This window comes from Ostrinia furnacalis, unplaced genomic scaffold, assembly GCF_004193835.3.
Source record: "Ostrinia furnacalis isolate ACB-3 unplaced genomic scaffold, ASM419383v2 OfSCF4204, whole genome shotgun sequence".
NCBI classification, from domain to species: domain Eukaryota; kingdom Metazoa; phylum Arthropoda; class Insecta; order Lepidoptera; family Crambidae; genus Ostrinia; species Ostrinia furnacalis.
The window spans coordinates 1-58,724 of record NW_021134443.1 but is presented as its reverse complement, the minus strand read 5'-3'; the positions used below and the strand labels follow the sequence as shown (position 1 = coordinate 58,724).

The window sequence follows — 58,724 nt, the reverse complement described above, 5'->3', positions numbered from 1 at the left end:
ATACAACATGGCAGCCATTAACATTACTTCTGGGCTTCTGGGTTTACCGGAGAAGAGTAGTCCCGTAGAAAATTCTATTATTCCCTTTTGCGAACCTATGCTTTCAGAAAATGTATCATCATCACCAGTTCACTAGTCATGCACTGGGACTGAGAACCTTACCTACTTCCCCCGGTTCCCCGGTTTTAGTTATGAACAGTGTAAGTGATGTGCTCCGACCATTTAATTGCAACTTCAACTTGTCAATTTGTAAAGGTTTATAAAAAACTACTGCTCACAGTTGATTTAATAAGTGAAAATAATTAACTGTTTCTATGTCACTACTGCCGCGTGCCACCATTCCTATACTCATCTATCAGAACCCAACCCCTTTGGCCAGCGTGGGGAATGTAGGCCAAATCTTCCATTTGCCTCTGGTCAATTAAAGGGTTCTGCTCCTGCAGTGGAGACTAAAAGACCTGATGATGATGGTGACGAATGAACTCACAAGTGCATCGACGAACGGCAGTTGAACGTGGAGCTTGACATTAGAAGAGTGATGGTGATTCGGATCGACGTCTCCCCACCCGGCGACCACTAGTTTGAACTTTTCTGGTGGATTTTTAGTCAAATCAGCAACGTGGCTCGGAAGACATATCGGTTGGATGAAATCTGCAAACATCAAGTCAATCGATTAATTCTATGGGAGAATCAAAGTCCTTATAATCATATTAGCTGTGCCCGCGACTTGCACGCGTGAAAAGTCGTCGTTTGAATATTTTTTTCCCGTTTTTACAACATTTTTCATGCTCTACTCCTATTGGTCGTAGCGTGCGTGATGGTATTAATGCCTTTCTCGATAAATGGGCCAACAAAAAATATTTATTCAAATAGAACCAGCAGTTACTTAACCAAACAAACCCTTCATGCTTTATAATATTAGTATGGTATAGTGTAGCCTGACCAGGAACATAAAAACCCTGGCATAGAGGCGCGTCAATTGCATTTGAGAGTGCAAAACTGAGTACAGTCGTACCTGTATTAAATTAATAGGCTAACTTTATGTATTAGGATTCAGGATTACGGGCTAATTTGATATTTTCATAAATTAACGAAAAAAAATAAATGAAATAAACCATCAATCGAGTTAGTAGGATTTATTTTATTATTCATCAATAATCAAATTCAGAACTTGAATATTCTACTACAATGTCTGCTCATGAACGCATCAAACTCGGTACTTCTTTCCCAATTTCATAAAATTCAACACTTACAAAGAGACAAAAAACTTTAAAATAGCTAGTTGAAACAAACCACGGCTAATTTTCATAGTGGACTGTACTATACGATAAACATGTCAGTCAATTTGACAACCTTTGTCGGAAACATTATTCAATGAAAATATTGTCCGAACCCTTAGTATTTCTCTTCGACAAATACTTTAACACATTGTGAACCACTTTTCTTTCACGACTATAAAAAGTTTTTAGCAATGTAATTCACAACATCAATTCATTCAATTCATTTAAAATAAAGTTTGTTTACACTTTGACAGCAATAGACAGTTTAATTATTGACATGCAAAGTGACATGTCAATGAAGTTTTCAGTTACTGTTGCCATTAAAAGAAATTAGTACCATTAGTTTTCCGCAACATGGCGAGGGTTTTTATGTTCCTGGTCGGGCTATAAATAAGTATTGCTAATAAATAGGTAAACTAGACATTATCCTAAAGTCTGTAAACGAAACATGGAATATTGCTAAGGTTTATAAAATTTATCATATTATCTCGACTGTATAATTTTTTTGATATTGGTTGCATGCATTGACTCCAAGTCCAACTGACAAAAGTATTATCATTTTTCATCAATTATTCAAAATTATATTCAGACCCCACTGCTGATTAAGTACTATGTTAATTGGTTACTTTACATTTTTTTACGTTTTACCTGTAAATGGCACCGCTTTCTCCAGTCTAATGAGAGCGATGTCGTAATTCTTATGGATTTGGTCGAAATCGGGGTGTATTATGATTTGCAGAATCTTGGCGGTGACAGTGGCATTTTCGATGCAGAGCTCATCGTCACAGTCATAGTTAGTACTCTTGTCGTATTCCCCAAGTACAACGTCGGTTCTGGAATGACACATGCGACTTTAAACACTATCTGGGACTGTTGTGCCTAACTGCCTACTTATCTTGGGCATCGCTAATTTCGCGTTTATCTGGCAACACAGAAACTAACTGGGAATGTTATGGGAACTCTAAAATGATACTACAATAAAATAAGTAGGTAGGTAGTAGGTACATTAGCAGACTCCAAAGTGCACTTAAAAGAAAAAAGTAATGGCACATAATAATAATAAGTACTACGTACAGAAGTTTTACTTCGCGAAGGTATTTAAAAAAATGTATGCTCAATGTTATTAACAATATGATGTAATTTAGCTTGTCTCAAGAGTCAAGCACCATTTTGTTGACAAACGTCAGTGATCGGCACTGCGCCGAAGCTATAGGGCTGACTTCGGTAAAATGATGTGACGTGAGGTGCCAAACTGCGGAAAATGGCGGAGGAAATACATGATCTAGCATGAATTATCATGAATAATATTAACTACTTATTTACCTCTCAGTGTCTTGAGGCAACTTAAAAAAGTACATTCTGTGTTTTTATTATTATTTAGACAGTTAAATACTGCACATTATTTAGTACACCATTTTCTTTATTTTCTTCCATCATACACAAGAATACGCGTGCGTGAGCTAATGCTCGCTCGTATGTGAGGCCTTGTCGAATAGTATCCTGTAGGAGGCCATCGTGCGTGTTTTGTTTTCGATTTAAACTCGCGGAGATGAACAGGCCTGGTAATGGCTTTATTTATTTATATACCTACCATGAAGACTAAGTTACGTATCTATTGCCGGTTTATAGTCCATAATGTAGCAAGCTGATGTGGCAGCGGGTCAGCCATTGTCGGGTGATAGCTGGAGGAAGTAGGACCTGTCCGGCAATGACCGCAAATCTACTATATAAAAATAAGTCGGGTTTTCCTTCCTGACACTATAACTCCAGAACGCACGAACCGATTTCCACGGTTTTGCATTCGTTGGAAAGATCTCGGGCTCCGTGAGGTTTAAGGCTATATAATGTAGACCACGCGGGCGAAGCCGCGGGCGGAAAGCTAGTGAATTATGAAAAATAGGGCAACAAGACTCACAGGCACTTTACGGAGTGCTTCTCCTTCGGTGGTAGGGCGAAGCAACTTCAAGGGACTCGCTGAAAATCAGTGTCGAGGCATGCTGCAGCTGGGCACATGTTTTTTTTATTTTCATTTGTTGATAAAAAATCTTGTAGCTCCTCTGTCAAATAAAGCGTTTATTATTATTATTACTCACGCTTGGTCCTTGTCAGCATTGTCTACGCAGTGGGCAGCTGTTAACACGTATTTGCTGCTTATAAGTGCACCACTGCAGGACATGGAGGGCTTTGGATATTTGAGCAACGCCAGCCACGGGAACTGATCGATCTTGGTCGCTGTCCCTCCTACAATTAATTTGTGTCATTAGGTTTAAAGTTTTTAAAACCACTTCTGTAGGCTAGTGTTGAGACCAGGCAGAGACCAGGTCACCTCTTCGAACGAACATGTTTCGGGCTCGTTTCCAAGCAACATTTTTTGCTCGGTTCAGTTGGTGGTAGGACTTGTTCCAAGTCCGCTTGGGTACGAGTAGTCTGTCTCTATAACAACAATGTAAGGTAACAGCATTGTTGTGTTTTGGCAGATTGTGGTAACATTAAAAAATCTTTAAGATAATCTTTTTGTGAACTCACCCATAATCCTGTCTCCTGCACTTTTCTCGATTCCACAGCATCCGGAGTCTAGGCTAGCCGGAAAGGCGCTCTCGCAATTAGCGTGTTGCCGCTCAGGCTCGTTACTGTAGCAGATATCCAGTCGATTTTTATTTATGCATCTGAAATTAATGATTATTATTTGAAAACGTCAGCAGCATCAGAAAAAGTATGTACTGTCTGAATAGCAAGCCTCCCTAACCCTGACCAACGTGAAGCTGAACGATCTAATACCTATAACAGCTACCTTCAGCTTAAAGTGCATCTGAAGCACGGGATCATTTTCCTTTACGTACATTCAGGATTGTGTGTAATGATCCGATAGATCAGGGAATAATTAAATACAATGATTTTTCTTTGTCCCTCATAGGAATCGAATCCAGAACTCCCTAGCTCGAGAGATTGCATATAACTATCCGCTACACCACGCAGCCTGTTTAATGAAATGACTCGAGTTTTCTGATAAGAAAGGAATTGATCAAGTTAAGGCCAGTTTTGTGATTCGTAGTTAAATTAACCAATTGTCTTTTATAGCTAGCTTGACTTTTAGTATATTAATTGGGCTTAAAGGACTTACTTTGACATTTTAATTTTCCAAGGTGTCATATTTAATTTTTTAGTTCGTTCTTTGTCATACAATTCACACACCCCCGGTCGTCCATCCCATGTGTAACACTCTGGCGGGGTTTTACAACAAAGTTTTTTGTCAGCCTGCAATGATTCAACAGAATAAATAAAAAGCAACGACCACAAATACCTTTGGTGTAGACATAAACTTAATAAATTAAAAATGTGGTAACGTGAATGTGCTGAAATTAACTAATGTGATTTGCACACTTGTAGTTCCCAATCTGTAAGTTAAGGTAAGCGGCCTGCATCCAGCGCCTTCCTGAAATCTTTATAAGGTCATCTGTCCACCTTCAAGGTCGACGTTCCAAGTTGCGCTTGCCGGTGCGTGGCCTCCATTCCAGAACCTTGCCGGTGCAACCCCATCGGCCGAAAGTTCGTCGTGTGTGCTTAGCCCAATGCCACTTATGCTTGCTAGTCTGTCGGGCTATGTCAGACTTTAGTTCGTTCACGGATCTCCTTATTTCTGCTTGGATCTCATTTATTAATTTATTTATTAATAAAATTTATTTATTTATTTAATGAGCAACATAATAAGCTTAGAGAAAACCCAAATTAAGATACATACATTAAGATACAATATTAGGTAGTGGTAGATTAGCCCGACGTCTGACGTACAATCAGATACTCGTATTGGATCAGAAGGCTGCGAAATCATGCGATTTTTTAAAACTAAATGATGATGATGTGAAATTTATGACGAACTAAATATATGACGAAGTTAAAAAAATTGAAGGCTGAGTTGCACCATCTTACTTTAACTTTGACAAACGTAAAAAAAGTCTACAAAAACATGTAAACGTGCTTTTTAAAGCCTACTTGTAAAAACTCATTTGTTTTCTGTCACACTCCATACAAAAAGCACCGGTTATCGTTATAGTTACGGTCAAAGTTACGTGGAGCAACTCAGCCTAACTGATGCCAGTATGACTGTCAGCTGTGCTGTGTCCATGTGTATGATTATTCACATAATTTATTCATAATTATCTGCATTATTACACACACGTAATTTATGTGTGGGTAATAATGCAGATAATATCATTTAAATTAACATTACCGGTTTACCGCATCGAGCTTTCTTTAGTCTTTCTAATATGTCTTTCGGCTTCGGTCTCATTCTAGCCAAGTCCGTAATGTCTTGCGGACATTCCTTTATTGACATACATGTCTCGCCAGCAGGGCATTCCTCGTCTGCGAAAAAATACGAATGTCACTTTTTAAATTATTTGATTCCCATCGCAGGTTCCCAAACTTTATGCTTATTGTTTCAATTGAACCCCTGAGTAAAGAATAAATAAATAAATTCTATTTTTTCATTTTTTCTCTTTCATAAACTGCTTTGACATTGAAATCGATTGATTGGTTCCCTTTTGTACCCTTTGCACCACCGGCCTGCACCACTGGTGGTGCAAAGGGTATTTTTAAATCCCTCTTGCACCACCAACAAATAGTGCTGTGCTACCATCGACTGAAAAACTAGTAGTAGACTGTAAAATACTTAATAATTTAATTGTTATAAATAAATCAAAACCTACCTAAAAGTTTTAATTTGTGTGTGTGTAAGTGCCTATAAACATTTCACTTCAGACCCACGATACCCCGGGCCTACATCCTACATACAACGAATAAAGTACCAGGGCAACATAACCATAAAGGAGATATTTTATGATACATGTTTATTTCTCGGATCAACCAAGAAGAATTTGATATAGCTCCTTTATGATTATGTTGCCCTGGTACTTTAGGAATTATTCGTTGTATGTAGGTTGTTATTAATTTTTATGTTATGTTGTCAAATCTTTCCAGTAGTTTCGGAGCCTATTCAGTACAAACAAACAATCCAATCTCTCCTCTTTATAATATTAATATTATATGATTATAGATAATCGTTTTACAGTTAATGATAGGGAGGCACTATTGGTGGTGCAAAAGGGATTAAAAAATACCCTTTGCACCACCAGTGGTGCAGGCCGGTGGTGCAAAGGGTACAAAAGGGATTGGTTCGATAGATCCCAGCTTTCCAAGATACACTTAACATTCGTGACATTTGAAATTTCGAAATCACTTCACAAAATAGTTGGAGCGAATCAGATTGAAAACTGTTAGTAGAAATATTGCTTTGTCTATGGGGCGTAATACATACATAAATATCAATCAATCAATCAATCAAAAAATATTTATTCAGTTTAGACCACAAGTGGAACTTATGAACGTCAATAGAAAATAATAAAAAAAGAAAAGGTAGCCTTTATGGGGCACTTTACATGTCTCCTTATCTTTTGAGCCCTACCAAAAGATAAGGAGACATGTAAATAAATTCTTAAATAAGTTTACATTTATACCAATTTATGTTTTGTCATGTTATTTATATTTATTTACCTAATGATAAATATTCAAGTTCTTTTATGTGGTTTTCCTGTAATACCATGGTACACGAGTATGATAATAATTTTCAGAATGTTATGTATTTGTGCATACATATTTATATGCATATTTCTGGCCATAAATTGTGACAACCTTTATAATTCTGATACCTTTCTATAGTTTTTATCATAAAATTATGTTTGTTTTACAATTTTATTGTATTTATCACTTGAATGTGATTCAATGACATTACAGGTCAAGCGAAGTTTCTATTTTATATTTATTCCACTTTGTTCACCTGGGCGAATTGACTCTACTAAAGAGGTCGCCTTATTACTCTACCTCTAGCCTAGATAGAGCTTATAAAAATATGTAAATAGGGAAAATGCATCGGTTTTAAAAGTTAACAAATTATTTATAAATAAACACCTTATTTAAATCATGGATTTTTTGAAAAACTAGCAATGAAATCGTACTGGAAACAGAAAAGTTACAAGTGTTTAAACTTTGCATGGAAATAGCTGAGCGTGGCGTCAAAATGTCTCGCTTAGTAACTTGTATAGGACTCTGCGTGTCGTCCTAACATGACCAATGACGTCATGAGATCTCTAACGTCTATAATTATCTTAGGTATCTTTTGATTTTTTTTTTAAAGAAAAGCACTGATTGATTCGATAATGCTAAGACTATTGAAATGAGAGAAATACAAAAACCCGGAATATTCCTTATTAGTACTCACTTGCATGCAGGTGGCTAACGAATGCCAAGAGACCAATCAAAAGAGTCCACTTCATGTTCAGTTCACCTGGAGCGCTGCAAGCGCGACTGCTCTGCAGCCCGCTGATAATAACTATATGTCAACATTGTTTACACATACTTGCTTTATACGACGCCTTATCTACGGGAAATTCTGTCTTCCCTATCACTGCATTGTGACAAACAAATCGCAAAACGTATTAATTTTCATGTAGGTAATTTCGAAATTGTCGGCCGTTTGGTGTAGTGGTTCAGAACGGACTACTATGCCGAGAGGTCCCGGGTTCGATTCCCGGCCGGGCAGAAATTGAAATGATGAATTTTAATTTCTGTGACGGGTCTGGGTGTTTTCTATGTAGGTATAATATGTATGTATTTACAAAAAAAAAAGTATATAAGTATGTTTATCCCGTCGTCTAGTACCCATAGTACAAGCTTTGCTTAGTTTGGGACTAGAGGCGCAGTGTAAAATGTCCAAGGATATTTATTTATTATTTTTATTTAATTAATGTATGTATATTGTCTTTGTGTGATGTCCATAGCAATAAATCTTTCTTTCTTTCTTTTTAAAATATTGCCAAGACGATCCGTATGGCTTGCATTGGAATAACACTACGTCGTGTTTTCGTCGGGGGTTAAAAATATCAGCGATGTCGTTTAGAACCAATGACGATAGATTGCGCTTTTTAGACACGGCTTATTTATTTATTGAAATTTATTTGTCACATGGCATAAATTATAGCCTTTAAGTCAATCTTGGTTATAAACAATAATACTGTAAAGTTTCATCAAAATCCGTTCAGTAGTTTTTGCGTGAAAGAATAAAAACATACAGACATCCTGACATTTATAATATTAGTAGGAAGTAGGATAATCCTGTAGTTTAGACCCGGCTTGCACTAGTTTTGTCTGATTATATTATAAATGCGAAAGTTTGGATGTCTGGATGTTTGTTGCTCTTTCACGCAAAAACTACTGAATGGATTTTGATGAAACTTTACAGTGTTATTGTTTATAACCCAGAATAACATATAGGCTATAATTTATGACGATCTGTGAGAAACTAAATTTCACGCGGGTGAAGCGCGGGCAAAAGCTATTTTCAATAATTTCATAAACTCATAAAACTCATTTTATTTTTGCAAGTAGGCTTTTAAAAAGCACTTTCCAATAAATTAATATAATCCAATTAGTATGTCATACATCAGGCATACTAATCCAAATCCAACTCTGAGTTTGGTTCCACTTTGTCTGGTTCACACTGGTCACTGCATCTCAAACTTGATGTTATACTCAAAGACGTTTTGTCTTGTTGCAGGGGCGACCAAGGAGATCGGAACGGCGCTGACCAGGGTCTGTCTGCGGCACCGCGCCATCGAGACCAGGATGAAGACGTTCATCAGGTGAGTGGGCTTCTCGCATCAATTCAAATCAAAACGAGCAGACGGATCACCTGATGGTAAGTGATTACCGTCGCCCATAGACACTCGCAGACCCAGGGGCGTTACAGGTGCGTTGCCGGCCTTTAAGGTGAAGATACGCTCTCCTCTTGAAAGATTGCAGGTCGTATCCGTCCGGAAATTCAGTTCAATTCAATTTATTCATTTCAAGATAACAATGATCCACACGGTTAGTAAATGGGTGCCTTATACAACTGTTAGTAATTTATTTATTACTAGCGGCCGCCCGCGTCTTCGTACTCGTGGATCCCGTTTTACCACCTTCATCTATCTTACGCGGTTTAGATTTTTTCATACAAATGTTTTTCCCGCTAACTCCCGTTCCCGTGGGAATTTTGCAATATCCTGTTGTAACTAAGCTTTAAGTTTACTAAGGTACCTGCATGCCTTTCAAGCGTCTAACTTAAGCGGTTTTGATTTTTCATACAAAAGGATTTTCCCGCTAATTCCCGTTCCCGTGGGAATTCCTAAGTATACTATAACCTGCCCAGGAGTATGAAGAATAATTGTACCAAGTTTCGTTAAAATCCGTCTAGTAGTTTTTGTTTCTATAAGGAACATACAGACAGACAGACAGACAAAAATTTTACTGATTGCATTTTTGGCATCAGTATCGATCACTAATCACCCCCTGATAGTTATTTTGAAAATATATTGCATGTACAGAATTGACCTCTCTACAGATTTATTATAAGTACCTACCTATAAATAACATACCACTAATTATCCAACCCGTTCGGTAAGAAGTAGCCGAAGGAAACGTCGGATAATGGGAGAGTCGTACCTCTCTGCCACGGTCTTCAGGATACTGTTGGGGCTCGCCCGTATCCTACTGAGCGACGAGGCAGTCTTCTTGCGTAATACAGCAAAGAAACCGTCAGTAGTATGCGACTGAGCAAACATTTCCGAAGCACTGCAGAACATCCTGAACCCATCATCTACCAGGAATCCTACTGGCGAATTATCTTAAGGTCTCGTGGAGTATTTAAAGTACTTACATGCAAGGTCAATTTGATATCGTTAATATTATATATCGTTATCGTTGTAAGAATAAGAATAGGAATAAGAACATTAATTTATTATTTTTTTCAACGCAGTATCATTCAATTTCAAATTTATCTGCAATTTTAAACGGACGACTAATGTCCGGCTAAAATGTATGCATCTTTTGTACCACACTTAAAACAAATAAATGATGATTCTGATTCTCAAAACGTCTTATTTTCGTGTAGCGGCCACCGGCGTCAATGACGGAAATTCAACCCAAATTATATAGTTTACTAGCGGCCGCCCGCGACTTCGTTCGCGTGAACTCCGTTTTACCCCCTTAGGGAAGAAGTTTCGAGTTTTTTTAGGGGTTTCCCGGTAATTAATCGAACTTTTATCGCCGTAAAAACCATCCTTGGACTTCAACAAACATTTTAAAAAAAGAATTGGTGAAATTAGTCTAGGCGTTGTTGAGTTATGCGCTTACCAACACATTTTGCGATTCATTTTTATATTATAGAAGATAGAAGAAGAAGCTTTATACAGTGTGTCCGGGCTTGTAGTGATCAAACTTTAATGGCGTAATCTATGGACAATTTTATCGATGAAAATACTTCAAATTTGGGGCTTGACCCATGTGGGGGGTCAGGTTCGCTCCGATGTAAAAATAACGCCGTTTTAATGTTCACAAAACAGTTTATTGCGAGTATTTGCAAGTTCAGTACACTTTTGGGCAAACACGTGTTTCTTGCGCGCGGTAGGCTAACGCGGTGTCGCTCCGAGGGCGTTTGGCAGCAGACTGGAAGACGCGTGAAATTGTGTGCGAATAAAACNTTTAACAGTTGGTCTCAATTTTATAATCCAAAATCTTTGTTTCAGATGGTTGACTACCGACTCTTGGTTGCCGTGAGCAGCCTTCTCGTGGTAGTGTTTCACTATCAGACGAGCGACGTGATGTTTTCCATCTAGAATTACAGGCCTTTTAGTTTCAGGTGAAACTCCGGTGGCGGCGTCAATGCGGCCTCGTCGTGTTCGTCGAGCATCGGTGATAAGGTAAGTAGTCGACTGTTATTTTCTATGCGTTTTCCTTTCTTTATTGCAGATATTTCCGAGGCGAAACTATCCAACTGCGCTTGTTTAATCAGAAAACGCTCAGCTAGGTCCATGTCTGATAACAGGCTCGACGATGCAACCTTCCTGCATTTATTAATAAAACGCAACGCGGTAGCCATCACTCTCACCAGCTTCAACCATGATGAAAATCTACTAACGTCGAGTATAGGTAAGTTGTTACTTTCCTGTTTAATTAAGTTTATTCTCTCCAGGTCACTGTCACATAAAGCAGTGAAATCACGGCGCGGCCAAGTAGTCTCATCTCCGTATAAAAATGAAGGTCCCGTGAACCATTCATTTCTAAACACCGTGACGTCATAAGTTTCCCTAGTACCAACGTCAGCGATATTCAACTTCGTAGGCACATACCTCCACTCAGTAGCTCGCGTTAAGTCATCTATTTCGCCGAGCCGGTTTGCTACGAATGTTTTATATTGCCGCGTGTCATTGTTAATCCACTGTAGCACTGTGGTCGAGTCGCACCAAAAATACCTTTGCTCGACTTTCATGCGTCCGTGCTCCTCAGCGATTGTCTTTGCGAGTCTAGCCGCTAACAAGGCGGCCTGCAGCTCCATTTTAGGTATCGTAGTCGGCTTTAACGGAGCAACCCGGCCCCGGCTAGTTATAAGCGCGATGTGTATGTTTCCATTGTGTTCCCATCTCCAGTAGGCTACGGCACACATCGCCTTCGATGAAGCATCGCTAAAAACATGCAATTGCAAATTATTATAATTATTACCAGTCGTAGACCCGTTCGTAGCATGGCCCGTAGCACACTCGTTATCCGTAACGCGTTCACTGACTCGATGCCGCGCAGAATCTCGTAGCAGCGGCGTAGGCGATGCACTATCGGTCTCCCTCTCACTCGTAGTAAACGCAGACTCCGTCTCGCTCGCACCGGCCCTTACATAATAACGTGGAATGCGTATACTTGGTATTTCTTTTAAAAGATCAATCCAGCTGCACCATTTTTGATAAACATCGTCTGAGATTATTTCGTCCCAGCCAATGTTATGCCTCCAGGTATCCTGAAGCATTATTTTGCCCTGTATGGTGAATGGAGTAAGAAAACCAAATATATCAAAAATAGACATGACTACGGCAAGCATCAAACGTTTAGTCGGTCTTTGTTTACCTTTTACAATGCCGTCGGGAATACGTTTCAATGAAACGTCAAAACCTAATTCATCTTGGGCCGGGTACCAAATCATTCCCAGCGTTCGCTCGCCTTGGTATTGTTCGTTAGATTTAAACTTAACGGCCGCGTCACCTAAAGTCTCCTTTGGCAAGCTATCTAACACCTGTAGGCTATTACTAGTCCAGTTGCGGATCTCAAAACCACCCTTCTTGTGAATATCCGTTATATTCCGTGCCATACTTATGGCTGTGGTTTCATCCGGTAGACTATCTATATAGTCATCCATGTAGTGCTGCGTGTAGATAGCGGCTGCGGCGGCGGGCTGTGATGACTCATGCAGCTGCGCATTTTTGTTTTTAATAAACTGCGCGACGAACGGCGAACAGTTTGCTCCAAATATCAGTGACGTCATTGAATACGTCTTTATCTCACCTGAAGATTCATCCCTCCATAAGAACCTTAAAGCCGATTGGTCTTCAGGTTTTATTTTAATGCGTAGGAACATGTCTTTAATGTCCCCGGTGACTCCAACTTTATTTATTCTAAAACGTAACATTATGCCAAATAAAGAATTTAGTAGGTCAGGCCCTGTGAGTAGGAAATCATTCAATGACTCACCATAGACTTTAGCGGCCGCATCGAACACGAGTCGCAACTTTTTTTTATTAGGATTATTTACCCCAAAATGGGGTAAATACCAAGTTCTTGGCGACCGTTCGGAATTTTGCGTTTCTTGGGCAAAATTATTTTCTAACAAGTGTTTTACACGCTCCCTGTACCTACTCGCGTACTCCTGGTCAGCTGACATTTTCCTCTCAACGCTGTGCAGTCGGGAAAGTGCATTAGGGTAACTGTCAGGTAACTTACAGTTTGGGTCCTTCCACGGCAAGTTGACGTGCCACCTGCCGTCAATGAGCTGCGCACCCTCGTCCAGCATGGCCACCGCGCGCACCTCGTCTTTGTTCTGTCGTGGTTTACCTGTCACTCCCAAAGCATCTATAGAAAAGGAGCGCCGCACCTCATCACTGAGGTCCCGAAGAGCAATAACAGGTAGGTATTGCGTGTACATCGAAATGATCTGCATAGAAATGTCTTGTAGCCTAGGCAGAGTGTATCTGCCTCAGCTATACCTTATTGTTAGAAGTAAATAAATTAATACTTATACATTTTTATATTTTACTTGGAAGAAGATATGACTCTAACAACACTTATGAACACTTTATTTGAATAAATCGCCAAATATACCACCGCGGAGACCCCAATCGCGTCTCTGCGTTCCATTGAATCGTATGAGCGTATGGATTTTTTGCGTTATTTTTCACAATTTCTATTTTTAAAATTACCTATCGATAGCTTACTTTATTCTGATGAATATATGTCATTACAAGTTTTTCTCTCAAACTGATAGTTTGGCTAGAAAAAAATATTTTCTATCCACGCAGTACGCCGGCAGCGTTCGGATCGGATACAATGACGTCAACGGTCCCGCGCCGGGCGGTCAGTGAACTTTTTTAGTAATTTGGCCATAACTTCGTCAATTTTTGTCGTAGAACAAAAATTTTTGGACTGTGTATTAAGGATTTCTTAGCCCTATAAATCTGCATTCACAGCTAAAAATCGAAATGATCCTCATTATAGTCACGATAGCCCAACGGTGAAGTGGTCGGACTGGCCGACTCGAAATCCGAGGAACGCGGGTTCGAATCCCATCGCCGCTCGACTTTTGTGGTGAGCCCACTCGTAACACAAGCTTATTTAGCTTAACACGGGGGGTTAACGGGACTATTAATAATTTGTGTAATACAAATTGCTAATAATCTTTAAAAAAACGGACGACATACGCTAAGCTCAACGCCTAATTTGAAAGAGCTCTTAATGTTGGCTCCAACGTATTTGAAGTGAAGTTGACCCTTGATATTGCTTCTACAGCACATCCATGATGGAAGGCACAGGGTCGCTGGAAGCGCAGCTGGCCACACTTCGCACGCGCGCGCAAGAGGTGCGCGCGCGCCGCGCCGACCTGCGCCGTCTCGAAGAACTCGGTAAGGCCTGCGTTATGTTGTCCAAATTACTTTACTGGCACACGCGTTATATTACTTTTTACCGTGGTTTCCTTTGACCAAACTTGACCTTCAGTGGTTGGGTTTTTATTGGCGGTCAAGCTGTAGATACATTCTACACAAGAGTTGCAACGGTGGGAACGAGAGATGGAAAAAGTCCTGTTATGTTTTCCTTTAAACAAAACGTGTTCGCAAAGCCTTAGGATTTTATTCGCTATTTATAAGCTCCAATCGGCGTTAACGGGGAATAGTGGAATAAGCCGTCACCGCAACACACCGTCCGTTGACGTTACAGTGCCTTTGAATCTAACGGGCAGACGCGGTGCCCGGTGTAACGTTCATTAAAATGCACAGTTATGGAATAGAAACTACAGTTTTGACGTATACAAGTGTTTGGTGTATAATATTCCTTGTTGGACAATTACGTCGAAATGTACTGCCATTGGTTGACATGATAAATTGAACTCTATTACTATGACCGTAGGAGCGGCGCTGGAGGAGCACCTGATCCTGGACAACCGCTACACGGAGCACAGCACGGTGGGGCTGGCCCAGCAGTGGGACCAGCTCGACCAGCTGTCCATGCGCATGCAGCACAACCTCGAGCAGCAGATACAGGCCAGGAACCACTCGGGTACGTATGCACTGACGCACAGCAACCGCTACACGGAGCACAGCACGGTGGGGCTGGCCCAGCAGTGGGACCAGCTCGACCAGCTGTCCATGCGCATGCAGCACAACCTCGAGCAGCAGATACAGGCCAGGAACCACTCGGGTACGTATGCACTGACGCACAGCAACCGCTACACGGAGCACAGCACGGTGGGGCTGGCCCAGCAGTGGGACCAGCTCGACCAGCTGTCCATGCGCATGCAGCACAACCTCGAGCAGCAGATACAGGCCAGGAACCACTCGGGTACGTATGCACTGACGCACAGCAACCGCTACACGGAGCACAGCACGGTGGGGCTGGCCCAGCAGTGGGACCAGCTCGACCAGCTGTCCATGCGCATGCAGCACAACCTCGAGCAGCAGATACAGGCCAGGAACCACTCGGGTACGTATGCACTGACGCACAGCAACCGCTACACGGAGCACAGCACGGTGGGGCTGGCCCAGCAGTGGGACCAGCTCGACCAGCTGTCCATGCGCATGCAGCACAACCTCGAGCAGCAGATACAGGCCAGGAACCACTCGGGTACGTATGCACTGACGCACAGCAACCGCTACACGGAGCACAGCACGGTGGGGCTGGCCCAGCAGTGGGACCAGCTCGACCAGCTGTCCATGCGCATGCAGCACAACCTCGAGCAGCAGATACAGGCCAGGAACCACTCGGGTACGTATGCACTGACGCACAGCAACCGCTACACGGAGCACAGCACGGTGGGGCTGGCCCAGCAGTGGGACCAGCTCGACCAGCTGTCCATGCGCATGCAGCACAACCTCGAGCAGCAGATACAGGCCAGGAACCACTCGGGTACGTATACACTGACGGACCACAGCAGTGGGACAGTTTACCAATTATTTCAAGATACAACTTCTTGAGATATACTTCAATCTAGCTCTAAAAAGTCTAGAAAACCTGGAAGTTTTCAATTTGCTGTATGATGTTTTTTTTGTAAAATAGTCGAATGTGTTCGCAAAGCGACGAAGTCATAAAAGGCATGTCAATTGACTAGGCAGGGGTCTCCAAACTACTGCCATCAATCCGGCCCGCGACAGCTTAAGACCAAGCCTATGTTTGCATAGGTGGGCAGAAAAATTAAAATTGTTATGGCCCTTGCAACAAAAGCCTTGCCCTGGCTTCAAAGTTTAGAGACCCCTGGACTAACGTGTCAATGATTCCTGTAAGAATTATATGACTTTATGACATCTTGAAATTTAAAATTAAATATCTGGCCTGTGTGTGAAGTGTTCTCCAAATTCTCAATTTGCCTTTGATGAATTCTAACCCTCAAATTAGGAAAACAACTCTCTAAGATTGTTCTCCTGCAGTGTAGACTAAATAATTTAATGATGATGATGATGCACTTTACCTTTTATAGTAACATCCACTGTAATACCATTTCCGTTCCCCGCAGGTGTAAGCGAGGACGCGCTGAAGGAGTTCTCGATGATGTTCAAGCACTTCGACAAGGACCGCTCGGGGCGCCTCAACCACCACGAGTTCAAGTCGTGCCTCCGCGCGCTCGGCTACGACCTGCCCATGGTCGAGGAAGGCCAGCCCGACCCCGAGTTCGAGGCTATACTCAGTGAGTGGTGCTTTGTTTTCAGTGACCATGACCATGAAGTTCTCGTGAAGATAAAGCCTGTCAGGCTTTAAGACAGGCGCCTGGATAACTTTCCTGGATAGTTATAGCAGTGGAGGAGATCTTTTGAACATATATTTTGACAGTAGACGTGTAGTTAGTGTCGTCTACTGTTTTTTTATTTATACAAATTGAGCGGCTGTACTACTTCTGTGACCGGTATCTGTGAACGTCAGAATGGCGGGTGTATGGTCACAGAAATTGATAATATAAATATGAAATTTTAATACCTGAGGTGTACCTTGGTGTACCTTTAGTTAATAATTTTGTACTTCCCTAAATCGGGAACAATTACAATTACAAAATGAGCCGCCAACCTGATATCAGGTTGGCGGGTGTATGCTGAAATTGGACGAAACAGGAAAGTTATGGGTTTCTTATATTTACCATTATTTAGTACCTCAAATGTACCTCACAAAAATATTATTATAAACCAAATGCGACGAATAATTAACGAGAAAATTGATACGAAAAATTTGATGTCCACCATTTTTTTGATGGCCACCATTTCTTTTAACAAGTTAGAAAGTTGACACTGACACAGATAATACATACCGTAGTATTTTTTAAGTCTGTTTTTTATGGCACGCACACTTTTACATTTGCCAATGCCAATAATTTCATAAAACTAAAAGTATTGATTGATAGTAGTGCTGTAGGTCTACCAGCCCCCCTAGACAAAACGCACTTTTTGATCGAATCGAAAATCGAATCCGTCAAAACTCCATACAAAAAAGGGGCTTTTCGACCACTTTTCGACTGGTTTGCGATTATAATTTACACTTTGTCTAGACCCACTTAATCTCATGGCAAACAAAAATATTGGAAAAGTGTGGCATTCATAAGGAAATTGTCTATGGCTTTATTGTCACCTGTCAAAACAAATTACGAGATTTGTCAACCACTGCAGAAATTTTGTGAATCTTCATGATTGTTATTTTTATGAAAATATGGAAAAACTCAAACGATTTACTTATATTGTTTTCAATGTGTATTGTAAAATATGGCGTAATTTAAACTCAATCTTTGATTTTAAAGCGCGTCGTTGAGTTGACAGGTAAGTTGGACTGAAATGTTCTGATTACATTTAGTTTATTACCCGACTGCGTCAGAAAGAGGGTTATGTTTATTTTTATACTTTTCTTACTTAATAGCTGCTTTATCGGGGTTTACAGGTGAATCTCACAAATTGGTGCAGAAGAACGGTGAAAATGTTGTAACCATGTAAAGAAATTTAAAAATATTTCATCAAGCAAAATCGTTATTACTGACGGGATTGCTACCATGTATTCATCATCAAGCAAGATTGAATAATAAAATTGAAATGCTGGAAGAGCGATTTATAATAAATACCTCTTTATCTTGATCATCTGTTGAAGAATAAGAAATAATTAATAAATAAATAATAAATATCCTTGGACATTTTACACTGCGCTTCTAGTTCCAAACTAAGCAAAGCTTGTACTATGGGTACTAGACAACGGATATAAACATACTTAAATACTTTTTTTTGTAAATACATACATAATATATTATTATACATAGAAAACACCCAGTCCAATACAAACAAATATGTTCATGCACACAAATGTTTGTACTGTGCGAGAATCGAACCCGCAACCTCCGGAATTAATAGTAGTCCGTTTCGAACCACTACACCAAACGGCCAACTAAAATGCAAGTGGAGTTCTTAGAATCGTTTTCTAGTTTTTTTTATCCACAAGGAGGAAGCTCTGAATGAAGTGTTAAGTTATAAGTATGATACATAATAAAATTATATTTTCTTTTTTTTTCCTCCTATTTCTTCTTATTATTATTTTTTCTCTTTCGTCTTCTCATATTTTATTTCTTTTTATCCTTTTTTTGTCTTATTCTTCATTCATTCATTATTTCTTCGTATTTCATCTTCTTTTTATTTTTTTTATTCTTCTTATCTTCTTATCATCAAGATATACAGGGTGTTAGGTAAATGGGTATATGAGCCGACACTAGCCCATGTTAACATATAAATGGTATGGTGAAGTCAGAAATTTGATATCATCATTTTATTTTTTTTAATTTTCATACAAAATAAATTTTATAACATCCGATTTGTATGAAAATTAAAATAATTGAAATGAAGATATCAATTTTCTGACTTCACCATACCATTTATATGTTAACATGGGCTAGTGTCGGCTCATATACCCATTTACCTAACACCCTGTATATCAAGAAGAAGAAACAAAAAAAATAATAAAAAAACGAAGATAAAAGAAAATAACAATATACAGAAGATGAAAGAAGAAGAAATAAGACAAAACAAAACAAAAAATGAAGACAGAATAAGATAATAATAATAATGAGAAGAACCATGGGACAAATAATAAGAATAGAAGACGAAGGAGAAGAGACAATAAAATTAAAAGAAGACGAAGACGATGTCACGATTATTAGTTCCAATAGGCTAAATGACAAAATTTCAATTATTTGTCCGTCAGACAGATAATTAGAAAATATTAGATTCATATTTTTTATTTTCTTTCATAATTAAATAATTATTAACAGTCCTACATCGAGTTGAAATGGCGCGTTACGTCACGCGACATATCAACTCAATATAATACTGTAATTATTCGATTATGAAAAAATAAAATAAAAATGTATCCAAAATATTTTTATTATCTGTCTGACGAACTGAATAGAATTTCGATTTTATTACCCAGTCATCATTCCTATTGTTGCCACGTTGGACAACCTTGTGACATTTACAGGACGGCGCTACTATCAATTCTTTTTGATTTTAGCAAATTAATGGCATTGGAAAATGCACAAATAGTGTGCGTGCCATAAAAAACAGACTTAAAAAATACTACGGTATGTATTATCTGTGTCAGTATCAACTTTTTAATTTGTTAAAAGAAATAGTGGCCATCAAAAAAATGGTGGACATCAAATTTTTCGTATCGATTTTCTCGTTAATTATTCGTCGCATTTGGTTTATAATAATATATTTGTGAGGTACATTTGAGGTACTAAATAATGGTAAATATAAGAAAACCATGACTTACCTGTTTCGTCCAATTTCAGCATACACCCGCCAACCTGATATCAGGTTGGCGGCTCATTTTGTAATTGTAATTGTTCCCGATTTAGGGAAGTACAAAATTATTAACTAAAGGTACACCAAGGTACATCTCAGGTATTAAAATTTCATATTTATATTATCAATTTCTGTGACCATATACCCGCCATTCTGACGTTCACCGGTATCTCCCTCCGAATCCTGCAGCTATTGACCCAATAGATAGCGGTATCGTCGTCTTACATCCTGAGGGCTTAAGGTCTTCGTTTACTGTTTAGTACATGCTTGATTATGAAAATAGGTTCATAATAATTAACGGAGTTTGCGGTAACATAGATACAAAAAATAAAATACACTCGATTGAGAACCTCCTTTTTTTAAATTGGTGAAAAAGTTGATCTTATTGCTACAAACTGTAGTATATAAATTGAATATATTGACAATTAAATAACACACACACTTGTATAATCCGCAGACGTGGTTGACCCGAACCGCGACGGACAGGTGTCGCTGCAGGAGTACATGGCGTTCATGATCAGCAAGGAGACGGAGAACGTGCACTCCTCCGAGGAGATGAGAACGCCTTCCGCGCCATCACCGCGCACCAGGACCGCGCCTACGTCACCAAGGACGAACTCTACGCGGTGCGCACACACCTTTATTATTTACTAGCTGACCCGGCGAACTTTGTTCCGCCTTAATGGCAATAAATAAGTAGACTTTTTTTTTTCGAACGGGATAAAAAGTATCCTATGTCCTTCTCCTGGCTCTAAACTACCTCCCTGACAATTTTCAGCTAAATCGGTTTAGCCGTTCTTGAGTTATAAGTGGAGTAACTAACACGACTTTCTTTTATATATATAGATTAACATTGTATGTAATTTAGAGTGCTTTCACATTTAGGCGACTTTGTAGCGCGTCAAACGCGCGACAGACGCGCTGCCGAATAATTTCACACTATATGACAGCGGATGTCTGCTTTCACATTATAAAAACGCCGCTGCCGCGCTGTTGTCGCGCTTCTATTTATTTATATTAACCGGCAGACAGTAGTGACTGAGTTTGTTGCGGTGCTTCTTCTCAGCACTTACCAAATGTTGGTCTCGAAGCGCTGGTAGGGTAGAAAGATTATGAGACATGTAGAGGCTCCTTAAGAGCAAAATGACGATTTGTAAGAACTATTTATTAGTCTTAAACAAATAAAGAAATTTTGACTTTGACTTTCTGACACCCTAATGTGAAAGCGGTCTTACAGGGTCGTGGTTTTAATAGTCGGCGTAGGAGGCCCTTTTGCTAATATGAAGATATTTGAAGAAAACTGCTCCCAGCTACAGTGCGAGTTACCTGCGCACCTCGCTAGAATCCTCGCACTCACAGTAAACTCGACCGAGTTGCAACTTCTTAGGAGTAAATAATGGACAATAATTTAAGCTATTTACAAACCAAAAATCTCGTCAATTTCCGAGTACATTCAAATTCCATTGAATGACATCCTACTAATATTATAAATGCGAAAGTTTGGATGTCTGGATGGATGTTTGTTACTCTTTCACGCAAAAACTACTGAACGGATTGTGATGAAACTTTACAGTATTATTCTTTATAACCCAGAATAACATATAGGCTATAATTTATGACGATCTGTGACCAACAAAATTTCACGCGGGTGAAATAACAAAGCTAGTTTATAATAAATTGATTCGTTTGTTCCACAGAACCTCACGAAAGAGATGGCGGACTACTGCGTGGCGCGCATGAAGCCCTACGTGGAGCCCAAGACGGAGCGCCCCATCCCCAACGCGCTCGACTACATCGACTTCACGCGCACGCTGTTCCAGAACTAAGCCTCCACTACACGCGCTGCCGATTAAACCACAACCACACACATACGACTTTTACTCTGTGACTTCATCACCCCACTTTCCTGCCGCTCGACCGCCAAACTATTGCATCTTTTTTGACATATTTGACGTACATTTATTGAAGAAATTTAAAACAAAAACTCCAAAAATGTAGACAGATGTTTTAAAAGTGACCATCACAAAAATAAAAGATGCGTAGTCCAGTCTAGCGGCGCGTCGTATCGCTCCTATCGCTCTAGCACTCGCTTGCCTTAATTTCCAAACATTGACTGAGTGAACTAACGTGCATTTTACAATAAACTAGGTTTTAGTGCAAATGCAAGTACGCGTGTCGTGTCGCGGGTCTGTGGCCGCCTTCGAAGCGAAGCGGCCCCGCGCACGCCCAGCTCGCTACTCGAGTAGCCGCAGCATGGGACCGCGCGAGGGTTAGAATTCCTTTTCTCTGGCCGAGCAGAGAGATCCGAAGCACCCTATTTTAACTTCATCACGTTTGACGTTACAAATTCTATTGCATTTCGCTACATTTATTTTCGCTAGATAGTAAAGTATTATATTGTACGTTACACACGATCGATTATTATATTATAATGAATACAAATTTTATAAAATAAGTTTTCCTCGCTAAGATTCTATTTATTTTTTGTAATCCTACATTCGTAATTTCAATAAAATATTTATTCCCACTATACTTGTTTAAATTAAACTATAGTATTTATATAATCCATTTATTTAGCGTCCGATTACAATAAATTATCATAATTATTATATTTAAATATTGTAAATTTACACTATATTTTTGAATTACATTTATGCATAACATTAGCATGGACATATTTCTAACTTACGTTATACAAATCAAGAAGTTTGAGATTATATTGCAATGATCCAAATGTATTTCATTAAAACTCAAACTTAACTAAACTGTTGCACACATTTTTCCCTAAACATCAATTCTATAATTAGTTGTGTTAGTTGTATAATATACAATTTCCCATTTATTTTGGTCAGACCTATGAGACAATTTTAATTGCATACTTTACACAATTATTTTTCAGTCCAATCAATACATAATATAATTTTTGACACATTATTATAAATTTTCTTATGTACAGGAGCCTTAGTATATACAAAATCATCAATCAGACTTCCAGGCTTTGGTAAAAGTCTAGAACTAAAGAGACATACGTTTAGCGTACAACTAGTGACGTATATAAATAAAGATAATTTTAATTAATTGACTTTTTGACACGAATGAATTCTTCGGAGACGATGATGATGGTTAGTTAATAAAAATGTTTAATTATTGAGCTAATAAAATTGACATCGCATACCAATATTGTGCTAGAGAGCCGTGTTACAGACAGTAGCTTTACTTTTTACACATTCTGGCTGAATCAATGCAGCCTTTGGAACCGCAGCAAAAGGCGCCGTATGTTGCCTTTAGCTTTTATACATGACAGTCCTCACTATTTTAGGCATTATTACACAAGGCAACGCGGAAAGCAGCCCGCAAAAATAACTTATACCTACTTTCGAAACTTATGTGGCCTTCACAAGTTATCAGAAAATTTCGACGTCACAGTCCAATGCCACGAGCCTGAATAGCCTTCTAGCACAAAAGCTTTTCTAGGTACACCACACTGCTAAAACGTGATAACGAAGTACTAGGCTCACATGAAATAGAAAGATATAACTATAATGAAAATAACTTTGAAGAAAGAGACAAAACTAATTTTGTTATTTTTAGTCTGAATGACGTAAAAAGGCTAAGATTACATTGTGGAATACAGTACTAGGAGCTGAGGAGTTTTCGGTATATAGATGACCCACGCTGAACTGTCCCACCAAACTCAATGACAGGGGGGCGCTACCATCGTTCAACTATATGGCTTCCAACATGGCAAAAATCGGAACCAGCGATCCGGTATTGACGGTGGCGCCCCGCTGTCAGTGTCATCGATAGGACAGTTCAGTATTTTGGAACTATACCCACATATTTTGTCATTTTTATTTTGTCATTTTCTCTCTTGACGTTCTTCGTATATTTTGTCTCGTTTTTACGCAAGGGTTTTGTTCAAAAGTTGTCTCTTTCGCACACTATGTGCCATCTACTTTATTACAATCATATCTTTCTAATGTATGTTTGCCTGGTACTTTGTTGTCATAAAAATTGTGAAATTATCACTGGTAGAGTTTACTGGTACATTAGTGCTCATACAGTATTAAGGTTAAAGATTCAGTCTATCTTTTTAAATCAAAAATGTACTTTGCCATAAACGCGTTCCAGAATTCAATCCGCGTTGCCATGAATCAGTATTTATACGACCATTAGTTGAATTTACAGTAGCTTACTACACAGGGTTTATACACACGTACCATATATTATTATTATGACTTGCTTTAAATTTCTCGCCATACTCACATCGTCGGGCTCAATGGTCGGACCATGCGTTTGAATTAGTCGGGTCACTTTGTAGCGCGGCCTTGAATGGTCTGACAAATCATACATGTGACAAGTTCGTCATCCTGTTGACTATCATTACTGCTACTGTCGCTCGCTGTAGAAGCCGGAAATTCTGCGGCTTGAGCATATTATGTCTCAGCTTATCAAGTCTGGATTGCGAATGACAGAATAAAAAGCGGAGAGCTCTTTTGCCACGCCTCTAAAACTACACCCTCGCTTGCTGTGGCAATCTGAACTCTAGCGGCTGGAGCATAGGTCTTAACTTATCAAGTAACGCGAGAGGCAACGGCGCGCGCACAGGCTACATATAGGGCTACTAGTAAATTAGTTCATCGACCGGTTGACTATCGTTCTTTACTGCTACACTCTGGCTCGCTGCAGAAATCTGAACTCTTGTGGCTCGAGCATAGGTCTCAATTTATCAAGTAGCGCGGCAGGCAGCGGAGCGCGCACTGGCTACATATAGGGCTACTAGTGAATTAGTTCATCGACCTGTTGACCATCGTGCTTTACTGCTACACCCTGGCTCGCTGCAGCAATCTGAACTCTTGCGGCTCGAGCATAGGTCTCAATTTATCAAGCAGCGCAGGAGGCAGCGGCGCGTGCACAGGCTACATATAGGGCTACTTGCGAATTAGTTCTCCGCTATGTTGACTATCGTTCCTTACTGTTACACCCTGGCTCGCTGCAGCAATTTGAACTCTTGCGGCTCGAGCATAGGTCTCAATTTATCAAGTAGCGCGGGAGGCAGCGGCGCGCGCACTGGCTACATATAGGGCTACTTACGAATGAGTTTATAGCCGCTGTTGATTACTGCTACACCCTCGCTTGCTGTAGCAATCTGAACTCTAGCGGCTCGAGCATAGGTCTCAACTTATCAAGTAACGCGAGAGGCAACGGCGCGCACTGGATACATATAGGGCTACTAGTAAATTAGTTCATCGACCGGTTGACTATCGTTCTTTACTGCTACACCCTGGCTCGCTGGAGCAATCTGAACTCTAGCGGCTCAAGCATAGGTCTCAACTTATCAAGTAACGCGAGAGGCAACGGCGCGCGCACTGGCTACATATAGGGCTACTTACGAATGAGTTTATAGCCGCTGTTGATTACTGTTGGTTAATACTGCTACACTCTGGCTCGCTGCAGCAATCTGAACTCTTGCGGCTCTAACATAGGTCTCAGTTTATCAAGTAGCGCGGGAGGCAACGGCGCGCGCGCATACTGTAGGTTGGACTACTTGTGGATTAGTTCATTATGACTATATTCTAAAGCCTGGTCCGTGAGCACGTAGAATCCCGTCTACCACCCGTCTACGTATCAATATAATTACGCGCGAGCGATAAGGATGGGTAGCTTGGGGTCATTGGACGGGATTCTACGTGCTTACGGACCAGGCTTTAGCTCGCTGCAGCATTCTAAACTCTTGTGGCTAGAGCAGTTCTCCAACCTGTTGACTATTGTTCCTTATGGCTAGACCCTAGCTTGTTGGAGAACCTGGAACTCTTGTTCGAGCATAGGTCTTAATTTATCAAGTAACACGGGGAACCGGCGCGCGCGTGGCTACTTTCGAATGAGTTTATCGCCGCTGTTGATTACTGCTAAACCCTCGCTCGCTGCAGCAATCTGAACTCTTGCGGCTCTAACATAGGTCTCAGTTTATCAAGTAACGCTGGAGGAAGCGGCGCGCGCGCAGGCTGCATATAGGGCACGGCGAGTAGTTCGCGCACCGAGGGCCGCGCGCGCGCGTTGTACGTCAGGCACCACTTCAGCGCCGCGATCAGTGACGGAGGGAGGTCTGCGGATATAAAACATACTTTGATGGCACCACACAAAGAAATATCAAATCGAAACGGCATGGCAGTCTTATGCTGTGGTGAAACAAACAAACAATAGTTTTCTATTATTATGTTGTGCAATAATAAATAAATGTATGGGAGCGGCACTGGAGTGTTTTTGTAACGGTTAAATGTCAGCGAGACTTGAGATCTTCTTCAGATTTGTATGTTATGTCAAGTCATAAAAAATACACCATTGTCACCTCTCCAGTGCCGTCCCATACCTCAGGCACTGACTTATTATCTACTAGCTTTTGCCCGCGGTTTCACCCGCGTGAAATTTCGTGTCACAGATCGGCATAAATTATAGCCTATATGTTAATCTGGATTACAAGCAATAATACCAGGCCTGTTCATCTCCGCGAGTTTACATTGAAAACAAAACACGCACGATGGCCCACCTACAGGACACTATTCGACAAGGCCTCACATACGAGCGAACATTGACTCACGCACGCGTATTCTTGTGTATGATGGAAGAAAATAAAGAAAATGGTGTACTAAATACTGTGCAGTATTTAACTGCCTAAATAATAATAAAAACACAGAATGTAGTTTTCAAATTGCCTCAAGACACTGAGAGGTAAATAAGTAGTTAATATTATTCATAATAATTTATGCTAAATCATGTATTTCCTCCGCCATTTTCCGCAGTTTGGCACCTCACGTCACATCATTTTACCGAAGTCAGCCCTATAGCTTCGGCGCAGCGCCGATCACTGACGTTTGTAAACAAAATAGTGCTTAACTCTTGAGACAGGCTAAATTACACCATATTGTTAATGACATTGAGCATATTTTTTTTAAATACCTTCGCGAAGTAAAACTTCTGTACGTAGTACCACAGAATAATAATAAGTACTACGTTATTTTTACCTCTCAGTGTCTTGAGGCAACTTAAAAAAGTACATTACGAGTTTTTATTATTATTTAAGCAGTTAATACTGCACAGTATTTAGTACACCATTTTCTTTATTTTCTTCCATCATACACATGAGTACGCGTGCGTGAGTCAATGTTCGCTCGTATGTGAGGCCTTGTCGAATAGTATCCTGTAGGTGGGCCATCGTGTCTGTTTTGTTTTCGATGTAAACTCGCGGAGATGAACAGGCCTGGTTATAGTACAAGTTCAAGTTCAAACGTTTATTTGCCAAAACACAGTAATACACAGGCATATAAATGTATTCGGTACTCACGCTCCACAGGCGGGTAGTCGATCCTGTGGTTGGGGTCGAGGATGGCGGCCAGCTTGGCGAGGTTGGGGATGTGTCCGAAGGGCGTGCGGCCGTACGCCATGCTGTACAGGATGCAGCCCAGCGACCACACGTCCGATCGGAACGAGATCTGCGGGAATTATGTTTGTTTACTTACTTTATTCGGGAAACAACAGTGCTGTTACAATCAAAAATAATTTCAATCATGTACACACGGCCACACTTTTAACTATCCATTTCCGTTTTGCTCTCGCTTTCATCAAATGGTGATTCTTTGCGATAGAACGAGACGACATGACAGGCAATGTTAGTTAATTAAGAAAAGTAAAAGTTGATTTAAAACTATAGTTCTTTGGGTATCTTAGTACTTGATAGTTCACTCGAATGCACTAAAATGAAAACGGAATAATACTTAAGAAGGCAAGGATGCAATTTATCTGTCTGTTAGCAACAAGAATAAGAGGCAACGGTTACAACTGTAACTTGAGGAGTACTGAACATGCATGTGAACGTTTTTACTCCTTATTATATTATACTCCTGTGCCCCGATCACGCTAATTTTTAACGTCTCCAATACAAACGCGCTTCTTCGATTCTGGTCCGGGCACGTTAAAGATGAACATTTTTAGCGTAATCGGGGCCCTGCACTGCGTCCGTAACAGCGAGACTAACAAACGCCAGTGGTTGGAATTGTGTAGTAAATCATACTCCAGCCTTTGACATCAGTACTGAACTCTATAAACCATAAGAAACAGCAGTGGGTACCTTGATAGGCGCGCTGCCGTCAGCGGGCCCGACGCCGTAGCCGCCCGCGCCGCCCATGAGCGCCTCGGGACTGATATACGAGTACGTGCCCGTGGCCTGCGCGCGCACCACGCTCGTGGCGTCGCTGCTGATCGCCGACGCGATGCCGAAGTCGATCAGCTTCAGCCGCCCGCATACTAGCAGGAAGTTTGCTGGCTTCAGGTCTGCGTGGATGACGCCTGGAATAGTACAATAGATTGAGAATCAAAAAGCCATAACATGGTGACAAAATAGAAATACCTCAGTACCTAAAGACATTCAGTCAACATTCAGTGTGTAATAAAGTGTGAGGAGTGTTTCTTTGCGAGATCGAATCCGTAAACGAACTAAAGTCGCTGACATAGCAAGCTGAAATGGCAATAGGCACTAGGCAGGGCGCATAGAACGCAGAACTGACGTCCGATGGGGCAACAAAGTTCTGGAGTGGGCCACGTACTGACCAGCGCAACAGGACGTCCACCCACAAAGTACATGAGACCTTATAAAGGTATAAAGAAGGCGCTGAATGCATGTATCAACCGGTTAATTTAGATATATTCATTGAAGAAGGCCTATTTTCAGTAGTAGACATCCTATGACCGAAATGATGATAGTAAAGCATAGGCTGCGCGCCACGACAAACTTTTGATGCTGCGTTTTATCGATTTTGCGCTATAAGCCCATACATTTGCAGTTTAAAATCGATGAGAATTTTATCATGGCGTGCTTCCTAGACCGAAAACAAGTTTGAGGTCCTCAGAGGCCTACAATATGGGGACTATAGTCCGGTCGCCGTGCACGTAGAATTTTGTCCAATAACCCCAAGCTACCCATCCTTATCGCTCGCGCGTAATTATATTGCTGTCGCGACTGTGCGACGGGCGGCCGCATTGAGTGTGCGAGCCGGGCTTTAGCTTTAGAATCAAATAGATTTTTGTGTTCGTGAGTGTACACACGGCCACACTGTTAACTATCCATTTACGTTTTTGCTTTCGTTCTCATCAAATGGTGATTCTTTGCGATAGAACGAGGCGACATGACAGGCAATGGATAGTTGACACTGTTGCCGATGGTACATAACCAGTAACACCACTGACCGTGCTCGTGGATGTAGTGCACGGCGTGCAGCATCTCCTCCCAGTAGTGCAGCACGAGCGCGGGCGGCAGGCCGGCGCCGCGCGCGCGCAGGAACGAGGACAGGTCCGTCTCGCCCACCTCTAACACCATACGCAGCAGCTGGTTGGTGCGGTCGTATTCGCTGCGGAATTGTAGTACATACCATGTGAAATTTAGTCCTATTTCAGAGTGGAAGCGGGCGCGGGTGGTAGCGCGGACGCGTGTAAATAAAAATGTATATGGATGTAATCACATTCACAATGCACCCGCAGGCACGGGCATAATTATAATAATTGAGATTGACTTCAGCATACAAGGTATTAAAGGTTAGATAAATGAAAAGAAATTGTACTAAAATAGATACAAGTTGTTGACTTTTGATATAGCAGGATATTAGTATTACACATTCAGTGAGTAAGATGACAAAATATTCTATGATCTAACACATTGTTCTGTAATATGTTATCATCACCTATGTTTATGTAAATAAATATATTTATCAAAGTGTGTTTCTTTACTATACAGCCTTAATTCAAATAAGAAAGAAAGAAAGAAACATTTATTAGAAATAGATAATACATTGTTATTCACTGAACAAACAACTGTTTGTTCCTTTCATAACTATGAAAGGCTGTGATAATCAAGCTTAAAAAATGCAAGTAAACTTCAGTGGTTTGCTTGAGACAAATTGAGATAAAAAGGTACATCACTCACTAAAAGATTAGTGGTTTGTAAAAAGTACTTACTAATCATAAAGCCTGATAACTCGGTCCGAGTTCTGTAGTTCGCGCAGCAGCCGCACCTCGTTGATGTAGCCCTGCGCCAGCTCCTGGTCCGTGGCCAGGTTCACGCACTTCACCGCGTACTCACAGGACGTGCCCACTTCTAACATCTGGAAATATTTGTTTACATTTTGAAAAAACAATATTCTTGTTTACTTTCTTGAAATGTATTTTTTAATATCTAAATGATAAGTTAAGGATTTCTATGTAAAATTTATTTGAAGAAAGTATGTGTAAAATATTGAATACAGGAAATTAAAATTCTAAAAAATTTAAGATTGTATCATAATATAAATTAATTGATCAAAGTTTGAATATGAAATAAATTCTTTATTTCATAAACTTATTTATTTCATATTTGTGTCTTTTATAATGCTTGAACACTAGTTCAATTTGAACGACAGCATAATGTAAACAGATTTTCAATCTACAACATAAAACAAAAGTTTACCTTATAAACTTCACTAGAGCCTCCCGTGCCCAGTTTCTTGATAAACATGTACTTTTTATCTTTGATGCTAGTGGTCTTGAATAGAATTTTGGGGTTGTTGCCGCCGGGCCCTTGTGGGTACGAAGGAGTGGCAACGTATGCTGCGGGCACCACTTTCTTATTGAGGGGAGTCTCCGGGACAGGCGCTGGAGCGGGCTCCGGCCGCGGCGGTGGACATTCATCTTTACTCGGGTTTTGAGTAAATAACTCACATCTCACTTTGTCCCTATTTTGTATCACAGCCTTCTGTGGAGTCTTCTTATTACTTTGCTTGGAGCCTGGCGTGAATCTCCTGATTCCCGATTTAATTTTAGGTGTTGCACTTTTAACTTTTTGACTACTGCTAGGGATGCGAGATATTTCAGGTGTCTTCTTATGGGCAGAATTTATTTGATTTTGAAGGATCTTATTGTTATAGTGTTGCACTGAAGCAGTGCGACTTCTCTGCTCTGAAGGTGGTTGCATTGAAGAAATACTTTTGTGTGTGCTGTGAAAGATGTTATTGTTTTTATTGTTGGGGTACGTTCGGTTATCATCGTTATTAATGTTCTCTTTGTCGTGTTCTCTGTGAGTGACTTTCCTTTCGGAAGTATAACCTTTGATGATTTCTTTGTGCTGGACAGCTCGTGCGTTGGGCGTGCGCAAGTCGTTGTTTACTTTCAATGGAGAAGGCTTCTTGGAAACCGTCTCACCTATGGAATTATCGCTTTCATCATCGGACATAAAACTCGTGTCTGGACTGTCTGATTGCTTTTGTAGAGGTAACAAATTAGCGAGTAATGCCGACATCGGCATTGGAGTGAATTTGATGCTGTTAGAGGTTGATTCTGTATTTCCACTCATAATTACAAATTTTGCTTCAAATCGGATTTCCATATAAAATTAATTAATCACATTTACACCTCATAAAACACTTTTTAACACTAAAACAATATTCACTTTGCAAATCCGTTTGTGATCCGTTACAAAACAAAACTTTCGAAAATTTGACGTATGTCAAATTGACAGTGATTTTTTTTATAAATTGTTAGGCAGGCACAGATTCATTTAACTATTCAGCTTATAAAAATAACTATAACGTTATACAAAATAGTCCAAGTAAGGTCCTGTCAATCGCCAGGGGTGCCAAGGCCAACTGTAAAGTATAAAAACGATAGCCCTCATTAGCTTTCCTTCTGAAAGTTGTATGTGAATGATTTGTAAGCCGCAGTTTTTTTGCAATACGTTTTAGCTGCACTTTATCAACTAATGATCGACCAAGCCAACGCAAACACATTTTATTTCCAGTCTTTCTAGCAAAAAGAAGCCCTCTTGGCCATTGATTTAAAGTAAAAAAACATCTATTCAGTACATAGGTCTTTTCCACGGCCACTACCATGGACCTATAAAAAAAGGCCACTACAAAAACAATCAGACGGATTGCACAGGATTAGGTTAGGTTGCAAGGTATTCCAAAGGACGCACATAAAAAAGTCTGTACACAATATTTTATATTTTTACTTATATTGATTACAAATAAACATTGTACATTAAATACATACATTATTTTACATTAAAGTAATTAAATATAACATAATATAAAGTAGATTCTATTTACATTCAAGGATTTATTGAGATTATTATAAGGCGGACTAGGTAAACGTCCGGGTTTATCTCTGGAGTCCATCCTCACGGGTCCCGTCACGGAACCCACGGGCCCGTGCCAACTGCCAACAAGGATTTAAGCGTCGGCCTCCGTGGATTTTACTGGATATCTGCACTCTGGAGAACCGCATTCACATTTCATCCACTTCGATTTGACGGACCAGAACTTGTCACCGTAATCAAACCTGTAACAAATAAAAAATAGTTAAGGTAAAGAAAATAAGCAGGGTATATTTAGGACCGGTTTCCTCCAAAGCGGAGGGGAGAAGCGACGAGTGGAGAGGAGATGTGCATAGCTGTCAGTCTATTGTGGGTCTACGAATCGTATGACGCCTGCAGGTGTACGAGGTACGAGGAGAAGTCAGTGGAGGACGTGGAAACCGGGCCTTATACGAAACCGAACAGCCATTGAGGGCCATTAGTATATCAGACATATTCATCTGTGGTCATCAATATGTCAATGATCTTTTTAAGGCAAGAGTGGTGGCGGCCCTTCTTCACAGTTCATACCACACCGGTATTAAACGACAGCCAGGCAATAAAATAATATGTAGTCTATGGGGTGTCATAAATATGTAGCAAGCTTCGATTACTCTTTTATAATGCGAACAGCTAGGGACTGTAATTCGTTGCCTGCTGCTGTCTTTCCCGAAAACTATAATCCAGGCCTCTTCAAAGCGAGAGTGAATAGGCACTTACAGGGCAGATATGTACCATCCTAGACTGCATCCCACTTAACATCAGGTGCGATTGTGGTCAAATACCTGCCTTGTTGTGCATAAAAAAAAAAGGTTGACTTACGTGAGCTCTTCGCCGGCAGCGACGTCACGCATGGCGTAGAGCGCGACGACGGGCGCGGCGAGGTCGCGTGCCCGCGTGAACACGCGAAGTGGGGCCAGGTTGGGCGCACAGCTGTGGTTCATGAAGCGCGCCGCTGAACCCCATATGCATGCGTCCACGCATAGGGTCCCTTTGTCGCCGCATTGCTGCAAATGAAATAAAATGTTTATACAAGTTATACAATATCATTCATATTATAATTATTATTGTGACATTTAATTTAATTCTTTTGTATAATTTCTTGAATCACGAAAAATTTATTCTGTTGCATGCCGATATGGTATGATGTAGCTGAACAATATAAATTTTTATGTGACCTATATGTACCTACATTATGCAATAAATGATTTTGATTTGATTTGATTTGATTCATTTAACGACGAAAGGCAAAAAAAGATGAGTACATCGAAATATGTAGTAGGTATTAGAAATCTTATAAAGTGATCGACCGTTTATCGATACTATTTCATTTTCTGGCCATAATACTACACATTACTGGATGTAGGTAGACCTTGTTTTCGGATACTAGCGACACCTCTCCTCACACTGTGAGATTACTGGATAACCTGCTCAGTTGTTCCCCACACAGCACAACACTACGCTATCACCATAAAGTATTACCTGCTGCAGATCAGGCTTAATATCAAGCGCGAACAGATACTGGTCATTAGGCCGCGCGTCCGCTCTAGCTAGAGGCAGTAACTCGCCACAGTACAGCGCCACGGGAGAGCCGCGCGGCACCGCCGACACGGCTCGCAGCCCCCAGCCCGCGCGGGCAGTACGGAAGACTTCCGCGCGGATGAACAGCGAGCCGCGTTGTTGTAAACGCGATATTACCATGTTGCCGCATTTGCGCTGGGGATAAAAAGTGGACAAAATCGTTAGCTAAGAATATAGAACGCGTCACGTAAAAAGCAGACAGACAGAGGAAGGGATATGTTTGTGCAAGGGTTCAATCACGCACGCAATTTCAAATTAATCGGACTGTAATAAATAAAAGTAGCATACAAAACCCAGTTTTTTTAACTACAAACTTTATTTTATTTTGTTTGGAAAACATACAGTTCATACAGTACATTTCCATTTCCGATTACCTGTAAACGGCTAAGCAGAGACATAATTTAAGTTTCATTATTTGTATTGGTTGCTGTTGGTTTTCCTAATAAAATAAATAAATAATAAAGCCTATTCACCGCTTCTCGCACCGTCGCAATTCGCGCAGGAGTTCAAAGCTCATTTTATGACGCATCTATCGGCTTAAGACAAGGTTTCTCACCTTATTGCAAGCGCAGGTGGCGTTGCACTCGAACATCATGGGCGGGTCGTGGTGCGGGAAGGCGGGCGGCAGGCGGCCCAGCGCCGAGCTCCAGCGCCGCACGCTCAGCACGCAGCACGCGCAGCCGCCGCCGCTGCAGTCGCCGTCCTTGCATTCACAACCCTGTGCCACAAAAAAAATTAAAATATTAAAGCTTGTAACGCGATAACGTTATTAATAACGTGACGTTATGTTATTTTGTCAGTGGTACGATCCGATCCACGCAGAAGTTAGCCAGAACTTTTTGACTATTAATTTGAAATAAAAAGGCATGTATTTCTTGAGCAATCCGTATTTTAAGTTAAAAAAGAGGTCACTAAAGCGAAGTCTATGTCCGTTTTCACCATCAATCCCAAATTTTTAAGTGAACCCTATGGTAACAAATAACAGGAATTTTGTTTACATAGGGGTCACTTAAAAATTAGGGCTTGATGGTGAAAACGGGCCCTAGACTAGCAATAGAACTTGCAGAAGTTGACTTCCGCAAGCTGTTTACCACTGTGTAAACGGAACAGCTGTGGCAAGCCAACTTCTGTAAGATTTACACAGTGATGACAGCTTGCGGAGGTCAACTTCTGCAATTTTTTTTATGGCAATCCGCGCAGTATAATATAAAAGGCAATCGTAGTTTGTTTATCGTCCTCACCTGCATACTCTGTATCGTGTTGTCTATGCTGAGCGGCTCGGGCATGACGTGGTCGGTGACGTAGGTGAAGTCATCCGGCGCGGGCGTATCGTCCACTTGGTTAACACACGGTAGCGCGTACGTCTCGCAGCCGTTTGACAGGTCGCTGGGAAGGGAAAATGAAGTTTAGTGCCTTGTGTTAAGGTTTGAATTTGTGGAGTGTCCTGGCTGTTCTAGAATTTCTAGAGGTCAAAACGTTCAGCGAATCTTCTTTTTCTGCCTCGTCTTATCCCGTTACTCGAGGTCACTTAAAAGCACGCCTGTCTAAAAACGGAAACTTTCTTCGTGGATAGGGAAAACGATTTACCACATCATATGGACTGGTTCCTTCTAACTAATTCAAAATTGCGCAACTGTAGGCCTAAGATGCGCGTCGTGATAACTTTTATCGACGTCAAAATATATGAACAAAATCGATAAAATGGCATGATAACCGCTTATCGCGGCACGCATCTTAGGCCTACTGGACTAATTTAAAAAAAATTGTGACAATCATAGTACAGTTACTTAGGCCTGGTTTCCACCAAGGCGGTGCAGAGCGGAGAAGAGAAGTACACACCGTTGATTTTTCGTCGGCCAATAGTTTAGGCTGTTGATCAGTATGGGCAATGGGCATGTATGGGAGTGCGCACACTACGCCGATTCGATTTGGCCGATTCTTCATACAATTTGAAATCGGGCACAACCATCGGCCAACTAAAAGCCTACTCTTAAAATACTTCTCTGCTTGGTGGAAATTTTAGCTAGGTAACTGGAGCCTGAGATAGGGTAGTCCATCAGGGTGGTCGTCAGCTCACCTGGCCAGCAGCTTGCCGCGGCGCAGCTGGCCTTTAGCCGCGAGCGACATTTGCATGTTGAGCGAGACGACGCTCTGGCACGCGCCGCTGCAAACTTCCACCGGCAGCTCGCCCGCCGAGTTCTCCACGTCCGTCTGAGGCAAAATACAGGGTAAATAAAAAGGTATATGGTAGCAATTGAGTAAGTATTATTCTAATATTAGTGACCATATAAGTTTAAAACAATATACGTTGTTCATATTGTTAATTGCGAAAAATCTAAAACGTTAAATAACGGTATCGTTGCGGCCAATGAGCTGTTGTCATAGTGTGACATTGACAATACGTCAATGTCACACTAGGATCAAACGTCAGAATAGAGGGACGCGCGGAGACGACTCCGCGCGCTTTTGTGTTAAGTGATGAATTGTATTTAAAATAAGGCAATATACTGTGAAAGTTAAGTATCCAGTGTTTTATTTATGAGAATAGATCTACCGACCTCTAAAAATATGATATAAAGAAGTCGGTTAATTAGAACTATGGTACTCCCCCACACTTGTGTCTTTTAAACTTCGTCTTACTGGCGTACTCTCTTTAAATTAAATAACGCGACGCCGCGTAGAACCGGCGTTCGGCAACCGCTCACCATTGGCGTTGTGACGACGCTGTCTAACGCCGCTTCGATATTTCGAAGGCGCAAGACGACGACGCTCTAAAGACTATATTGTAAGGTGTCTCTATGTAGGACCAATGGGTGCAAATATCGTCATAAATACACTGTTTATTATAAACATACCCGTGCTCCCCTCGCCAACAAGATAACGACGCAAGAGTAGTGTCCTTGACGGGCGGCAACGTGTCTGCAAAAAAAGGAGAATCAATTATGTATGAAATATCTAGTTTGCGCTTCCAAAGTGCATAAAGACCGCCCATTTCTAAGCAACAGTATACGTTGATTAGTGTGCTTACCATAAGTTTAAGTTAGGTGTGCTCGATAGCGACTGCGTCGTCAGCGCTCCTAGCGGCTAATTTCAAGAAATAAAATCTTCATAGATTTTTAACGCACTCGCTAGCGACCACATACCTAACGTAAATTCATGGTGAGCATACTGAGATTGGTTTTAGTGTCACGTGTTCCGTCCGCTGCGAACCCGCTCCGCACGGCCAATCTGTATGAACTTCTAGGGAGCGTTTTAGAGTAACGCGGTCCGGAGGAACCGCTCCGCTCCCAGCAGTTCATACAGATCGGCTGTGCGGAGCGATCCGCACTGACAGTCTGCGTGACATTAAAACCAGCCTGAGAATGTGTAACCGCGTGCATACATGTACTAGCGTGCACACACGGGTCATCAGCAGGTCATCGCCACCATCTGCAGTACCAACTACAGACAGAATTCATTCTTTTTGCGATCGGCATGTGAAGTGAACAAATTGGTTACCATTCCTGAACTAGATTTGTTTAACTCGAAACCAAATCTCTTTAGGGACACATTGGCTAAATCTTGGTTCGACGGTTCATCAGCTGTTTAATGTAGGTATAGATCTTAATTTTTTATAACCACGATAGCCGAACGGTGAAGGGGTCGGTGTGGCCGACTCGAGATACGAGGAACGCAACGCGGGTTCGAATCCCACCGCCGCTCGACTATTGTGGTGAGCCCACTCGTAACACAAGCTTATTTAGCTTACCACGAGGGGCTAATGGGACTATTAGTAATTTGGGCAATACAAATTGGTAATAATCTTTTCTTTAAAAAAAAAAAAAAAAAAAAAATTAAAAATAACTCTCTCATGTAAGCGAATTGGCTTTTGTTGTATAATAGTATTGCTACACATATGCGAAAACATGTAAATGGTGTATAGTTTCTTAAGCAGTGGTTAATCTATTATTGTTTCACTGTATGTTTTCCGAACAAAATAAAATAAAATCGTGTACTCACAGAGGCGTGTCTTTGTGCGCGTTGGGCGCAGCGTGAGCATGCGGCGCGGCGGCGAGCAACAGTCGCAGCGAGCGCGCGTGGCCGGCCAGCGCGCACCAGTGCACGCAGCCGTTGCCTTCGGAATCACGTGTCGTGGCGTCCGCGCCACGTGATAGTAGCAATCTGCGAAAAGACATTTTTATAGATCTAGCGCGATTTTATAGATCTAGCATGGCATGATGGCGATCCTAATGATTTCTACTGATCGCCATCGCGCTCGCAGGCTGCACGCGTTGGTTTGGCTGAACCTTAACTGAGGAGTGGCACGGGAGAGGAGGCATTGACATATTATTATGACGTGACAGAACATACGAATCTGAAATGTTGCTGACGTTTGACGTCAACAAAAACACCTTCCCGTGCCGCTAAAAACCACGCAAGGTACGCACTCCATAAGAAATCTGTTCGAATAATTCATTGGATCTCTTGAGCTCATATTTCACAAGAAGAAAACAAAAACTTTGTATTAATAGGATTGAGTCTTCTGGAGTACCTCTATAGCTATACCACAGGGATCAATATTGGGACCTATACTATTCCTTATTTATATTCATGATATTTATAGGCTATTTACTGACCTGACGACGTCGACGTGGTCGTTCTCAGCCGCCCACACGAGCGGCGTCCACCCTCGCAGGTCGCGTGAGTCTACTGACTCATCGCCCGCCTTTAGCAACGCTGTACAAAGCTCCACGGCACCACCTTGCGCAACTATATCCAGTAGTGTAGAGACCTCTGCAGCTTGCTAAGTTCACAGGCTATGTACTGACCTGACGACGTCGACGTGGTCGTTCTCAGCCGCCCACACGAGCGGCATCCACCCTCCCAAGTCTCGTGAGTCTACTGACACATCCTTCGCAAAGCTCTACGTCACCACCCTGCGCTACTATGTCCAGTAGTGTAGAGACATATGCAGCTTACTAACTTCAAAGGCAGTGTACTGACCTGACGACGTCGACGTGGTCGTTCTCAGCCGCCCACACGAGCGGCGTCCACCCTCCCAAGTCTCGTGAGTCTACCGACACATCTCCCGCCTCTAGCAACGCTGTACATAGCTCTACGTCACCACCTTGCGCTGCTATATGCAAAGCTGTCATGCCTTCAGGACCCTGGAAACATTCACAAATTATTATCTAATCTAAAATATGTTTTATCATTTAAAAACTGCATCCATAATCCGGCTCGAAGGACCATGTACAAGTCTAAAAAGCCCACAGGTAGTAACTTGAATAAAATCAAGATTCCAATGGCAAGTCTCATTTATTCCGAAATAAGATTGACTATTGCATTGGACATCAAAAACTCACATACCGCGATTCCACCTACACACAGTGCCATCTATCGGTAACTCATAATACTACATAAATGAAACTTAATATTGAACAACCGCATCATATAACATTATAACCAGTACAACATGAATGACATCTTACTAATATTATAAATGCGAAAGTTTGTATGGATGTCAACATGTTTGTTACTCTTTCACGTAAAAACTACTGAACAGATTTTGATGAAACTTTACAGTATTATTGTTTATATCATGTGTTAAACCATGATAAAATGTATGAACTGTATTATGTATGTGATTTTGTTGGTGTACCTAATAAATAAATAAAATAAAATAAAAAAGCTAGTTAATTAATAAAATTAAAAAAAATACCTGTATGTTTATGTCACAGCCAGCCGCGACTAAGTACCGAACGAACTTCATAAGATCCTCTCTGCTAGCTTTTCCCACTTTGCATTCTTCTATACTCGCGATGCTGTCATCCTGTTCTTCTATTCCTTCTTTGGTATCCTCGTCAGTTTCTTCTTTAGATTTGCTGTCTTCTTTAATTTCCTTTTCTTTTAGTTTCTTTGACTTGATTGGACTCTTCTTTTCAGATTTTTCTACCAACACTGCAACAAGAATTTGTATTTTAGTTGACATTCGATAGGTTGAGCGATATAGCTTCTCCGCGCTACGTAAACCTGCCAAATATTATTCCGAGCACTTCTTTTTTTATTTGTTAGGCCATGAAGACAACATTCGCCTATCAGCCTAGGGTATATAAAGGGTGGGAACGATAAGTGAGCTCACTCGATTATTTCGCAACTATACATGATATCCAAAAACTAGTTATTAATCCTGAAAGTGCTTCACGAGCTCTATCAAATGGATTTATCCGAAAATTTAATGTTTCTAGTTTTTTCACTTATCGTTTCCATCCTGTATAATGCACACAGGCGACCTGTGCACTGTGCAGCGACGTCATCTCGCTTGTACGTGTACTCACACGGCGCGGCGAGTACGAGCGGCGTCCGCAGCGCGTTGTCGGCCGCACACAAGTCCGCGCCGGCGTACTGCAGCAAGTACAGCGCGGCCGCGTCGTCTCGCTTGTACTTGTACGGGTACTCACACTGCGCGGCGAGTACGAGCGGCGTCCGCAGCGCGTTGTCGGCCGCACACAAGTCCGCGCCGGCGTACTGCAGCAAGTACAGCGCGGCCGCGTCGTCTCGCTTGTACTTGTACGGGTACTCACACTGCGCGGCGAGTACGAGCGGCGTCCGCAGCGCGTTGTCGGCCGCACACAAGTCCGCGCCGGCGTACTGCAGCAAGTACAGCGCGGCCGCGTCGTCTCGCTTGTACTTGTACGGGTACTCACACTGCGCGGCGAGTACGAGCGGCGTCCGCAGCGCGTTGTCGGCCGCACACAAGTCCGCGCCGGCGTACTGCAGCAAGTACAGCGCGGCCGCGTCGTCTCGCTTGTACTTGTACGGGTACTCACACTGCGCGGCGAGTACGAGCGGCGTCCGCAGCGCGTTGTCGGCCGCACACAAGTCCGCGCCGGCGTACTGCAGCAAGTACAGCGCGGCCGCGTCGTCTCGCTTGTACTTGTACGGGTACTCACACTGCGCGGCGAGTACGAGCGGCGTCCGCAGCGCGTTGTCGGCCGCACACAAGTCCGCGCCGGCGTACTGCAGCAAGTACAGCGCGGCCGCGTCGTCTCGCTTGTACTTGTACGGGTACTCACACTGCGCGGCGAGTACGAGCGGCGTCCGCAGCGCGTTGTCGGCCGCACACAAGTCCGCGCCGGCGTACTGCAGCAAGTACAGCGCGGCCGCGTCGTCTCGCTTGTACTTGTACGGGTACTCACACTGCGCGGCGAGTACGAGCGGCGTCCGCAGCGCGTTGTCGGCCGCACACAAGTCCGCGCCGGCGTACTGCAGCAAGTACAGCGCGGCCGCGTCGTCTCGCTTGTACTTGTACGGGTACTCACACTGCGCGGCGAGTACGAGCGGCGTCCGCAGCGCGTTGTCGGCCGCACACAAGTCCGCGCCGGCGTACTGCAGCAAGTACAGCGCGGCCGCGTCGTCTCGCTTGTACTTGTACGGGTACTCACACTGCGCGGCGAGTACGAGCGGCGTCCGCAGCGCGTTGTCGGCCGCACACAAGTCCGCGCCGGCGTACTGCAGCAAGTACAGCGCGGCCGCGTCGTCTCGCTTGTACTTGTACGGGTACTCACACTGCGCGGCGAGTACGAGCGGCGTCCGCAGCGCGTTGTCGGCCGCACACAAGTCCGCGCCGGCGTACTGCAGCAAGTACAGCGCGGCCGCGTCGTCTCGCTTGTACTTGTACGGGTACTCACACTGCGCGGCGAGTACGAGCGGCGTCCGCAGCGCGTTGTCGGCCGCACACAAGTCCGCGCCGGCGTACTGCAGCAAGTACAGCGCGGCCGCGTCGTCTCGCTTGTACTTGTACGGGTACTCACACTGCGCGGCGAGTACGAGCGGCGTCCGCAGCGCGTTGTCGGCCGCACACAAGTCCGCGCCGGCGTACTGCAGCAAGTACAGCGCGGCCGCGTCGTCTCGCTTGTACTTGTACGGGTACTCACACTGCGCGGCGAGTACGAGCGGCGTCCGCAGCGCGTTGTCGGCCGCACACAAGTCCGCGCCGGCGTACTGCAGCAAGTACAGCGCGGCCGCGTCGTCTCGCTTGTACTTGTACGGGTACTCACACTGCGCGGCGAGTACGAGCGGCGTCCGCAGCGCGTTGTCGGCCGCACACAAGTCCGCGCCGGCGTACTGCAGCAAGTACAGCGCGGCCGCGTCGTCTCGCTTGTACTTGTACGGGTACTCACACTGCGCGGCGAGTACGAGCGGCGTCCGCAGCGCGTTGTCGGCCGCACACAAGTCCGCGCCGGCGTACTGCAGCAAGTACAGCGCGGCGACGTCACCCCGCTTGCACGCCGCGTGCACGCAGCTGCCGCCCATCAACGATGTTATTTGCTCGTTGATTGTCGAGCGAGCAGCGGCTGTAACAATATTTATTTAAGTAATAGTCATTTCAAATATGTAATAATTTGAAAACAAAAAGAAAAGAAAAATAACCCTGTACAGCAAGACTTCAGAACAGGGGGGCCAGGGGGTAGAGGAATGTCAGGGCGGCATAACGTTTGCATTTCCGGAAAAAAAATTACGCGTATCCCTGGGGTTTTTTTTTCAAGGGGTTAAGATTTTCTATATGTACGGAGGTATGCATGTACGGGGGACATGATTTTTTTTTTATTTGGGTAGGTTCTGTAAAATAAAGGTTCCGAAACCTTACTCTAGAGAAAGTATCGTACTCACCAATCTTCGGCAACAGCTGCTGTATAGATTCTCCCGCCAGTATGGCGTCACAAAGACTTTGCGCGGGCGAGCGTGACGGGTCGCACTTGGCCGCGTTGCTCTCGCATAGCGCCTTCAAGTCTATAGGCGGAGAGGGCAGCAAGCCTTCGGGGATGAGGGGCATCGGTTCCTCCTGAGGCTTTGCTAGGCTGGTGAACCCGAGGTATGCGGGGGTGCTGAGGACAAAATCGTTCGTTATTTGACGTTGGTTTGATGAAATTAGAAAGTTTCATACATAGGCACTCCAAAGATTACTTAATTTAGTGCAAGGATATTTGATAAAAGTACGACGCCGAAGTTGGTCAAATTATGCTCAGTGTTTTCAAGTGACTTATAGGGTACATAAACTAAAATGCAGGGCGTTATGAGATCAAAAATAATAAAGGTGTATCTCTTTGCCAGGGGCGTAGCTACCGCTGTATCAAAATACGGGACTCTAGGACTATGAGGACCCCCAGGGCCGGATTTTTTTTTTTTTATTGGACAGAGCATAAAGACCCTATCTTTAAGAGCATCCCAGGGCAGCGTGTTCGAGGGGTGTCCCGTCCTGATTTTTAGATGATCCCCTTGATCCTCCATGGTGTTTTTGTAGTTGAAAGGGCCCATTTGTGGATCAATGTCTGCACTCACCACCGCTCGCGCTGGTCAGGCAGGAAGATGCGCTTGTTGCTACAGTCCATTCTCAGCGCCACGCCGCAGTGCGGGCAGCCCGGGCGAGCCTTCGCGTCGCTCGACCAGCGGGAGAAGGCAGGCGCTGTGAGGGACACTGTGACCAGCCACACACTCACCACTGCTCGCGCTGGTCAGGCAGGAAGATGCGCTTGTTGTTGCAATCTATCCGCAGCTTCGCGTCGCTCGACCAACGGGAGTGAGGCAGGCGCTGTGAGGGACACTGAGGGACACTGTGACCAGCTACACACTCACCACTGCTCGCGCTGGTCAGGCAGGAAGATGCGCTTGTTGCTGCAGTCCATCCGCAGCGCCACGCGGCGGCAGGCGCTGTTCCGAGGCGTCCAGCGCCGCGCGCCCACGCCGCAGTGCGGGCAGCCCGGGCGAGCCTTCGCGTCGCTCGACCAGCGATTCCAGCGGGAGTGAGGCAACCCACACTCTAAGTGGAATAGGTGGCCCAGGGAGCATTGGTAGAACGTGCCCTGTAGAATAAAATGAGCAATTAGTGTTTACGAGTTATTGATAAGGTTTGCGCGCGGTTAAAACAAGAGCCCCAGCGTCAGTAGTAGAAGTACTACTGACGCTGGGGTAGCACTATTGAAACACGTATTTGATGCTTGGGAGAGTAAAAAGGACGCTGTTGGTATTTTCTGTGATCTTTCAAAAGCGTTTGATTGTGTAGACCACCAAACCTTACTAAACAAATTGCGACATTATGGTGTTTCGAATAAGTCACTTGATCTGCTGAACTCGTATCTCACAGGCAGAAAACAAAAAGTTTGTATTAACGGAACTGAGTCTTCTGGAGCACCTCTTACTATGGGTGTGCCGCAGGGATCAATATTGGGACCTTTGCTATTTCTTATTTACATTAATGACCTTCCTTACTTTGTAAAAGATCTGTGTGATATTGTGTTATTTGCTGATGACACATCTCTCATTTTCAAAGTTGATAGAGGTAAAGTAAATTTTGACGATATTAATAACACACTCTCACAGGTTCTACATTGGTTCACTGTTAACAACTTATTGTTAAATGCAAACAAAACTAAGTGCATTAAATTTACCTTACCTAATGTGAGGCAGGTTTCCACGCAATTAATGGTGAAGAATGAACCATTAAATAGCATAAATTCCACAACATTCCTGGGAATCACTTTAGATGCTAAACTTCAATGGGGTCCTCATATTGAAACTTTGTCAAAAAGGCTCAGTTCGGCTGCTTTTGCAGTGAGAAAGATAAGGCAATTAACTGACATTGAAACGGCAAGGCTAGTATATTTTAGCTATTTTCATAGTATAATGTCATACGGCATATTGTTGTGGGGCTCAGCCGCGGACATTGAAACTGTGTTTGTTCTGCAGAAGAGAGCAGTGCGGGCCATTTATAACCTTGGACCCCGATTTTCCTTGAAAGATTTTTTTAAGGAAATAAACATACTGACTGTAGCTTCACAGTTCATTTATGAAAACCTTTTATATGTCCGCAAAAATATAGAGCAATTCACGAAAAAGAGCGATTTGCATAACTTTAATACAAGAAACAAAAATAAACTTGCCGTTCCAAATTTCAGATTGCATAAGATTGGTAATTCATTTATGGGAAAATGTATTAAATTCTTTAATAAATTACCACAAACTGTTGTAGAACTACCCATTCATAAATTCAAAGCACATATTAAAAGTACCTTAATGAAAAAGGGCTACTATAAAGTCGATGATTATTTAAAAGATAAAAATGTTTGGGAGACGTTACTGCCTAGCTCGCATAAATATTTATAACTTTGTACATTTTAAAGCATGTAAACCTTTGAAAAAGAGGCTGACAATAGTGACTGAGTTTCTTGCGCTGCTTCTTCTCAGCACTGGCCCATTTATTGTCCTGAAGTAGTGGTAGGGTTAATACTGGGACGTGTAAAAGTGCTTTTTTTTAAGCCTATTTACAGAAATAAATGAGTTTTTTAGTTTTTTATGAGTTTTTTAGCGCAGGCTTCAATGAACTGTTTGTATTCGTCGTCCTGTTTGTATTTGGTGGTTACTAGAAATCATTCTAATACAATAAAATGTTATGAAAATGTAATCCAAAGTCTTTATTGAAGTTACTATCTCCACGACGGCTTACCACATTCCGTACCGGAAACAGCAGCGTGGAACATCTGTGATAGACTAGGATCACTACGTGTCTTCCGGTCCGTGGTCACCATTCGAGATTTTTTCTGCCATAACGGCTCTCTAGTTACCTGCGTGCAAAACAGTCCGCAGTTAGGGCAGCACATACATATGCGCGTGGGTCCCGGCGCGAAAACGCGGCCTACTATGTTCCAACACTTCCAACCTGTAGGGTCCAGTATCACGCCGCTACTCTAATTACCTGCGTGCAGAACAGTCCACAGTTGGGGCAGCACATATGCGCGCGCAGCTGGGCCGCGTGCAACGTGCACGTGAGCACGAAGGGCGCGCGAGGCCCGGCGCGTTCTAACACTTCTAACCTGTAGGGAGTATCACACCGCTACTCTAATTACCTGTGTGCAGAACAGTCCACAGTTGGGGCAGCACATAATATGGGCGCGCAGCTGAGCCGCGTGTAACGTGCACGTGAGCACGAAGGGCGCGCGACCCGACCGACTCGTAACATCGGCCACTACGTTCCAACACTTCCAAACTGTAGGGTCGAGTATTACGAAGATTCTTTAGTTACCTGCGTGCAGAACAGTCCATAGTTGGGGCAGCACATATGCGCGCGCAGCTGAGCCGCGTGCAACGTGCACGTCAGCACGAAGGGCGCGCGGGGCCCGGCGCGTATCAGCGGCTTACTATGTTCCAACCTGTAGGGAGTATAACGCCGTCTCTCTAGTTCGTTCGTTTCAGCCAAAAGACGTCCACTGTTGAACAAAAGCCTCCCCAGTTTTCCATCCGACTGGTCCTGCGCTGCCCGCATCTAGAAACTTCCCGCGACCTTCATCAGATCTTCGGTCCACCTAGTGGGGGGCCTGCTCACATAACGTCTCTCTAGTTACCTGCGTGCAGAACAGTCCACAGTTGGGGCAGCACATATGCGCGCGCAGCTGAGCCGCGTGTAACGCGCACGTGAGCACGAAGGGCGCGCGGCCCGGCGCTTATCAGCGGCTTACTATGTTCCAACCTGTAGGGAGTATCACGCCGTCTCTCTAGTGACCCCAACCTCTAGGGTCGAATATCCCGCTACCTCTTAAGTTACCTGAGTGCAAAACAGTCCGCAGTTGGGGCAGCACATATGCGCGCGTAGCTGAGCCGCGTGTAACGTGCATGTCAGCACGAAGGGCGCGCGTGGCCCGGCGCGTAATAGAGGGCGGAGCGTCCCATCTTCGCGCGCGGCGGCGTGCGAGCAGCCCACGCGGACGCCGTCGACTGTCTCGATCGCTTGGCAGAACACCGGCTCTGCGGTGCGAACAATAACAATAATAATGACCCACGCTGAACTGACCCACCAAACTCAATGACAGGGGGGCGCTACCATCGTTCAACTAAATGGTTTCCAACATGGCAAAAATCGGAACCAGCGATCCAGTTTTTTTTTTTTTTTTTTATAAATCTTTGGACAATTTCACACAGCGCCAGCTAGCCCCAAAGTAAGCAACTTAATGCTTGTGTTATGGGTGTGTTAACGGATATACTACTTATATACTTTTTTTTTAAAATACATAAATATTATACATAGTCACACCCAGACCCGTCACAGAAATTAAAATTCATCATTTCAATTTCTGCCCGGCCGGGAATCGAACCCGGGACCTCTCGGCATAGTAGTCCGTTCTGAACCACTACACCAAACGGCCGACTGACGACGACGAGTATTGACGGTGGCGCCCCGCTGTCAATGTCATGGATAGGACAGTCCAGTATTTTGGAACTATACAGTTGTCCAATACTGAATCGTGCTAGCTATGACAATGACAGGAGGGCGCTACTATCAATACTCGGTTATTAGTTCAGATTGTTACCACTTGACGAATCATTCAACTATACCACAATTTTGTACTCGACAAGCGTAGCGCATAACTGGTAGTAAAGCGGTCCTGATGGAGATGTTTTTGGGCGTTTTCTTATAGTACAGCAAGCACTGCTCAGTACTCCATACCCACCAGTAAGAGAACTGAGTGGTTCTTATAGTGCTATAAAGGCTATAACGGAACACACTTCGTTTTGTTTCAGTTTGAACTTTGAATTTCTGACGAATAAAGTGATATAATTTTGATTCAGCCAGACAGATGTATACGGTAACAGCTCTGTTACGTCACATGTCCTACACCATTCTGCTAGAACCTACTCAGTTATGCGCTATGCTTGTAACAACTATGAAATCCAATTTCTATCACTTCACCCAAAAAAGTTCTATGCTGAACATAGAACTGGGACTGAAATGATGATGATGATGACCCCAAAACGCAGTAGTAATATACTATAAAAACACAATGATCTACCCAGATAAAAAAAAAACATAAGTTACAAATTATAATCATACCAGTGAGTTCCCCGGGCGCCGCATATATGTTGCTGGGCGTCTCGCAGAAGCACGTGGCGGCCGTACTGGCCTCGTCTTCAGGGCACGCCGCCTCGGAGCCTTCGTCGCCGCCGGCCGGCTCGCTACACGATAATGCAACAAATTCATTCAACTGTCACCTCAAGCAAGCCTGTTCATCTCCGCGAGTTTGCATCGAAAACAAAACACGCTGGACGGCACCTACTGGGATATTTAATCGACAGGACACTCAAGAGTGAGCATTGTATTTCCTCCGCCATTTTCCGCAGTTTGGCACTTCACGTCACACATTATTTTACCGAAGTCCTATGGAATCGGCGCAGTACCGACACGTACCGATCACGGACGTATGTCAATAAAACGGTGCGCGATTCATGAGACAAGCTATATTACACCATATTGTTGACGACATTGAGCATACATTTTTTAAGTACCTTCGCTAAGAAAACCAGTGGGTCTAGACAAAGTGCAAATTATGATCGCAAACCAGTCGAAAAGTGGTCGAAAAGCCCCTTTTTTGTATGGAGTTTTGACAGATTCGATTTTCGATTCGATCAAAAAGTGCGTTTTGTCTAGGGGGGCTGTACGTAGTACTTATTATTATTCTGTGCCTCAACTACAACCCGATCGAGCTAACTGCGCATCTCGCTGGAATGCGACTTTCACTCCCTCGCACTTACCCTTTACGGGGTCCTCCATCCAAAACAGACCGTCCGATGTGACGTCATAGCCGCTAGGTGAGCAATTAACACAACCGGTTTGTCCGTTCACGCCAAACTATACTCGACGCAAAGACTCGCGGAAACTATGCACGTTGTCTAAATTCCTTTGTTTTGATTTTTTTTGCATGACTAATGATTTTACATGACTAACGTGATTTTGGCGGAATTCGTTGGGGAGGTCACTCTATGGGCCCTAATATCACAAACCTGGCCATAAACAAAATAAGAAGAACACTTGCAGCATATGAGGTCATACATAACTTCTGCAATAGAGACGCGCACAAAATACTGGAATATCGATAAAAGGCAATGTGTGTGGTGAGTCATTGCTAATATGGCTGCAAGCAAAAGAATTTGCAGTTTTTGCAGAAAATGCATGATGCGTTGCCTAGTTTGCACGTATTATAACATTAGTTTTGTTTTGCCGCGAGTCTTTGCGCCGCCGAGTAATCAATAATTAAGTGCCAGCTAATGTTAATTTGCTTTTGCACTATTGGACTATTGCTAATGTGTTTGCATAAGTTTAGGTACTTGTAGTAAAACTGGTTCAGAACCATCTGGGAAATTGTTCGTTTCATTTCGTTTCGTTTCAGCCAAATGACGTCCACTGCTGGACAAAGGCCTCCTCCAAGGTTTTCCACTCCATGTTTATTTACTACCACAGACAATATAGACTTTTTTTTTAATCATAGATATTATTGGCATTGAGTTTATAGTGAATTAGTAAATTAAACATTCAGCCCCCCAAAGGGCGACAGACCTTTAAATCAATAAACAAAGAAACAATATGCATTGTGTAACAAATAAAACTAACAAATTTCTAGGGTTCTGGAGACCTTACAGGCAATAAACAAACTTTGTGAATAGGCCTTTTAATTATTGAATTTTTACATTTTATGCTAACTACTCATGTCAAACCATCTGAACCCGGGTGGGTCTCCAAGACCCTGGGAAATTGTAAAATAAATGTAGTGACAAATTTCTATGTTTACGTACTCATTGTCATCCGGTATGTTGACCACGGACTGGGTGTCGGGCGTTTTGGAGTCACTCCGCTTCCACGGGTCGGTATTCTTGGCGCGACGCGGGAGAACATCCCTGCAGATTAAAAAATGGGCTTTTTATTCAAATTCAAAACGTTTCTTGCATGTCATATTACAATTTATAGTTTTTAACAAAAACTTAATAAGAAAAAAGGTTTTTTATACATATTATTGCAATTTTAGATTAGATTCCTGTCCTCATATTTTTATTACAAAAAAGGGATTTGTTACATTGATCTTATGTATTTTTCTTATGTATTTTTCTTACCTATTACTTTTACTTTCTTCTGGTTCCTCCACTGGCACTTCCTCGTTTCTGCGCGATCTCTTACGCGACGGGCGGTAGTTGTATTCTTCTCTACAAATAGAAATATTAGGATGTTCATTATCACAAGAAAAGTTTAGCCTATTCTGCTATGCCTACGAAAAAGTTGCATACAAAATCTATGGGAGAATCTCTTTTTGATAGTTTTAAAAAGTATGTCTATTGATTGGTGTCAACACGTCTGTTAACCACATTTTACGCATAGCTACTACACGAAAGTCACCCTTTAGATATCAGCATCAATAGAACTGTGTACACCAATAGAATTATGGCTTGTTTAATAGTTTAGCTTGTCATTGTTTGTACTCATAAAAAAATCTGCAAACAAGGACAATGTAAGACCACTACACACACACTCACTGCGGGCGTCCGTCGCAGTCGCGACAGCAATATTTTATAATGAGGGCTATCGTTTTTATACTTAACAGTTGGCACCCCTGACGTTTGACAGGACCTTACTCTACAGTGGCGCCATCTTGATGAGCGCAAATGCGATAGTCTTTCTACCACTTTCGCGCTCACCAGTCGGCGCCACTGTCTTCGCTACTAGCAAGTGACAGGACTTTACAGTGGCGCCAACTGGTGAGCGCTAAAACGATAGCCCTCATTACGCGCGAGCGATAAGGATGGGTAGCTTGGGGTCATTGGACAAAATTCTACATGCTCATAGACCGGGCTTTACACAAAGTAACATCAATTTCAACTCACTTCTGATCATCATCCACAGTGAAGGGCGCAAGTTCTGACTCCCCATACGACGAGCAGAGCCTCGTGGACCGCCTGGGGCGCTTGGCTTGAGACACCTCAGCCGAGCAGCTGAAGTCCTCATCGCTGTCATCATCGTCGTCTGCTTCTAGCAGCTTGCTGATCACTTCTGAGTCGTCGTCGATCTCATCTTCATCTTCTTCCAATTCCTCATTCTCGTATTCTTCCTCTTCTTGGCCCTCATCTTCTTCATCGTCTCTGGTAAAAGAATTATAAAGATAAGGATTTCTATTTTAAATGGAGCAGACCAGCAGGATAAAGAAATGTTAGAAGGCAAAGAACATGGCTTAAAAATAGCAGGAAAGAACGTGATGATTAATTTGTTCATTTGACATTAAATGACATCCACTGCTGGATAAAGGCCTCCCCCAAGGATTGACACAGCAACCAATGTACAATGGTTGTTAACAATCAATACCAACAAGTGACTGTGATAATAAAATTAAATAATTATATGATCTGATAGACCATAAAGAAAACAGTTCCTATTTACAGATATTTAAATAGAAAATTAAAGCAATCGAAGTTTAAGTATGTAAATGAAAAACATATTTACAATTCAACAGCCTCATCTTCCATTGTCTCCGGGTTGATTGCCTTCAGGCCGAGCTCGCAGAGGTGCTTGAGCTTCATGACGGTGTTGGGGCTTTGTTTGGCCTCATCGCTGACCTCAGGTGCTTCCTCTTCCTCGACGGCTTTGGAACTCCTGGTCTCTTTTTTGTTCCTATCTGCAATAATAATATGAAAAGAAGACAGTTATTATAAGCTTTTTAAATAACTTAAATATCATTACCAATATTACCATTTTTAAGATTATTAGATTTTTTTATAGCATCAAGCTTTATTAAAACTTTCTGATTTATTGGAATAGCCACAATGAAGTTCAAACATTGCAGTTTAAAATTAAAGTCAAAGTCAAAATTTATTTATTTGTATAGAAAAACTTTATATAGACTATTAAATAGACTATTAAATTAAATAGTGCTTACAAATCGTCAAATATTTTGCTCTTAAGAAGCCTCTACATGTCTCATAATCTTTTTACCCTACCAGCGCTTCGAGACCAACATTTGGCAAGTGCTGAGAAGAAGCGCCACAACAAACTCAGTCACCACTGTCTGCCAGTTAATATAAATAAATAAATAAATGTTAATATAATTAGAAATGTACATTCTCATTTATGATAAACTTACCTAGCAAGTACATAGCTGGAGTCACTTGAGTCAGATCTACTTCAGGTGGCATGGACCTAGCGGACTTCCTAGTTCTCACACCTTCTTCAGGTTTGTCACTCTGTAGTCCTAGTCTGGCGTTGTTCTGGGACTCCAGCCCAATCCTCAACTCTTCGTTAGCAAGTATCTTAGCAGTTGGCTTTATACGACGTGACAACCGCTGGGTTGGCCCAGGAGCAGCTTCATTGTATGACTTCTCCTTCCTGGCTATGGCATTAGCTAAAACATTGTCCGAAGATTCTTTGCTTCGACCTCTTGTCAACCTCTTTGGTGTAGCATGAGAGCTGTCTGAGGCTTCATCATTCTCTGAGACAGACTGGCTGGAGTTTTTTTCTTTTTTTGGAGATATTGACATTTCAGCATCCTCGGACCACTCCCACTTGTGCCTGGAGCGCGTCGAGCGGCGTGGAGATGGAGAGGACTCCTCGTGCTTCTCATCATTGGGAACAATCTTCATGTTGCAATTTTTTTTGTCTGAGCGAAAGGTCAGTACTATCCGAGGCTTCGGGTCTTCACCGTCCGTCTTTTTAGGATCACTCTTGTCGGAGCTGTCTGCGGTGTCGCTCGATGACTGACCTTTGTCGAGTTTTTTCTTGGGTGTGATTGGGACGTCGTCTTCCTCCGTGTGCATGTTGTCAAGGTCTACCACTTCTGCTACTTTCACTTTAATGGCTCCTTGTTTGTTTATACAAGCATTCAAGGAAAATATATTGGTGTAAAATAAAATTAGACAAATCGAAAAGAAGATAAAAAAGAACAAAACTAACGAACACTTATTTACATACGATTTCAAGTCATCATGTAAAGTGAATCAAAATCATTAGTTATCTTGAGATAACTTATGTTTATTTGGAAAAACCTATATTTTTATGTGAAAAATTAAAATTTTAGTAAAAATCACAAACACAACAATTTTACTACCATAGAGCTTTTTTTTTCTTTTACTGATTTGTCTATTGCAGACATAGGGTAATGGTATTCTCTATGGGTATTTCTACATAATGGGTTAAGGTGTGTGTACCATGGTCAGAGCCCCGATTACGGTAATTTTTAACGTCAACAATCCAGACACGCTTCTCGATTCTGCGATACGATTGGTCGTTCAACAGCGTATGTCAGCTGTTTTGACCAATCGTATCGCAGAATCAGAAACGCGTCTGGATTGTAGACGTTATAAAAGTTACCGTAATCGGGGCTCAGGTGTGTACATGTCTCCACAAATGTTTTCGGAAAGTTTTAGCAAAACACTTTTGGAAAGGTGCACGCTTAGCTTAGAGAATCTAATGGTTCACGATTCAATACGCTGCTCATATGCTGGTCATAGACAAACACAAATATTTTGACTGTATGAAAAGCTATAAAAGTTGTGCAAAAGTGTTTTTTAATCTTCACAAACATCTTGTCATATCGTAGATAGAGGATAGAGTATAGATCATGAAGCTAAAGATTCATGGTATAGATAAGCTACTAATTAAAAAAAAAAATTAGAGTGAGAAAGCTTATATGTCAGATAAATATGGGAGAGCAGGACAAAACATTTTTTTCTGTCTCCGCTTGCGTATCGGTTTTTTATGTTTGCCACCATTTGCTTTGGTGGCAGACAATTGCGTGGTGTTTTGATGTTTTTCATCAATTTATAGTGATTTCATGTCAAATAAAACTTTGGTGCCGGTTGGTGGGCACCATAAAACAACTTGTATCAGTGACTTCTGTAGAGATTCTATGAAAATATAACTCGCGCTAAGTTTGATAACGTGGTTTATTCATAAGCTTAAACACAGTACATTTTACTTGCGCAATTATTTATAATTCGCGGGCGAGTCTATTAGTACCAAGTGTCATCTAGCGGCCGCCTGCCAAGCGAGTCTTCATGTTGGTAAACCGAAGCAGTATTGCCAACCACACGATGACATTTCGCTACACCACCCCCCCACGGAGTAAAAAGGAGAATTATTATCAGTACACCGAGATAACAATTATATTTAACATTAATGTAAAGGAGTGGTGTTCATACAAATAAAATAAGTGAACTTGTAAAAGATTTTAACCTATTTACACATCACAACCCGTGAGAAAAAAGAAAACCAAAGGAAACAATACACTTAAACTATGTTACATACAGTCTACAGACATTTGAAAATAAGATAATATATCCTTTGTTTTGATAAATTTGAAAAATAAAAATAATAATAAAAGCTTATTTACAAATCTAAAATAGTCTTAAATCTAACCTTTCGACCAGATCGAGTGGTTATGGGCTGCTGGGGCAAAGTAACTACAGGGCTAGGAGGTTGCATTGACACCGAAGGTTTATTAAGGATAGGGGTGGTGGGTTTAAGAAGGCCAGAGTTAAAATCGGATGAAATATACGCAGGCTTAACACGATCGATGCTAACTTCTTGTTCTTTGCCAGATACGTCAATGGTAATGGTTTTGTTATTCCGTTTTAATACCTTATAGGGACCAGTATACGGTGGTTGAAGAGATCGACGTACTGTGTCATCCCGTAGAAAAATATGAGTAGATTTTTCTAAATCTTTGAAAACAAAAGACCTTGGATTTGAGTGTCGAGTCGCGGGAGTGGGACGTATTGCTGCCATGATTGACCGCAGACTAGCGATAAACTCCTCTGAGGTTTCCTTAGGTGAGCAGTTAGAAAACAAGAGTTCTCCAGGAAGACGCAATGGTTCTCCATACACAAGCTCAGCTGAGGAACATTCTAAATCTTCCTTAAGAGCCGAACGTATCCCTAATAGAACCAAAGGCAGGGCACGATACCAAGAGTCTTGGTGGCACATAAGAGCTGCTTTTAATTGTCGATGAAGTCGTTCAACCATACCATTCGCTTGGGGATGATAGCTGGTGGTTCTTATGCGTTTAGTGGCAGTTATAGACATCAGTTTGCTGAAAAGCGCTGATTCAAACTGCCGGCCTTGGTCTGTAGTGATGGTTGCCGGTACGCCAAATCGAGCAATCCACCCGTGGATGAGCCGTTCAGACACTTCTTCAGCAGTGATACCGACCATTGGAAACGCCTCAGGCCAACGTGAAAACCTATCTATTGCTGTGAGGCAGTAAGAATATCCATTAGAAATTGGCATAGGCCCTATAATATCAATATGGATGTGTCTAAACCTTGCCGTTGGCGTGGAAAAAGTTTCCAGGGGAGAGAAAACATGCCGGGTAACTTTGCATTTTTGACATGCTAGGCATTCTCTTGACCATTGCCGACAATCTTTGTTCATCCCAGGCCAAACGTAACGGTCCGAAACCAGCCGTGCGGTAGCAGAAGTACCCGGATGACTGAGGTTGTGGAGGTGGTTAAAAGTTGCTCGACGAAATGAAGATGTCAGGAAAGGTCGAGGTTTGCCAGTAGACATGTCACAATAAATTTTAGTGTTGGTTCCTGGGACTGCTACTTTAGATAATTTCAGGCTCGATCCACTTTGAAGTAAATTAGCTAGCTCAGCATCGGATTCTTGGGATTTTTCTAAAGATTCAAAATCCTGCCCTAGCGCAATGGCGTCAACACGGGATAAAGCATCCGCTACCACATTATCCTGACCCTTGACATATTGAATATCAGTAGTAAACTGAGCTATAAAAGATAATTGGTTTAATTGTGGAGGCGGAAGTTTTTCTCGGCGTTGAGTGAAGGCATAGAGCAAAGGTTTGTGATCCGTATACACTGTTGCATGCTGAACTTCTAGAATATGTCGAAAATGTTGAACACTTTCGTATACCGCTAGGAGCTCTCTATAGTAAGCTGGTAATGCAGCCTGTTTGGGAGTCAGTTTTTTGCTGAAGAAGGCTAAAGGTTGCCATTCTCCATTGACCTTTTGTTGAAGACAGGCACCAACGTGGGAACTTGAAGCATCTGTAAAAAGGCCCAATGATGCCTCTTGATGGGGATGGGCTAAAAGAGCGACAGAAGACAAACTTTTTTTACACGCCTCAAAATGTTGTAACAATTCCGATGACCATATAAATGGCTTCGCACCTTTTCCACCGATAGCTGTCAGCGCATCAATAAGGGGTGCTTGATGCTGGGCTGCGTTAGGTAAAAATCTTCGATAAAAATTAATCATCCCTAGAAACCGTCGCAAGCCTTGCACCGTCTTTGGAGGTGGAAAATCAACGAGGTCTTTGATACGGTTCTCTGGGGGAAGAGTACCCTCTGCATTTATTGTGTAGCCCAAGAAAGTAACTTGCTTCTTTCCCAAAACACATTTTGTTGGATTTATCACCATCCCATAATCATGAAGCCTCTGAAAAAGTATTCTAAGATGTTCCTTGTGCTCCGACATACTCTTTGAAAAGATTAGAATGTCATCAACATACGCAAAACAAAAGTTCAAACCACGCACAACCTCATCAACGAACCTTTGGAAGGTTTGTGCCGCGTTCCTAAGTCCAAAACTCATGAGAGGGAACTCGTACAGGCCAAATGGAGTTGCAATGGCTGTTTTGCACACGTCGTCTGGGTGGACAGGAATTTGATGATATGCCTTTGCTAAATCCACTGTACTAAAAATAGTTGATCCAGCCAAATTATGGCTGAAATCCCCTATGTGCTTTACGGGATAAGAGTCAGGAATGGTGCGAGCATTTAGGGCGCGATAATCCCCACACGGGCGCCATGATGAGTCCTTTTTGGGTGCCAAATGCAATGGTGAGGCCCAGGGACTATTAGAAGGGCGTGCAATTCCACACTTAACCATTTCTTCAAATTCTTTCTTTGCAACTAAAAGTTTCTGAGGAGCTAGACGACGGGGACGACAGCTGACCGGAGGACCTTCGGTTGTCAAAATATGGTGTACCGTGTTGTGTTTTACCTGTGTTGGGAGACCTGGAGGACGAGTGAGGTCTGGAAATTCCCGTAAGAGATCCGCGAAAGGAGAGTCGTTTTGAAAAATAGCTTTGACACTTTGCTGATGATGAGACGAGACGCTTGCTGGCGATGTTAGCCCTGTACTACCGTCTCTTAGAAGTTTATGTCGACAATCAGGTAAAAGGTTATAATAAGCTAAGAAATCAGATCCCACGATTGCCATATCTACATCTGCAATAACGAAATTCCACTTAAAATCACGTCTTAGTCCGAAATTGAGAATTAACGTGCGACAACCATAAGTATTAATTGAAGAGCCATTAGCTGCACTTAGCTGAAACCCTGTGGGTTTGTGGTGAATCTTCAAGAATTTTTTTGGAAATATACACAGATCAGATCCTGTATCGAGCAAAAACTGTACCTTGCTATTTTTATCCGTGATGAAAAGACGGCGACTAGTATAACTGCAATCAGATGTCGCCATCACTGATTGCCGTCTTGATTTCCCGAAGAGGTCCAGGAACACGGTTCTATACATTTCTTAGCCTTCGGTCCGAAACGGTAATGATACCAACAGAAAGGCCGTGCTCTAGATGAAGAAGATGCTCTAGAACTCGAGTTCGAGCGAGATCGCGAGGAGTCTCTTCTTGACTTATGCTGCGTAGAAAGAGCCGCTACCTGACTAGTAAGAGTTTGCAGTTGAGAGGTAATTTCGGCTAAATCAAAAGCTTGTGAAGGCATTTTTACGGCACTTACAGTGATTGGGGACACTTCAATGATTTTATCTGCAATTTCTGCAATTTTGTCCAGGGGCAATTCAGCTTGGGTGGCTAAAATGGCTTGAATATTGAAAGGTAAACGATGTAACCAAAGTTCTCGCAAAATTGTATCATCTGAAAGAGTTTTACCTGCCAGAGATCTCAGATGACGAAGGAACTGTGTGGGCTTGCGGTCTCCTATTTCCTCCCCCGAAATGAGTTGCCTAACGCGCTGAGCTTCCGAAATTGAAAACCGACTTATCATTTCTCTTTTGATCCAATCATAACGCTGGCCTTTAGGTGGAGGGTTAGTGACGAGGTCTTCAACCTCATTCGCTAGTCTGGAGTCAATCTGGGCTACAACATAATTATATTTAGTCTCATCGGCAGAAATCTGAGATAAAGCAAATTGTGCCTCTATATGAGCAAACCAAGCTGCGGGACGGTCTACCCAAAATGGGGCCAATTTTGGGCTGATTGCCAATGATTTGGGGACATCGCTTACTTGCGGTGGATCTGCAGATGGTTGCGCGGAAAGCCTATTTCGTAAATCCGCATTTTGTTGCAGAAATGCGTTATTTTGAACTAAAAGTTCTTCCAAACGATCTTGTAATTCTTTAAATTCTGCCATATTACAAACCTGGTTAGATTATTCTTAAAAATAAAATGTTATAATTTAGGTGAAAACAATTAAATTAATTAAACTTAAGAAAGAAAATAAAACCTTTTTTGTGCAACAACAATACGCAGAATTTTGAATAGTAAAAACAAAACTCTTTAAAAAAAAAATTTTTAAAAAAGTTTCAGACAATAGACAATGCAAAAACACACACAGCTGTTTTAGGGACAATGGCGGCAAAACAATGATATTATATCGGCAAAACAAAAACACCAACTATGCCGTACACTTACTGAACTACCAAAACTATTTATTACGTATGATACTACTTGCATGTCCTTTTCACTGTATGATCCTCATGAATAGAAGTCCTAAATCTTGCTTGTTAACGTAGTCTGATTGAACTCTTGAAACACTGGATGTGGTTGGTTACACGTAAAATTTGCACGGCCAAAACCCGTCCTTTTCATTTAGCCGATGTTGAAGATGAAATCCAAGGCAATCTTGACTGTGTTTTAATTTCGTAGCATGATGTATTTACAGTGCTGATTGAAATAGTAATGTACTTGTACTGTATCCTTGTTTCGTGGTCAGACGCGTCGGGGTCACCAATTTGGTGCCGGTTGGTGGGCACCATAAAACAACTTGTATCAGTGACTTCTGTAGAGATTCTATGAAAATATAACTCGCGCTAAGTTTGATAACGTGGTTTATTCATAAGCTTAAACACAGTACATTTTACTTGCGCAATTATTTATAATTCGCGGGCGAGTCTATTAGTACCAAGTGTCATCTAGCGGCCGCCTGCCAAGCGAGTCTTCATGTTGGTAAACCGAAGCAGTATTGCCAACCACACGATGACATTTTTTTTTTTTTTTTTTTTTCTTTTTTGGCTTTACACGGCTTGTGTGTTGCCATTCGTCGAGTAAAAACGGGGAAACGGTTAAGGAAAGAAAAATACGGAACGGAAGGATCGGGCGGAGAGAAGAAAGTGATCAGGAGAGCAGATTGAGGTAGGATAAAATGACCATATAAATATACAGTAATTTACAATAAATTGAATACTATATACATAATCTTTTTTTTTTTTTT

The 58,724-nt window shown here is 42.3% G+C and overlaps 3 protein-coding genes and 1 pseudogene across 3 annotated transcripts in view; 1 reads left to right on the top strand and 3 right to left on the bottom strand.

Annotated features, from left to right (window-relative positions):
• Positions 1-7,665, bottom strand: part of LOC114359031 (phenoloxidase-activating enzyme) — an 8,492-nt gene extending 827 nt beyond the window's left edge. The window contains exons 1-7 of the mRNA XM_028313261.1: positions 7,555-7,665; positions 5,509-5,642; positions 4,402-4,535; positions 3,807-3,946; positions 3,374-3,521; positions 1,929-2,113; positions 488-651 (exon numbers count right to left, since the gene is read on the bottom strand). Of these exons, the coding sequence (XP_028169062.1) occupies positions 488-651; positions 1,929-2,113; positions 3,374-3,521; positions 3,807-3,946; positions 4,402-4,535; positions 5,509-5,642; positions 7,555-7,609 (960 nt within the window). The 5' untranslated portion in view covers positions 7,610-7,665. The remainder of the gene's footprint in view (positions 1-487; positions 652-1,928; positions 2,114-3,373; positions 3,522-3,806; positions 3,947-4,401; positions 4,536-5,508; positions 5,643-7,554) is intronic.
• Positions 7,666-14,175: 6,510 nt separating this feature from the next.
• LOC114359028 (spectrin alpha chain-like) lies at positions 14,176-22,153 on the top strand (annotated as a pseudogene).
• Positions 22,154-25,427: 3,274 nt separating this feature from the next.
• Positions 25,428-31,236, bottom strand: Mps1 (dual specificity protein kinase monopolar spindle 1). Its single transcript, XM_028313259.1, has 6 exons — positions 30,216-31,236; positions 29,729-29,874; positions 28,964-29,124; positions 27,849-28,066; positions 27,066-27,213; positions 25,428-25,829 (listed from the first exon to the last, which is right to left on the bottom strand). Exons 1-6 carry the CDS (start codon positions 31,128-31,130, stop codon positions 25,633-25,635), a joined length of 1,785 nt encoding a protein of 594 aa, XP_028169060.1. The 5' UTR covers positions 31,131-31,236; the 3' UTR covers positions 25,428-25,632.
• Positions 31,237-31,974: 738 nt separating this feature from the next.
• On the bottom strand, positions 31,975-52,341 carry G9a (histone-lysine N-methyltransferase G9a). Its single transcript, XM_028313264.1, has 20 exons — positions 51,386-52,341; positions 50,760-50,920; positions 50,136-50,371; positions 49,371-49,460; positions 49,056-49,157; positions 47,320-47,441; positions 46,036-46,235; positions 43,074-43,300; positions 42,111-42,325; positions 39,899-41,794; positions 39,160-39,398; positions 38,442-38,605; positions 37,458-37,619; positions 36,314-36,377; positions 35,536-35,669; positions 34,700-34,844; positions 34,015-34,176; positions 33,347-33,593; positions 32,728-32,884; positions 31,975-32,083 (listed from the first exon to the last, which is right to left on the bottom strand). The coding sequence occupies exons 1-20, from the start codon at positions 52,053-52,055 to the stop codon at positions 31,975-31,977; spliced, it is 5,502 nt and encodes a 1,833-aa protein (XP_028169065.1). The 5' UTR covers positions 52,056-52,341.
• Positions 52,342-58,724: the final 6,383 nt, after the last annotated feature.

Bases quoted from the DNA above. Each gene is read 5' to 3' on its own strand.
- Mps1 (XM_028313259.1), bottom strand. From the start codon at position 31,130: ATGGAAATCCGATTTGAAGCAAAATTTGTAATTATGAGTGGAAATACA. The intron at 29,125-29,728 runs GTAAGTACTTTT...ACAATTCCGCAG, and splicing joins GTTATCAGGCTTTATGATTA to CGAATACGACCGCACCAACC. The intron at 25,830-27,065 runs GTGAGTACCGAA...TTATATCCGCAG, and splicing joins CGACTACCCGCCTGTGGAGC to ACCTCCCTCCGTCACTGATC.
- G9a (XM_028313264.1), bottom strand. From the start codon at position 52,055: ATGCACACGGAGGAAGACGACGTCCCAATCACACCCAAGAAAAAACTC. The intron at 38,606-39,159 runs GTATTTTTTTTA...GAATGTTTCCAG, and splicing joins GCTGTGACATAAACATACAG to GGTCCTGAAGGCATGACAGC. The intron at 32,084-32,727 runs GTGACGTCGCTG...TATTTGTTACAG, and splicing joins CGTCGCGCTCTACGCCATGC to GTTTGATTACGGTGACAAGT.